Genomic DNA, 72,089 nt, shown 5'->3' with positions numbered 1-72,089 from the left:
GTCATTTGCACAGCTGTGCCTGTAAGCGCTATCAATATTGCCCCAGACCGCTTTACCCATTAGCCACCTGCACGCATTGAGTCCCAATTCTTGTTCTTAATTCCTATCTCTTATTAACGTTGTAGGCTTTTACATATTTTGTATTTTTCTCGGTTTGCTTTTTGTTGTTGATTTGTTTCTTATTGAATTTAGTTTGATTCTTGTTTTGTTGACGATAAAAGCTCAAAATGAGAGCTGACCAATTAGCCGTCTTGTTAACAGCAGGTGGTTAAATGCATTTTAAAGCACCCAACCTGTTTTCAAAGGGTATTTTAGAGGGGAAAAAATAAATCTCTCCCTCGAAGAGAGAAAACAGAAGGATGATTTTTAGGTCAAGGGATGTTTGAAGATAACACAAAGGGTTTTTTGATTATGTCCAAAACCATAGAATATTCCTCCTCTTCTTCTGTCCATCAAACAACAAGGCTTCATTGCACACAAGTCTCTCATCTTAAGCCAAAGTAATTAACATTGTACAAATCCCACTTACTCCAACAGTTGTAATGGGCCACACTCACAGCGCATCTTTTGAGTTATCTAAGCGTAAACTCTTCCAGGCTCTCTGAGCTTTCTCTCAGCCGGCCACATGGTCAGCCAGCGCAGAGTTTAATGCGGCGCTGGCTATTGGACAATCTCCTCTTTCATCTTTCAGAGGCTAGGAAGAAACCAGCGGAGTCTCGCATCGCCCTAGAAACTCACGCAGCTTAAAAACTGTAAGGGCAATGTTTTTCATTTGAGTCGCCCAAAAGATTTTTTCTTGCTAACCTTTTGATCTAAATCTTCTTAAGTTTATATAAAATGCTTTGGCTTGCTTGAGGTTGCCAATCGTTTCCATGCACTGCTCATCTGATAGAGCAATGTGAAGTCTTAAATTGAAGCAAAGATTCAGAAGGGTCATTTAAATTCCAAACACAACTTTGAATCACAGAATTTCTCAAAACAATAAAACAAATACAAAGACATCATAAGGAATTTATCAGCAACAGTGCATATACATTTATATTTTGACATTTAGCAGACGCTTTTATCCAAAGCAACTTACAAGATTAGGAAACATAAAAGCGAGGGAGGCAATAGTAACAAGATACAAGTTTTCACTATTCCGAAACAATACCTGTTGAGAGAAAAACAAAGAGTTAGTGAATCTGTAGCCATATAGTGAAAATGAGAGAGGGGGTCTACTAGTGTTTACACAAATGTTTAGTTAGTCGTTTTAACATCGTTAATGACCCATAAGAATGATTACTCCTTTTATGTAGTTAACTGGTTGTCATTGTCCTGATTAAATTAGCCCTGAAGTGTTATATTATGGTGAGGTAAGTGTTAACACTGTGACACAGAGACTTGAAATGCATGCTATTCCTTTCAGGTTTCTAACCAGCTGCGTGAGAGGGGGTCTCGAGGGGCTTAAACCCCTGATGTATTATCTTATGCCCCTGGCCTAAACCCCTTTGAAGATTCACTATGTTTTTCTTCACAAACAAAATGTGTTTTCGGACTTTGTCTCTGTTCACCCAGGAGTCTGTTTGTCAGGGATGAAAAGCAGTGTGTGCAGGCCGTGGTAGATTTCTGCTTACTGCATTTCAAAGCATTTGTTTTATGCATCCAGCATTTATAAACCCAGTTGTTGAAAAGTGCCTGTTCCAGCCGGAAAGTAAAACAAACATTGATGTCAATGATATAATGAGGTCATTTGCATAACCAGCTACTAGCCTACTATTGATTTCACAACTTGTGCCTAACTTCTGTGTTTGACAATTTGTTCAGAATTTATAATATAACAAAAGTTTATAGTTTGAAGGTCGTGGTGTATTGTATTGTATCATAACATATTGTATTGAGCTTATTAATTCGTTACAGTGGGGTGGGGGAGCTCTAACCTATAACAAAGATTTCTATAAATGCTGAAGATCTGTGATGTCACTCCTTACTTGAGACTATATTATGAAATACATTTTCATTGTTCATTACGTTAAAAGTTTTCACGTAACTTTTATTAAAATGACCCAAATTTCTGGTACTTATAGCTTTGTAAAACTTGTATGTGTGTTAGTTTTGCAGAAAGGCTAATGACTTGTGCATCGGATTTGCCAGAAAGTTTAGGTAGATTTGATTGTATAATTAGGGCTTAAACTACCGAATTCAAATCAATATTTATAAATCCAGTAGACAAAAAAGCCTTTAGCATTTAGGTTTTTGTTGTCCCACCCAAATTTTGTTTTATTAGGATATAAAAATACAAAGTCATAAAAAATACATGCAGAACATAAAAAGTATTTAATAGTTTTTTAAATGTGTCAAAGAATTGTAGCTGAATAGAAACTTGTTGTTAGAGGGCTGCACTGGGTTTGGACTCCATCGGGGCCCAAACCCATTAGCATTACTACATTACTTAATCTTATTTAAATGCAATTATGTTTAATGTTTGTTATTCTTGATGTTAATCTGAATGAATGTTTAGTCCGAGCAGTTGTGTACATTTTTCACAAGCTCTGAGAAAATCTATGAGAGCGAACACAAACATTGCAGGCAGGATAGGAATGGCAGGTTGCGGGAGTGGGCGGTCCTGGGCAGAAATTTGGCGGGTGCGGCTTTAAGAAAACAATCCCACACCGGGCTCTACTTGCTGTCTCTTCTTATTAAGTTCACATGTGGTGCATTTAACTAAGGGCACCCTCACATTAACCAAGCGTGTTTGACCCCCAAAGCTTGGTTTGTTTGACTAGTGTAATCGATCCGTGCCTGGTTTGGTTAATCGCGCCTTGCCCGGCTTGTAGAGGTAGGCTCAGGCACTGTTCACTTGGGCACAGGCGTGGAACAGGCAGTGTGATTGCAAATCGCTCCAGAGAGGGGTTAAAAATGAGAGATAAATTGCGTGACCACTCACCTTCATCTGCCTTTGTAAAAACCTTTTGATGCGACAGCATGATTACGTGAATGTCTGAGCGGCACAAGCGACAGATCGACTAAGCAATATGATGCTTATGTGAGGGCTGTGTGTCATCGTGCCCCAAACGACTCAGGATAAAAAAACACAGACTTAACATTGCGGTGGGCTCGAGTGTTAAGAGAGCACTTTATTCCCTGTTTTCTTCAATACAATCGCATCCTAATGACAAAAGCGTGCTCGGACTGGTCTAAGTGTGAGAGTCATCCAAAAATATTTTTAATGATATTCGGGTCACGGTCGGTCGGGTCGTTTGAAATAAAGATGCCAATCAAACCTTTGTAATTTATAAAGTACTAGTACTAGTAATGCTGGCCAGGAAGCGGGTCAGGTACAATATTTTTTTGCGGGCGGGTTAGTTGAAAAATGTTGGGTGGGTGCGGGTTATTTATACATTTACCCGTGCATCACTGGTGTGAGTGCGTGCTTCTCAAGGTGCAACCTTCCGATCTCTCTGATGAAGCCCATATGGAAGTGACTTAAACTGCAATTCATCGACTGGCCACTAGAGGCTGGCTCCAAAAGGGAGTCAATTCCCTATAGACCCCCATTTTAAAATGCCCAACTTTACAGTAGAAAATATGTTTACAGCCTGGTACAAAAAGTGTTTTTGGTCTATATAGCTAATCGTGCCCTTCATGACAACTATGAGGGTTTTTTTTTCTAACTCATCCGTTTAAATTATATTAAGCCTTAAAGTTCTGCATAATTAAGGGCGTGGCCGCTTGAGTGACGGTTGAACGGCCACTGCTGGCACTAGAGTCGAGCTAGGGGGCGTGGTTTAGGCAAAAAATCACCTCAGCTTCACCCATGTCCCGCCTCTTTACCCATTTTTGGTTTCCGCGAGTAATTCGTGGTGACGCGGGGCCAAGATGGCAATGGCAGGCAACGTCTACTCTAAGTCACAGACACTACGTCCATCTTTTTTTACAGTCTATGGCGGTGAAGTGTGGGCAAGGTGGCGACGGCAGGCACCGCCTAGGTGCTTCTTGGGGGAGTAGGCAGGAGGGACAATTGGCCTCTGGCGGGGTTCGGTTGGGTTAGATATAATATGAGTGCACACTAAAGAACAGGTAACTTTCAAGCACAGACTTCACTTAACAGGTGCATCTCTCTGTGTGTGCGTGTGTGGGTTGTGAAATCTCACAACAAGGCTTGTTGCAACTGCACTTGACTGAGTGGTGTAAAATGAGCTTTTGTGTCTGATTCCCTCAATGCATACGTGTGTGTGTATTTGTGATACTCTGCCATTGGCTCAGATGAATCTGTCTCTCTGAGATCACTCACCACTCCGCTGCCTTTTCATCTCTTAAGCCACTTGGCCTACGGACAGACGAGGAGACAGAAAGAGCGATGGACAACGAGAGGAAGAATGAATGAGCTGAGAGGGATCTCTGGCTGCACTTCCTCTGTGATCGGGCTCTTTCTTATTTGTCCTCCCACCCTTGGCATTATCCAGCATGAATTCTTTGGAACGCTTTGGTACTGCTTAATTTACATGTATGCCAACAGGCTTTTAATGTATTTAAATCTTGGAAGATGTTCAAAGGAAACCCATAATTCCTCTGAAATAGGCCTTTTGAAGGTTTTATCTCGCTCTTTCTCTCTAGCTAATCTCACAGCCCCTCAGCATGCCACAGCAATTTTACTAATGCCAATTAAGCTTTGCATTAGCATAAAAACAGCCTTTAAAGTTTCGCCCTTTTTATATAAAATAAAGAATAATATTGAATGGTTGACCATTTACAACTTAAAACAAACGTCTTTGGAGCTTTTCACTTTGGAGCTACTTCAGGGAAATAAAGCACTCTTTCTCCATGGTTTCCGTTGGTGTTTCGGTTGAACGGGGAATGGGGGAAAAGGTAAAGGAAGCAATCCCTTAATGACAACTCGACAGATTTCCCTCTAATGAGCAGAAGCCATCTTCGATTCCTCTTTTTGTTTAAATGAAGGTTATGCTATTAATGTTCTACATGCTTGGCACACCAAGCTCGCCTCTGCAGAAATGTTGTAATTGCTATACAGTTTTGTTAGGAATCAATTAATTAGCATTAGGGCTGCACTCCAAAGCACAAGAGCTGCACACGGCAGAGTTTCATTAGACAGTAATGTGCAAATGCCACCCAGAGGAGACCCACAAATTCTTTCAAATTTCTTGCATGTTTGTGTGGAAGTTTAAAGCATTTCTTTTCTCCGTGTCCCATTCTCCGGGAGGCTGGGAACATTCCTGTCTCTCCCTCTCTCTCCCTCTCGATCACTTTTTCGTTCTTTTTACATACTGCGAAGAAATGTGGGAACCAACCACTCCCAACACTCAACCCAAGTAAATCCTGTTCAGAACAACTTAATGGTCATTAGAATGCTACCTTAAGGGCAGACAGTCATTTTTCTTCAAAATATGGTTGTTGTGAATTCCCAAGGTTGATTTAGAATGGGTGTCACAATTCACTGTAGATGGGTGCCAAAGTTTAGTGTTGATTTGGATAAATGAATTCCACTTTTATAACTGGAAGTGCAACCTGTATAGTACTCTGTAGACTAATGTAAAAAAGAAGTAATTCTGAGGGTAAACCCAAAAACATCCAGTATGTAGGATAGTTTAAGCATTCACTTGGAAAATAAATAATTCTGACAAGAGCAATAAGCCTCTGTGTTTTTGATCTGTTCAAAACTAGGTTTCCAGAGAACCACCAACCAAGTAATTGCCTTATAAATAATCTTATCAACCGAGAGCGTTCCACTTTTTTCGCTTAGCTGTTGTCACGTAAGCACATGTCATTATTTACTTGTGTTTATTGCAGCTCAGGGATGTAAAAGTAGCCTTAAAAGTGAGAAAGTATAGCACTAGACACAAAAACAAATTGTTCAACCTATTAAGAGCTAGTGATTGAATGTCAAGAAAGTGCTTTCATCCCAGCTGCTGACAGCTCATTTCAGACAAACAGATTTTGGGCTCCGTGCTTAAGCATTAAATCAGATAATCAGTGAGATTTTAGGATTTGTAAAGGTAGCACTGAGGATCAAAGTAGGCCAAGTGGGTCAAAATTACCTTGACCATACAGAGCTCAAAAGAAGGTAGGCCTAGTTGTAAGCGGCTGTCTAGCGTTCACTGAGCAGACTACATCAAAGAGGATTGAAAATCTTGTCCCTCTTCCTCCCTCTTCTGTGTGCTCAATTGAACATTTAGCCTTTGGGTTTTGCCTTTTCTCCTCTCATCCTGTTCCAATTTTACCTGTAATGTTTTAAATTACCCTGCATTTTAAGTAAAAAGCTGTGCTGATGGAGCCCATTAGATGAGTAACCTATACTTTTGTTCTGTCCCTTATCTCACTTCCTCAATCATAACATATTTTATGTTTTTCTCCTGTTAATAAACATTCTTATATGGCAACGAGATGTTTGTTGTTGTATATAATATATACATGAACTAATTTGATACATTTTTGCAGTATCAGTTATAATATACAAATAGCATACTAAAAAACAGCTGGACAATGTATACTACTACTACCACTGGACAATGTTATTTTTAGCCAATAACTCCAATAGTATAACAGCACAATCTTTTAAAGTAGAATACCCTCTCTTGAACTTCTGGTAATATCATTGTGCTGTTTAAAGATGCATTGTTTCTCAGTTGGACCTGTGTTCATGTAGCTGTAGGGGTGTGACAAAACATAATAGATTAGTTTGACACCAAACTGTTGTAAAACCATCTCAGCGTGGGTCGACCACCATTTAAGCCCGAAGTCAATAAGATTATAACAGGAGGTTCTACAAGTGTCTTGTTAGTTCTCCAAAAAATGTCAATTAGATCAATTTACTCAATTTTGTCCTGAAAAATGAATGCTATTTTGTTTTTTGTTTTTTCATGAAGACAAAATGAGACATTTCAGTTTTGTCTTTTTCATATAATGGCTTAGATTATTCAAAAGCACCAAAAAAGTAGCAACCCATTTTATATTACTGTATATTATTGCAAAATGTCAATTCTGATTAGTTTTGCATTACATAGACTACCGACCAAAATTCTAGTTATTATTTTAATATCCCAGCTAGCACTTTTTGGTAAACAAGTGCATCAGGTTCATGAAACAGATTATTTTTTCTATTTTAAAGTGCCCATATTATGAAAAACTCACTTTTTCTGGGTTTTGGGGTGTTCATTTGTGTCTCTGATGCTCCCACACACATACAAACTTGGAAAAAAATCCATCCATGCTGTTTTGAGTGAGATACAGGTTTCTGAATGTCCTCTGCCTTGAGTCTCAGATTGCGCGAGTTAAAACTCAGCTCCGTTGTGACATAACAAAGTTTTGTCACATTCAGTTTGAATTTTCCCGCCCACCACCCCACTCGCAGGTCTCCACCCACCAGGTAGCTAGAGAGCATAGAGCAGTCACTTGAATGAGACCCTCTGTGCTGTTATCATGTCTCACGGAAATAACAGCGCTATTTGGATATTATGGATTATACTTCCACCTACTTTTAAAAACAAAGTTTTAAAGCGTGGTTATTGGAACCCGGAGTAATCTTATATACAATGTGTTACGACGCAAACAGTCCTCAGATTGTAGGCGATAAGACCTTCATGCGAAATCTGATGTACACAACAGACTATGTATCTATATTTCACGGATTATAAGCATTTGTGGACAAAAATGGTCATTGGATGTATTTTATTGGACTTTCATGGATCATTCACACATCTGAAACAGACTGGATTCGATTCGCGATCGCGTTGTATCATCACAAAAGGTAAGAAGTCACGTTATATTTTGCATGCAAATACTACATTTATGATGCTAGAGCTAAAAGCTTTTTGCCAAACTAACCGAGACCGGTGGCCGGTTGCATAAACCTTAAAGACTAGTCTTAAAAGTTAGTCAAGAATTTTTTTCTTCAAGACTGATCATACCTGTTTTAAGTATGTTACATAGAAAGGTAGATTGGTTTAATTTAAATACAAATAATAAGACTGATTAGCCCTAACCAATTGCTAGTTAGTCAGAATCATTCTTAAGACGCAGTCTTAACATCGCGGCTATGCAACCGGCCACTGGCCTTACTCCGCGGCTTTTCTGACGAGGCGAGCCTCTAATAACTTTACGGTACGCATAGATATGTACACGGTCCGGACCTCCCGCTAGCTTCTAGCAATTAGCACGCGGTCCACAAGCATTATACATCCCCCGCCGGGTCTTAATTTCTGTAATTTGCGAACATAATCCGTTTGAGAATGTTTATAACGGGAATATGTTAGTATTGTCCAGGGAAAACGAGTGTATTGTTGAGACTGTTACATCACAATTTACGCTGGAATCTTTGTGTGTCATGATGAGTTTGACACACCGAGACCGGGCCTTACCGCCCCGGCTTTTCTGACGAGGCTAACCCCCGAGCCTCTTTACGGTCCAGACCTCCCGCTAGCTTCTAGCAATTAGCACGCGGTCCACAAGCAGTATACATCCCCCGCCGGGTCTTAATTTCTGTAATTTGCGAAAATAATGCGTTTGAAAACGTTTTATAATGGGAATATGTTAGCATTGTCCAGGGAAAACGAGTTTATTGTTGTGACTGCTAACGTAACATCACAATTTAATCTGGAATCATTGTGTGTCATGAGTTTCTTCTCCTGTAGTGTACTTATTAGTGATACTTTTCTGCATGATTTGTCTGTTGGCAACATAAACCGTTAATAATAATAATATATAATATAAAAACACAGTATGGTCTGTACTGCTCACGATACCACTGAGCACGCGCACGGGCACATGGCGTTAGTAGTGGGGCGTGATCAAAGGAGCAGCAGCTCATAAATATGTAAAGACTAGCTCAAAACGGCACAATCTGAAATGCCCTGAAACAGAGGCTCCTAGAGATGGGTAACAATCTTTTCCTACAAGCTATTTCGAGCAAACAACTTTTGAAACATGCTTTATGGAACTCATACACCTATATAACTTGTGGAAAAGCCGTCATAATATGGGCACTTTAAGAATACTTTTCTCTGTCTCTTGGAACTCTACACACATGGTCACTATATACATTGTCATCATATTTGTATTGTCTTCTTTTTTTATTATTATTCCTATTATCTGTCAGCAGTTGTTCAATGTTCACTGTAAGTCACCAAGACAAACTCCTTATGGATGTAAAATATAAATGCATTTTGATTCCTAATTCTTACTTGTAAAAGAGCTGCGAGAATATTCTTAAAAATAACAATTATAAATAAATAAATAAAAAAACAGCGTCCACAAAACACTAGATGCCCATTCACTCTTTTCCATTTAAGAGCACCTATTTCATTGCTAAATAAAGATGTTATTTTGTGTATTTGGTAGGGGTGGAACGGTACACATAAGTCCCGGTTCGGTTTGTACCTCGGTTCAGGCTTCACAGTTCGATTCAATTTCGGTGCAGTGGAGGGAAAAGCAAAACAAAAATGCAGAAGGCACATTTTTTTAGTACTTAAGATAATCTTAAAAACATAGGTGTCCTTATCGGTGTTATTTAGAGATGTCATGAATATGAACTGAAGTGCATTTAACGTACTATCTCGTATTACAAAAATGTATACCACTTTAAGAAATCTTGTACTCATCTTTCATACAAGTATGGGTTCAAATGTATTATGAGTGTTACCTAAATACATTTTAAAATTACATTTTGGCCTTATTTCATATTAATGTACTAAAGAACAAAAAAATATACTTGTAAGATGAATTAATAGGTGTGTACGACTTCACGAGGCGCTGCAAGAAACGACAAGTGGATGACGTCAGAGTAACGCAAGAGCGATTTGAAATCAGCTTCCTTCACAAGATTTTAAGCGGTACTCTGTCACTGATAGCTCTGCGTAAAGTTGAGCACACTTAAAAAAGCAGCTGAACTCGACTGAAACTGCCCTACGTATGCCTGCACTTCATCCATTAATTGTATATAGCAGGACAATTTATCTCCTACTTCTCAGCGTGAGAAATACAAAGTGTGGCGTGTGAGCGTGTAAACTGACTGAAATGCGTGTGACTTGAGAGCCCTGATTAGATGTATTTCCACTCACATACCCAACCACTGCTGAACAACGCCGACGCACAGTCCTCGTCTTTTCCACCACTCGCCTGTACTACTGTAACTTTTCTCGCCTGTACTACTGTAACTGACTGGAAAACCGAAGTTTTGCCAAACTTGCGATCTTAAAGAGGCCGGCGGATCTCCTAACTCTTGTGGAACACCACCACTTGTCACCCCTCGTTCAGACAGCCAGCTCGTCTCTTTCAATGAGGCGTTTCTAAATCTGCTTGTCATAAACAAATGAGTACCATCCACGCCAGTAACTGACGAGAGAAGGATGACGTGAACTCCACTGCTTTGTTCTCATTGGTAGTCGCTCCCGAAAGTCGCTCGACATTTGCATAAAGTTAAACTTTTCTTAACTTTCTCGCGTTGCTGGACACGCCCATACGGTCGCCAACGGTCACTTTCGCTTGTGTCGCCGGAAGTCGCCAGGTTTCCATTGAAATGAATGAGATCGCGTTGCTCTGCTACTGCTTGTCGTTGGCTGTCTGAATGGGGCGTCATACTCGCTGTCGCTGCTCACTCACTGACTGGACCGGCGTCGACCTGACAAAAACCTTCAGAGTGCCAGAATGTAGACGGGTTCTGATAGAGCACATACATAGGCGGAGCTCGGCTGCATCGGCGCCAATCATAGCTTCAGAGCTAAAGCGGGGCTACAGATTAGCTGTCCATAAAGAACCCGCGTATCTAACAGTAGTTCCGCATTACATTAATTATTTTGCACGCAAGTTTTTTTTTCATACCGTGTATTCTCCGTTTAAATTCATGCACTGAACCGTGACCCCCGTACCGATTCGGTTTGAAACGACTACATGTACCGTTCCACCCCTACTATTTGGTATAATACAGTGTGTTCTCATGGTTTTTTATGGTTAAGAAACACATTATTTTCCATATACCGTACATTTTTGTAGTTTCAGATTTTCTTCTCTTCCTGAAACACATTGATTCATGTAACAAACTTATCGATTTAGAAAGCGTTGTGTCCCTGATTGGCCAGCTAATCTGTACGTTGTGATCAGGGCTTGACATTAACACCCGCCAAATGCAGGTAGATTTCGGCTGTGGCGGGTAAGACAGACAATCCCACTTGCCGCTTTGGCTGGTTGAATATATATTTTTTATTGTAGTTTTCTTAAAAGTTATGCGAAATTAAAAACAATGCGCAATGACACTGGGAAACTACAACTCCCATTAGCGCTCCCTGCACCCAGAGCAATTGAGACTGTTTGTTGAGACCCGCGATCAGCGGGGGCTCACGTTGTGGACCAAAGCGCCACCTTTTTACCAGAGAGAGCGCGAGAGCTGATAGATTTGCAAATGCACGGGACGCAGTCTTAAATAACTTTTAACAGAAACCACAATCAAGCATATAAAATGTATTTATTGTAAATATATGATATGATCTATATTGATATTCCCAGATAAATGATGTAGTCTTAATTTGGGTGGTCAGTCTGCATTTGAAAGTCCATCTGCATTTAATCTAGCTAAATCGAGTACAATTACTCAAAGTCATTTTAGGATGCCAAAGTCAAGTTTAATCTTATAAAATGTATTTTACCAGTAACAAAATTGTGGCCAGTGAAAATGCTGAGTGGCTAACTGTGGAAAACAACTAACTACTTTGGCTGGTGAGCAAAAAAGTTAATGTCAAGCCCTGGTTGTGATTGATTTGAATACCTCTGATGTCAGCCAGAAATGTGAGCTCCTTACCATGTTTGAAAGATTTGGTCACACTCACAATGTGGGAGGAATTATGATAATGTCGGTCTTTTCTACATCACCAATCCCAGGAAGTAAACTGTTGCCTACAATCCGTGTGTTTGTCGTAGTCCAAGAAAAGAGATTTACATTGAAAACTATAACTCGCATTATTGTTTACTTTGGGATTTGTATCTTTTGCATATCGCTAACATGTACTAATATACACTTACACACCAAAGGAAATGTAAAATCGTGAATCGAATAATTGGTGCTCTTTAAAAAGCCCCAAAAGTTGTTTCATGGCTACATACAAAACAAAATATGCTTGGAGTCATATAGCATCATTGGCAGTGCCACAAATTTGAGTCCCAACTCCTTTTCCATTTCTTATCTTTCATTACATCCTGCTGCTATCCACTTAACACTATCAAAGTACACATAAATAAATTAGACCAGCATATGGGTTTACAAAAACATATGGGTAAGTAAATGATGAAAGGATTTCTTCTTTTTGCTGAACATTTTTTCTTTTAAGTTCTTTTAGTCTTTCTGCTGATAGTTATGCTTGTAATTTGTTCCAGAAGCCTTTTTGGTCCATCACAATAGGAATGTTCCAAAGCACACACAGTTCTGGATGTCTCAGAAAGTTTAAGGACACTTTGATACACTCTAAAAAACAAACGGTGCTATATAGCACCAAAACAGTTGCTTTGGATCGTAACGATAGAAGAACCATTTTTAGTGCCATATAGCACCGGTGAAGCACCAGTGAAGCACCAGTGAAGCACCTGTGTAGAACCATATAGTGCTATGTAGAACCATATGTGGTGCTATATGGCCCCTATATGGTTCTACACTGGTGCTTCACTGGTGCTTCACTGGTGCTTCACTGGTTCTTCACCGGTGCTATATGGCACTAAAATGGTTCTTCTATCGTTACGATCCAAAGCAATTGTTTTGGTGCTATATAGCACCGTTTGTTTTTTTAGAGTGTATACTCAATGTGACCCAGGCAATAACAAACTGCAAATCAAAGGTTTATTGTCATTTTTCTCTGCAGGGCAGAGAGAAAAATGAACTTTTGTTTTTCAGGAAACCTTGTGCCACCATACAACATATATGACCCTGCAGCACAAAACAAGAAGTCACATGGATATATTTTTAGCAGTAGCAAACCATACATTGTATGGGTCAAAACGATTGATTTTCATGCCAAAAATCATTAGGATATTTTGTTTATAAAGATCATGTTCCATAAATATATTTTGTAAAGTTAGATAGATAGATAGATAGATAGATAGATAGATAGATAGATAGATAGATAGATAGATAGATAGATAGATAGATAGATAGATGCAGAGGTCATGCTGCTGGCTGTGTTAGAAAGCAAATCAGTGGTCTATAAAGAGTCTGGCCTTGAGTCTGTATGGAGCTGTGCTTTAAAGTGTCCTGTGTTTGAAGCCACTTCAGTGCTGTTCAAAGCTGCAGCTGTTTTGGATGCTAGATGATGACAGCTATAACTGATGTTTATTTTGGCATTCATCTCCCGCATCCTCTCATGCAAATGATCCAGAGCATGCTGAAATGGGTCAGGACAGAAACAGAAGATGATATGTAGTGGGAGATATAAGTTATCTCTATGTTATATCTGTGTGTGCGTGCGTGCATGTGTCATTGAAAGTCTTCTATAGTTTTTGCACAGCAGTCAACAAAGTGCCAAATGAGAGACATGTACATTTAAAGAGAGAGAGAGAGAGAGAGAGAGAGAGAGAGAGAGGGGCTTAGTGTTTATTGGTTCCCTATTAAGGTCTGCTCCACTGTGCTTTACTTACTTGAGAAGCATTGTCAAATTTTTAATGAATACCTAAAGCAGGATTGAATGTATTCATTTTCTTTACTAATCCAACTTGTGTATGAAACAGTATTTCATATTAGTGAAGCATGCAGAACACAAATATCCCCAAAAGGAGCACATTTGCAGCCTTGCGGCTATCAAACATAATTGCTTTAAATTTGACATCTTAAATTGTCATCCTGAAATATGTCAATTTTGTGAAATATTTTTAAATTAGTTTTGAGACATGGCAGATATAATTGAAGATACAGGAAACAATACAACAATAAAGAGAGAGGGACAGAAAGCTCGGCCTCCCAGACATTTTGCTCTGCCGCACATTTCCCCATCGCCCACAAACCGCCAGAGCTGACATCACTGTGGAAACACGCAGAGGCCACAGGCCCCTCAGCGTCTGCTCTCAATTACACATACACACACACGTATACATACACTGAAAAATACTCTGAACACTTACAGTTTGGAAAGGACCGGAGATTATTAAACCTGTTAGAAAAACCACCACAAAATAAACCTGCTGTGGGCCGAAACAGCAGCAAGAACCCAAGCTCAGACTAAACAGGCTTTGTAGAGGTGTGTAAGTAGAAATTTCTATTTGGTATAACCAAGATACAGTGTATTAATTTCTTATATATTGCACTTAAAGCGATTAAAGGGATAGTTTACCCAAAAATGGCATTTATTCCCCCTCAATTTGTTCCAAACTTATATAAATTTCTTTGTTCTGCTGAACACAAAGGAAAATATTTTGGGCAATGTTTGTAACCAAGCAGTTTTGAAGCGGCATTGACTTCCATAGTCAATGGTGCTCCAAAACTGCTTGATTTTGAAAAGCTGATTGCATGCTTAATTTTTAGGTGAACTATCCCTTTATTATGCATTTTATGAAAGGATGGAATTTTGGAAAGTTTCATCTGGTTGTGCACATCACAAGTGAATTTAACTATTCGCGCAAGCAGATTACATACAAAGTCAATGCAAAGACACGAATAGACGCAAATTCATGCAGGGTAATGTGAATGATGCGAATTGGGTGGTGCGATTGCTGTAAACAAATACTATTCTCCTCAAACATGTCTTCGGCACAACTTGAAAATATTCAACTTGCATGACGCCAATTTAAACCCTGCAGGTATCTAGAGCAAGGAATAAGATGCTTTGCGTTTGGTGTGTACGCTGCATAAGAAATGAGACTTTGTGTGTCTACACCTCAGTACTTTATTCTGTGTTTTTAGAATGCTTTGAACTATTCCAAGAATAATTGTTTTCTTTTTGTATGAAAAGGTGCCAGAGTAGTTTTGTAGAATTGTCACCATTTTTTGTTTCTAAGTAGTTTAGTTATGAAATTATGTAATAATAGTCATGTGTGGTGTTACCAGGTTGAAGGGCCCTTGAAATTCTTGGTGTTATAAGTTTAAAAAAATAATAAGTTAACATAACTTTTTATATTTATCTTACATTCTTGGTCCCATTCTTCCTTTCTTTCTTGCACTCTCTCTTTACTGCATTCTTTATTTTTTCAAGGCTGACTGGCTTCTATTTTCTGTTTGGCAGGGAGAAATGTTTTGAAAAGCATTCCTCTGATTGAACATAAAGTGAGAGGTTTTAACTCATATCACTATTAGAATGTTCATCTGGGATTATGGCAGAGTTAATGGGGAGAGATCAAAGTTCAGCTGCCTTTGAAAAGAGAAAACATAAGACACTGCGGATAACTTGATGAATGGTTATAAACACTGAAAAGGTCAACTTCAAATGGAGAGTCAGTCATCACTGTTTTTATTAGATCATATTATATGTTGTTTTAATAAAGGGCCAAAAGGCAATAGACTAAGACAGCTTTTTGAATGACTGTAATCTGGGTTTATTTGACTTAAAAATACATTTTTTGTGCATTTTAAGAATCCAGGAAGCACTAGAAGGACTGGCTAAATTATAACTGTTAGTGTTAAATAATGTGGGCATATACATTTACATTAAAATTCAAGCATTTCAATGTTTTACTCTGACCACAGCTTAATTTGCCGAGTAAGCCACTCGTAGGTTGGTTTCCCCCCAAAGTATAAACACTGTGGCTTTGTGGGTCAGTCCAATCATTTTAGTATTTTTGAGTGAGCATCCTGACCAACCCGACATTGAAACATTAGTTCAACCAGTGGTATGAGTTTGGGGTGATACTGTTTGTCAGGCCGATGACAGACAGTGAAGAAATTTACGAAACCCTCTTTTATTCAAATCTATTTTACAATGCTAGTGGTTTAGAAATTGCATAGAAATGTGACATTGAGCTGCTTGTTTATTTGTTTCATGCTAAGTCACACTAACTGCCATCCTGGCATAATGATAGCATGATGTTTGATGGAGAGGCTTTAATGTCTGTTTGAAAGTATAACGTAATAGAATAGATACTGTAAAACTTACATCATCACTGTAAGCATAATGATTTCAGCAAGGACGAGTAAGCAAAGTAAGCATGTGAAAGGGAACAAGAGAGACAATAAGAAATGGAGAAAATCAGTCCTAAAAGCGGTGTCCCATACGTTCTCCAGATGTTCCTCAACATGCAGGAAGAAAACTTCAGAAAAGGCTGTGACTCACACACACACATGCACACACTTTTTTACGGTACAGTGGTGCTGGTTAGCATCACATCTACATCTAGAGAGCTCAGATCTCAACCCCCCCTCTTCATTCTTATGTGACAGCATGTGAACAATTACAGGACTCAGTCAATATTTTACTCATTTTATTTGACAGTTCATGCATCCATGATTTACATTTTTTGGTCTGGTACCAATTGTTATAGCATTTAATAATAAACCAACATCTGTATGAAAGTACAACCAGGCCTTAATCTTTCAGCAACATCCATCCATGTCTCCTTTCCCTCCTAATCTTTCCATCCTTCCCACATTCCTTACTTTCCCCTCTTTCTCCCTCCCTCATCTTCACAGCCGCAGGATACATTGAATGGCATTGTTTCTCCCTAGATCTTTGTTTTCTCTTGGTACAGGGACACATACTCTCACAAGCACATGACCTAGCGGCACACACACAGATGCTGTCCCACACTGAGGGACATTTTCCCAGGCCTTCAAGGGGCAACATAACACCAGCCTGATGCTTGGGTTCAAATGACATCATCGCTCTCTTCAGAAGAGTCCTCCCACACCTCCTCCCCTCAATTCACACGCACTCTTGCACGTATTCCTTATGCTCTCTCACTCTTTCTTTAAACACATCACTGATTTACTGTTAGGCTTTAAATGAGTGCTAACGGATCACTGCATGCATCACTCTTATATACAGTATACCTCAAATGCAGGATCACATCATGTGAATCTTAAGTGTCTCCTTTCTATTAGAGGTAGGGGGAAAGTTTTGTGAGAGTGCAGCAGGGTATGTCCTGGAGGTTCACATAGTTGGGTGGGCCCATGCAGGACATCAGGGCATCATATAGTGACCTTTCTTTCAGGGGTCAGTGAACACCGTGTGAGCTCATGGAGACTCTCGAGAGCATTTGAATGCACCATCCCGCCAGCTGAGAAAGAGAGAGAGTGGTTTTCCTATTCTATCTGAAACAGAACAAATAAAAATTATCCTTGCTAGCTACTTGACCAATGTAGCTAAATTTGTTTTCAAATGTCACACCCTAAGAAACAGGATGTATTTATTATGATGTTTCTTTGTTTTAACTTTTATTGATTAGTTGGCCTTAATGGAGCCTAAGTCAAACATTCCATTAAAACCCTTTAAACCAAAATTAGCAGCAATTGCTTTTTATACAATATATTTTAAAGACTGGTGATTGCCAGAGCAAACGTTGCAACCACACTGTTAAACCCCATTCAAACAGCACTGCGGTCCCAGACATTTCCGTAAAATTGGCATAGAGGCTTCTGTCTGAACACGAACACGTCCTGTAAATGTTCTGGAATCGCTCCCGTAAACAGGACTTAGTAACATTGACGTAACGTACACAGAAAGCCCTCTATGTGAACAAGACGCAGAATCAGTGCCGAAAGGGGTGTGCCGTAGTGAGGACGCGCATGTCAATGCAACCAGAAGTTATGGTTCAGCTCTTTGAAACAGGGATTTAAATGCAGATCAACATTCATGATGAGAAATGTCGGCAAACTGGACTGAAGCAGAGATCAGAGAGCTTGTCACTATCTGCGCTGAATCTGAGATCATTCACCAGCATGACAGACTTATCATAAAACAAAGTGCACATGCATGGTATTTTGAGAGAGAAATCACGGATAATTAGCAAACTTCAGACGCTGTGGAAAAAACCTACCAAGTGCAGGACTTTAAATACTGGATCTTTATGGTATTTGTGTGAATGTACGCACAGATTCCGGAAAATCATTGGCAGTGTGAATTAACCAAAAATCCCAGATGCATTTTCCTTGTATTTTCCGTAGTCTCTGTGTGAAAAGGGCTTTATAGTGTTGTGAGTGGTTGGCAGGCCATTGCTGGCCATTTATTTATTACATATTATTTTATATTAGCTTGGCCTTTTTTATTTATGTGGTAAAATTATGATAGAGAGTTATCCAGTTGCCATTTTCAGCATACCCTTGGCAACTTACTGAATCTTGGAACACCTGTGGCCTATGAGGTAAAGATATAAAAAGGTGATCAGCGAGATAAAACTTGAACTTCGGCACCACAGAGGCACTTGCAGTGATTTGGCTTTTAGCAAAAAAGTAATTGCTACCCACATCACAGATTTGTCAGGTTCATTTCTAACATTTTGGTGCTTTCTGGAAAACCTAACCATAAAGCTCTACACCTGACGGTCAGTGAGGCATTTGTGAATAATACTGCAAAATAGTTGGAACTCATAGGCCTGTGATTGCTTTGTGAATCCCGCTATGCTAGAGAACTACATACCCGTTTCTCTTCTTTCTTTCATTACAAAGACTCTTGAACGCATTGTGTTCAACCAGCTCTCCTCTTTCTTCACGCAAAATAACCTCCTGGATAGCTCAGTCAGTCACTGCTCTCAGTCATTGAAGCCCTAAGGCAGGCAAGATCAGCCTCCAAATCATCTGTGTTGATCTTACTGGATCTGTCTGCTGCTTTTGACACGGTCAATCACCGCATCCTCCTGTGTACCCTCATGGCTATGGGTGTCTCTGACACAGCGCTTCTATGGTTCAAGTCGTACCTCTCAGATAGGTAATTTCAGGTATCCTGGAGAGGTGACGTCTCCGAACCCCAACGTCTCGATACCGGGGTGCCTCAAGGCTCTGTGCCTGGACCGCTGCTCTTTTCGATATACATGACAACCCTGGGCTCTGTCAGGTTTCTCGGCCATCACGCCCTCCAGGACGGCCAAAAACCTGGGAGCGGTCATTGATGATCGGCTTAGCTTCACGGAGCATGTTGCCAGCACCGCTCGCTCTTGTAGATTCATCCTCTACAATATTAGGAAAATTAGACCTTTCCTAAATTAGCACGCTACGCAGGTCCTGGTCCAAGCTCTTGTCCTGTCCAGGCTGGACTACTGCAATGCGCTACTGGCAGGACTTCCAGCCTGCACGACCAAACCCCTACAGATGATTCAGAACGGAGCGGCACGAGTGGTCTTTAATGAGCCAAAGAGGGCGCACGCCACTCCTCTCTTTGTCAAGATACACTGGCTTCCTATAGCAGCTTGCATCAAATTTAAGGCTCTGCTCCTGACCTTTAAAACTACCACTGGGTCAGCACTCCCTTACCTTCACTTACTTATAGAGCCGTATGTACTCTCTCGATCCCTGCGCTCTGCCACCGAGCGACAGCTTGTGGTGCCATCTCATAAAGGCAAAAAAACACTAGCGCGTACATTCTCAGGAGCTGTTCCACAACTGTGGAATGATCTGCCGGTTGTGACACGATCTGCTGACACTGTAGCTGTCTTTAAGACTCTGCTAAAACCATCTCTTCCGCCATTACCTCACTTACTATCTTTCATTACATACCTTTTTCTTTATCTCTTTCTTTTCTCTTTATCTCTACATTTCTTAAAAAAAAATTTACAAACACACCCTTGGGTATGTATATTGTGTTGGACTTGATGAGACAATTTCCAGTGCACTTATGTATTGCTGTTCTTGTGTTGCTATTATTGCTTTTATTGTTTACCTCACTTGTAAGTCGCTTTGGACAAAAGCGTCTGCTAAATGACAAAATGTAAATGTAAAATGACAAAATGAATATCTGTGAAAACTGGAAAATGAAAGCACACAGAGGTTGAGTAGAGTATGTTTCATCTGCAATGAAGAAAAGATCTAAATTTGACCATGTATTCTTTACCGTATGGGGTACAACGTTTTCCCATGCCCTATGATGAAAGATGTCCACTAAACACATTTTTAGGGTGTTTTCACATATACACTGTTTAGGTCGACCCAAATGACGTGTCGCTCCGAGTACGGTGCGTTTGGGTCAGTGTGAACACAACAGCCGCACTCGGGTGCGCACTAAACGACCGCTCCGAGACCGCTCTAAACAGGTGGTCTCGGAGCGGCTGTTGCCGAACTCTGGGGCGACCCACCTGTGGTGTGAACACTGCTGGACCTCGGGCCGAACCAAATACAGGAAGTTCTCCACATGTTTGAGCCACTGGGCTTTCGTTGTGACGTGAGCCGGGTGTTATATTGTGGGTTAACAACAAACAAGCCAATCCTGGTCCGTTGCATAGAGATTCGCTGTCTCCTTTACGTTTGAGCTGATGATTTTATAAATGCATAGCTGTCCTCCACACACAAATAGTGACATTACGGGCTTTTAGCAAATGGCTCCGTGAGAAAGGCTTTGATAGAACAGCTACGCAATTTCGCGTTAAAGCAAAGAAACTTCGCAAAGACGTGCATCGTTTATCTCCACTCATTGATAGCTGCGCTCTCCCTGTCAAGCTGGTTGTCGTGGAAACGTGGGGGTGGTCATGAGACGGTAAGAGCTGTCAGAGACCAATGACAGCGCTGACCGTTGTCACATGGTGTACGGTGCGGCATTTCGAATAAAGTAAAAAATATATATATGTGAACACGGACCGCACTAACTGAAAAATGATACAATGTATTTTGGTGCGCTCCGAGGCCGCACCACGGTGCGCACCAACATATGTGAAAACAACCTTACACTGCTGGATGTAAGGGGGCCCACCATTATAATTTTGTCCTGGGCCCTGTGACCTCTAGAGGCAGCCCTGATGGTATCTATAGCTGTGTGTGTGCAGCTGCCCCACGCCGCATGGTGCGTGAGACTAAAGAACGTTTTCTTCTTCAAGGTCTTGTGAACACATCATGGAAAGCCATGACGATAAATGTTTTCAAGACACTACAACACATGCTCACACACACTGACACAAATAATCAAGAGTCCATGCAAAGGGAAGGTGAGTCCGCACGCAAGCAAAGGAAGACGCACATCTGTTAAAAGTTTTAGAGAGTGCAGTGATTTTGGGTAGAGGTGAGAGTTCCTGCCAAGCGTTTGATTAAATCCTAAAGGAAATTGTAGCTTCCTCTCAAAGTGGACAACATCCCAGACCAACACACAAGACTATGCGTACACAACTGCTTGACTACCCCTTAGAAAATTGGTATGAATGGCAAACAAAATTGTCTAAAAAGAGGCTGGAAATGAAGTCAAATCTTAAAACCAGAGTTTTTAATATTAGATTCTGCTTATTCTATTTGCAGTCAAATATTTTTTTATAATGACACAAATTGTAATTGACCGCTGTTCTGGTTTACGGAATTGGTTGTCGTGCAAATCTCTCAGCATTCTCTTCTTACATAACAAAATAAATAAAACTTAATTCATTTGTTTCATTTGTCATTTTATGCATTTGCCAAAAGCTTTTATCCAAAGCAATGCACAGTGCATTCCATCTATTTTTATAATCACTCTGTGTGTTTCTCCTGGGCATTGAACCCACAACGTTTTGCACAGCTAATGCAATGCTCTGCCAACCGAACTATCAGAATTCAATAAAGAAAATTATGTCAGCCAGTGATTTTCAAGTGTTATTTTATCATTATATTTTGCTAAAATGATTGACTGACTACTATCCCGTACCACAGTTTAGAGTGACCGCATATTCCATATAAATATTGTAGTTAGGTTTTTTGTGTCTATAATACTCTGAGCTAAGATTATTTGGTAGTATACTGCAAACCCAACTTTAATGTCTTGAATTTGTTCCTAACCACATCATTTAAATTGTCAATATAGTTGTTTTATACAATGGCATACTGTCATTTAAACTTTTTATAGGCTTAGAAGGGAGACTATAAAGAGTTACAGTAGTGCTTTAAGTGTTTTGACTTAGAAATGTCTCTCAGCCTCAACCATTTTCCTTCTGAATGTCAATGCGCTAAGATGAAAACAGCCTTTAAATGCTGGAAAATGTATTTTAAGCATATATTTAACAGTGGTCTTGCCTGCCAACATAGGCTTTGAGTTTTAGACCAACAAGACATTGTTAACATTTCAAAAACATAAATATTTCGTGTTAACAATCGAGTCTTTGTGTTTAGTTTGACCCCATCAGGTGCATGCATCGATATTAAGGGCGGCAGTGGCTCATGTAGGTTGTCTACAAACTGGAAGGTTTGTGGTTCAATCCCCAATCCCCTGACCAAGTGTTGAGGTGTCCATGAGCAAGACACCTAACCCCAGCTGCTCCCGATGAGCTGGATGGTGCCTTGCATGGCTGACACCACCATCGGTGTATGAATGAATGAATGAGTGAGTGAATGGGAGGCAACTTGTAAAGCACTTTGGATGGCCACGGGTCTGTAAGAGCGCTCTATAAATGCAGTCCATTTACCATTAAGATCATGCACTGAAATTCAAGAATTATTTAGGTGGAAACCCTTTACACTTATTACATCATTTCTTCTCTGCTTGCTTTTCCTAGCGCAGACTTTAAATGAATATGAAGAGTCAAGTTTCTCAAAATATTTCTCTAAGATCTGTTTCACCACTGAGTTTGCCATTTTGATTGAATGAATTTTGAGAGTTAGACCAGTCATGGCCTAATGGTTAGTGAGTCCTTGTACCTGCAGCCTTTGGGGTACAAGCCTACCCCAAAGGTTGCAGGTTTGATTCTCTCAGCCAGCAGTTAGCAAGTAAGGTACCCTTGAGCAAGGCATCCTTTGCAGAGTTGCTCCCGGGCTCTGCAGTGATAGTTGCTCGGCTCTGGGTGTGTGTGGGTTAAATGCAGAAGTACATTTTAAACATGGGCTACCATACTTGACAATCATGCCCTTTTACAATATTCAGCACATGGAATCTTCAGTGTTTTCCACACACGAAAGAACACATCATACTCCTCTGTTTCTTCATCAGCTTGTCTCTTTACCTCTGTTTAACCCTTGCTTTGAGAACAACAGCATCACACACATCTCAGTTTCAGCATAGTCAAATGTGGATATAGCATTTAATACTTCAGCATTGTGTCAAGCTGCCCAGGATAAAAGTGTCTGCCAAATGCATAAATGTAAAATGTAATCTTGTTAAAATAGTCTACTGGGCAGTGCTGGCAGTGGTTGTCACTTTATCCTTTGTTTCACAATAGTCCCATTTAATATTAAAGGGGACATTTCACAAAACTTTTTTAAGATGTAAAAAAAGTATTTGGTGTCACCAGAGTACGTATGTGAAGTTCTAGCTCACAATACCATATAAATCACTTATTATAACATGTTAAAATTGGCACTTTGTATGTGTGAGCAAAAATGTGGGGGGTTTTGGTGTGTCCTTTTAAATGCAAATGAGCTGATCTCTGCACTAAAGGGCAGTGCCATGATTGGATAGTGCAGATTAAGGGGCGGCATTATCCCTTTATGACATCACAAGGGGAGCCAAATTTCAATCACCTATTTTTACATGCTTGAATGGTTTATCAAAACTAAATTCCTGGGTTGTTCTTTTTCACCTTTTTTAGGTTAATAGAAGCACTGGGGATCCAATTATAGCACTTGAATATGGAAAAAGTCAAATTTGATTAATTAATCTTACTATCAGATGTTATTGAATGCAGCTAAAGATAAGACAATAGGCGTTCAAATCTAGTGTTTTATCAAATATCTACTTGCTTTAAATATTAAATAGTTATAGTATAGGCCTTCTTTAAGTAAAACATTTGTCACCACCCTGCTGAAAAAACCAGCATACCAGCAAGACCAGCATATGTTGTGTTTTGGTGCTGGTTTGCTAGTGAACACCAGCTGAACCAGCATCAAACCAGCAACAAACCAGCATTAGCACCAGCTAAACCAGCACCAAACCAGCATTAGCACCAGCTAAACCAGCATTAGCACCAGCATCCCATGCTGGTCATATTAGCATATGTTGTGTTTTGGTGCTGGTATGCTGTGACCACCAGCTAAACCAGCATAGACCAGCATAATTCCCATGCTGGTCCATGCTGGTTTGATGCTGTTTTTTTCAGCAGGGCACATAGGGAAATAATAACCTAGTTGTCTATAAAGATGTGCGCTAACACTTTATAATAATCCATGAATCGTAATGAACTAAGACCTTAATTTATTCTTTCTTAAATATGAACTTATGATGAGGAAAAGAATGTACACAAACTAATGAAGAGTCATCAAGTACAACATGACTCTCAATAATTCATACATGAATAATGATCACCTCCTTTGGTGTTTTTTGATGACCTATTTAGACATTAGTTTATTGTGATTCATGGACCGTTATTATAACGTGTAACCAGTTGGAGTTTAGGTTGCAGTGCACGCCCCAAGGGGTCACCCCACATTCAATTAAGCCTTGATTTTTCTTGGTGGCTCCCCCAAACCTTCTTTCCTCAACTTTCTCTCTCTGCTTCACCTGATTATTAAATTTGAAATATGGGTTACCACCTGGACCCTGTCTTTCAGAGCCAACACACTCCATTCAATTTCAAACTAGCATGTCTTCATCATGTTTCTTCTTACTGTATACTATTCACTACCAGAGCATTGTTCCTAGCCATGTGATGGGACCAGAGACAAGATGGAGCCGGAAAGGGGGCACACTGATACAAATATTGCCCGGAGCTTTCTGAGGTCTTTTTAGCAATGAGTCTGTCTATTACAATTTGCCTCCAGTCATCTTACTGTTCCCTACATGTTGTCTACCACTCACCTATATACACCCACACTGCCATTACAGTAGCTTTCTTTCATACCCTGTCCTTTCCTTTTTTCTTTCTCCCCTGCTCTGTATGGCCTGCGACAGAAAGGATAATTAACGAGCATCATAAAGCGCTCTCTCTCTATTAGCCGTGCTGTGGTGAGTTTGCCAGCTCTGTCATTCTGAACAAAACCATGCGGCTCTTCTATTTGATCCACACTTCAAAGAGGGATCCCCACTGTTCTCCGCTCAGCGCTTTAATTGTGTCCTCATTTTGGATGGGGCAAACACCCCCAACTGCTTCAAAACCAGCCAGTCCAGGGTTCAGATAGCACAAAAGAGGAACACACACTCAGATATCTGCTTTGGGAGAAGTTTTCCTTTGACACTGCCCTGTGAACAGTTTTGTGAGTTGCCCAGCAATAGTTATAGATAGGAATTATAGAGAAACCTGGCCTTAGATCAGTATGACAGAGCAGTACTTCCTGTACACAAAACCAGACGGATATAAAGTGTTGTTTAGAGGAGCTAATCTGTGTATGCCACCTACAAACCTATAGCGAGAGAACAACCTAAATGCTCTAAACTGAAATTCCTTTTCTAAAACAACCATAAAGGACCCATTTTGTATTAGGAGCTTAAAATGTGTTTGATTTTGTGTGTGTGTGTGTGTGTGTGTGTGTGTGTGTGTGTGTGTGTGTGTGTGTGTGTGTGTGTGTGTGTGTGTGTGTGTGTGTGTGTGTGTATGTGTATGTGTATGTGTATGTGTGTGTGTGTGTGCACCTCACCAGATTAAACAGCATTCTTAAGTGGGACACCACAGCTTCCCCTTGTACACCAGGAGCCCAAAAGATAAAACACAACATCAGCATCCTTTTAATTACAGAAGGATGAACCTTTAAAAAGAAGCTTATCCCGTAAGATGCTTTGCTCCTAGAGTGCAGCACACATTACACATTTAATTTTTAAATCTGCCATTTTTCTATCAAGTTAGTTAAACCCCTTTCACACAGTGTGTTGATCTCAGAAAATAGCCATAGAATTGCCAGAGTGCCTTCTGTGTGAACACAAACACGTCCGGGGATTGATCCTGGGATAGGGACCTAGTAACATTGCCAGAATCAGTCCCAGGTCTATGTAAACAAAAGGCAGGAACAATACCCATGTTTCTATATAGTTTACAGTTTAGTGCATCAAAATGTTTACCGCTATAGCTGATGGAAATGATCGAAATTTTTGCCAATGTCAGCACAATCTTCTACATTTAACTTTAGTCCATGAATTAGGCTTATATATTGACATGTCACGGAAAACTAGTTTGGAAACACTTTTTGACAAAAAAGACTTTAATACAAATCAATGTGGTTTCACATGATAGATTTTCATCACGAGGATCCCTTGATAGGCACAACAGCATTCTGTCCATTCTGAAGTGTTGCAACTGGAGTCTTACTGTTTTCATTTGGCCCACTGCTCTGTACATTTTCATTTATTTCTTCATCTAAGCAGGAAAATTATAATTTACTAAAACAATAAAAAATATCTGTTTACCAAATAAAATATAAATCATACACTGTAAAAAAATATGGACGTAGTGTCCGTGACGTCACTCATAGGTTTCTGAAGATCATTTTTGAAGCCAATAGTAGGTGGTGCCTGCCGTCGCCATGTTGGCCAGCGTCACTCACGGATATCCGAAAATGGGTAAAGAGGCGGGAAATGGGTGAAGCTGAGGTGGCTGGTTGCTGAAACCATGCCGGCCTAGCTCGACTGTAGTGACAGCAGTGGCAGTTCACCCATCACTCAAGTGGCCACGCCCTTAATTATGATGATCTTTAAGCCTTAATATAATTTAAACGGATGAGTTACAAAAACATTCACCCCCCTCACAGTTGTCATTAAGGGCACGAGTTGTCATGAGACCAAAAACTTTTTTTCTACCAGGCTGTAAACATTATTTTCTGCTCTAAAGATGGGCATTTTAACATGGGGGTCTATGGGAATTGACTCCCTTTTGGAGCCAGCCACTAGCCACCAGTCGATGAATTGCAGTTTAAATCACTTCCCTATTGGCTTCATCAGAGATATCGGAAGGTTGCCCCTCGGTCTAACAATTATTTGAAAAACTTAACTAAAACTATAATATTACTTTAGCAATAAACTTAAACACGTTTACTCTGAGGCAGTAAAATAGTTAACTGTAAATAAAAATTTAAACACTAGAATTAAAACGGACATTTTCTTCGGATGTTGTGTATACTTGCCATTTTTTTGTGAAATTTAAATGACATTAAAGTAACTGTCTGAATAATTTATGCTTTTTTATTGGAACACAAAAGGTAGATAATTTGCAATACACACAAAAATATTTATGGAAACGGCTGCGTCAGACTTCTTTTGCAATACACCAAAGTTTATGGGATAATTCATTTTCTTAATTTGTGACATCATCACGCACACATAATATTTTTTCATCAGTTTTTGATGGAAACAGAATTAAGACCGCAAATTTTGCTTACTTTGTTGTGCATATTTACTTGTCTTATAAACAAAACAGCACAACACTGTATGGCTAATGCGGTAAAGGGTGTGACTCTACAGGTTTTAAATGTATAAATCTGTATAAATCAATGTTCAATGTTGAGATCAGGGCCCTCCTCACTATCCGCATTGAAGCTGAGATCGTTCACCAGCTTAATGGAATGATACGCAATGTGCTAGTTTATGAGCAGATCAGAATAAAATGAACAATTGTGTGGAGAGAGAATTTGCACATCATAAGCAAACCGAAGATGCATTTTCAACACTTACATTACACATCACATCCTGATGTGTGTCTTCACAGGATCTTTATGTGATGTGTGAAAGAATTCACAGTTTTCCAGTAAATCACTGGCAATGTGAAATTAAACAAAATTAACCGATCCCAGAATGCATTCTCAGAATCTCTGTGTGAAAGGGGCTATACAGTTTCATCTAGATTTTCCCTAGATTTAGTAATTTGGAGGTTAAAAATAAGCAGCAGTTCATTCATTATGATTTGGTGTTACTTGACTATCATATTCCATCACCCCAAAGCCCAATGCCCTGACTGCGCCTGCACTCGAAGCACAACAGGGTCATGGTGCTAATCTGGTGGGCATACACACTACACACATGCCAGCCTGCTGTCGCTCACCACCCTCCCCCAACAAACACACACACAACTGTCTCGGACCCCCCTCTGCTGATACACGGCATGCTGGGTCTTTACAAAGCCCCATTCTGCAGCCGTCCCAAGCTTTGCACTGTACTGCAGGACTGTTGCCCTCTGCCCTCTCACACACCCTGCACTCTTTTGTCCCACAAGAAAAAGCAACAGTCACATGTTCACGAGCACATAGCAGCTGCTGGTGTTTTCCTTCACTTATTCAAAACTCCCTCATTCATTGCCAACATTTTTACAGGTAAGGTGATGAGGTGAGTCCCGACCATCCCGTTTCTATAGATATTTTGGAAAAAACTGAACTGAATTAAAACCCAATGTAGGGCCACCTAATCACCACCTGATTAGAGAAGAGGATCATTAGGCACCAACTATTTTGCGCACGATTGAACGACATTGCCAAATCGCACAAGAGAAAGATCTCTCTCTCTCTTTCTTTTTTTAGGAAACAAAATTGCTAAGAGAAACAATTAATAGATTGTATAGCTAACTAAAAGCAACTGATAAGCCATTACAATGAGTTAATGTCAGTACCTCCCTTCCCCCATATCATGTACACACATACAACCTCCTCCTCATGCAAGCTTCAAAGGCGATGATGGGAAAAGCCATCTCTCCACTGGCCGCTTCAAAGCACAGGAAGTGTGTCAAAGCGACTAGCCGGCTGGTTCCCAGCCCTGCATGCGTGTGTGTTAGTGTGTGAGCAAGTGAGAGAGAAGAAAATATGTGTGAGCATGGTATAATAACATGCTCATCTCTGCGCGTGTATATATGCGTGTGTCTGGGAGGTTCAAAGACAGACAGAATCCTCTGCGATGAGAGACAGCACGTAAAATCTGCTGTGGCGTTGATGCCCCACTCTGGCATATGGACATGTTTGTGAGCTCGTATGAGTATTTTCCTTGAACGTGGATGTATAGTAAATACTTATGCATTAGAACCTGCAGTTTCCTTCTCCTGACCCAACCCCATTCAACTTTAATAATCAAGTCTTTAAGATTTCAGTCGACTAGCCTATAAGAATGTCTGGCATCTAATTTTGGTGCTTTACTTAAAGTGCACTTTGTTTGCCTGTGGCAAATTAGTTGTCTGCACATTTACTGGCTGAATAATGTTTTTATAGTTTTTTTATAAATGAAAACTTGCAAGATTTCCAGTTTGAAGAGCATTGAAACAGACAGAAGTCTTTATGAATATTTAAGTGAATAATTTTAAATGATGAACCACATATGCCAATGTATTGGAATCCATAGTTTACTTTGCATTAACAGCTCTGTGATTCTTCTTATAGAAAAGTCACACTTGGAGGGTGTTTTTGTTTGTTCACTCAGTTTAAAGATAACGTTAGATGCTCTTTAATGTTAATTAATCTCTGGTCCAGACCAGTGATGGTGTTCGCTCGGCTGGACGTATTTTAGCTGACGTCCCGCTCATGGCGCCCACAGGGGGCTTCGCGCTGCTCTTTTTATATTTGGAGACTCCAAAAGAATCGCGCCTCTCTTTCATGTGCCGCCTCGGTCCAATCAAACAGAGGGAGAGGCGGCCTGCGCTAGGCGTCAATCACGCGCGCTGAGCGGAGCAGCGCAGATCACTCGATCCTGCACCGCTGTTGGTGGATGTGTACGCGACCGGCGCGCTTTCTCGCGGACTCTGAAATATCGCATTCTTTCTGGATTGTTATTCTTTTCTGATGTTTCTAAATCGCTCTCCGATGCAGAGAAATGGGTAAACTTCACTCCAAACATGGTAAGATGCGATCTTATTGGTGTTTTAAAGGCACTCTTTGATTTTTAGAGCTCCTGAGATGTAGTTCTTTTGAGTAATGCGACGCTTTTTTTCTTTTTCTGAAGCTGCTATTTGTAAACCGAGGGAGAGCCCTGAAGGTGAGTAGACTTGTGTAAAAAATTTGAACGATTGAAATATGTTTAGCTAATACAATAAAGCGAAGTTCACGTTGATGTCGCAAATTTAAACATTTGGCGTAAACAATTAAAGGGTTAGGAAACAAAAGTTGAAAAGTTAAGCCTTTAAAAGAGGTGTAAAATGTGTTTTTTTCTGTTTTAGGCGATAGCTTTGTAGTTAACGCATGTTTGGCGAGGAAAGGATTGGATGACTGGATGGTTAAGCAGAAGTATTACTGCTCGAGTTCTCGTGTAGATCAACAGCAGAAGAATACATGCGGACTTTCTGCACGGGTACGTAAGCAAATTAATAACTTTTATCACACTTGCATGTTAAAGGTGTGAGAATGGTGGACTTTGTGAAAGTTGAACTTTAGGATGGACTTGGGCTACTTGTGCTACGCCTTCAATTCATATAAGCCAATGTTTTGGTGACATACGTTAGCTATTGATTGATAAAATGTTATTTGTATTTTACACATCAAAAGCTTTTTTTCCTGCAGTCTTGATAAACCCCTACTGTCAAAATCTATTTTTGCATGAATTCACTTTATTTTCTTAAAATGTTTATTTTAAAGCAGCTTGTTCTAAATATATTTATGTTGTATTAACGTCATTTCCCGCTTGTACTTGACCACACGCGCTCCTAGACCACCCAATTGACTTAAAACGAGCACTTTTGTCGTGCCATTGTTTTCTGAACAAAAGTTTAGTCTTGAAAACAGTCTGTAGTTTAACCCCAACTATAAAAGCCAGAGGTTTTTCAAGCAGTGATTAAAGGAGAAACATTTTCTGAATGCATGTTTCCCCGACACCCTTTAATGATGTCTGTTAAAACGCTCTTTGGTTCCTTTGAAGCCAGAGGAGGAGATTTTGTGTTGTTATTTCTTTGAACGATGCGAAGGGGAAATGTCAAGTTTGCGAAGAGCTTCAGACTGTTTATTTCTGACTGCACATCTTGTTGAGGTCAAATATCAATAGACAAATAAATAAATTTGCTATGTTAAACAAAGCAGCCCACATATTTGCCCTTACAGAAAGCCACATGAATTTTACATGTGGTCGCATGTGTAACATGTGGTTTTGGAACATATTCTTCTGAATCCCATGTCAAATCCCAAAAGTGATCACATGTGAAAGCGTGAAATCCATGTGGTTAATCTGTAAGGGTGAACTTCTATCTTCTATCTTTTTCCTTTAAGGAAAAGAAGTGTTGTGTTTCTAACGGGAATTTGCCCAACAAGTAAAAACGTTACAGCAGTCATGTTTAGACAAAAGGCACGTCAACTTTTTCACTGGCTGCTCGCATGGGTAAATGGTTTATTTGAACGTGGTGGGAAGAACTGTGTGAGGGCTAGGAACAGATGCAAGTTCTCTTTGTAGGTAATAGATCACGGCGGCTTGAAAGCATTGCAGGCTGACAGGCTGGTGACAGCGCTGTATTGTGAAGTAGAGACAGGGGTGGAGGGAGGGCCGGTCTGTCTCAGATTTGGCATCCTGGTAAACGCATAAGAGCACTGTCGTTTAGAAGAGGAGAAATGCTCTGAAAATACCTCAGAGTAAGCTTCTTTTGGTCAAGAGCTGTTGCAGAGACTCAAAAGACTTTTTGAGGGTTGGAGAGATAGCTAGAGATGTAGAGAGTGAAAAAAGAGAGGAAATCCAAAAGGTTGCTATTAAACAGCCATCTTTAACAGCAGCAGGTTGTAACCACGACTTCTTAAAACCCAATCTTCGAATGTGGACAAACAAACCTGTATCTGACACTGGGAGTTTACAGTTATGTTGCTCCAGAGTCACTGAAAATAGCATTTCATTTATTTTCTTACTCTGTAGGTCAGCAGTGACTAAAAACCTTATATTGGCACGTAATATGCATACTGCATCACAAAGAAATAGTTTAGATTTTTACATTCTGCCATCTTAAAGTGGCCACGGCATGAAAATCGGACTTTTTCCATGTTTAAGTGCTATGATGGGTCCCCAGTGCTTCTATCAACTTAGAAAATGTGAAAAAGATCAACCCAGTAACTTAGTTTGGGTAAACCATTCTCTGCAAGTATGTGAAAACTAGGTAGTTGAAATTTGGCTCTCCTTATGATGTCATAAGGAGCTCTTATTATAATAATACCCCCCTTAATCTGCACTATCCAACCACAGCACTGGCATTTAGTGCAGAGAGAAAGATAGAGAGAGAAAATAATAGGGATGCACCAAATCCAGGATTCGGATTCGGCCGAATACTGTGCTTTTTGGCAGGGTTCGGCCGAATCTTAGATTTTTTTCCACCTGGGCTTGCGCTACGCTGGTCGACGTCACGCGGCTGTTGATAACACACATCAGGTGCTGACGTGGAGATAAGCGATTTTTTTTCTGTGAGCCTTAGGGGCGGTTCACATTTTGTGGACGCACCTGGAAAAAACTAGCGCACCGCATCGCTTTCATTATGCATAGGCTTATGATAATTGTCAAAATAGTTTTTCCCACTTGTCATTCTGGCATAATGTTGCCTATCCTTTTATTACAGTTAAAATTAAATAAATTGAAAAAAAAACTGTTGTGGACATTGTTTACAATAAGGATGCGAGTAGGATTCGTTATTCGGTTTCCAAAATAATCTGGATTTGGTGCATCCCTAGAAAATAATTCACAGCACAATTGAGTTTCAATTGCACCAAACCACCATCATTGTGATCAGTGTTTGCACTTCATTTGCATTTTAAAGCACACACCCAAAACGGCACGTTTTTGCACACACCTACAACTTGGCAATTTTAACATGCTATAATAAATTATGTATGTGGTATTTTGAGCTAAAACTTCACATATGTGCTCTGGGGACACCAAAGATTTATTTGACATCTTAAAAAGTCTTGTGACATGGCCCCTTTAAGGAAAAAATAAGCTTGGAAGGCCAAACCCATGGTACTTTCTTGGTTCAAAGTTCACACAGTTTAATGTTTATGGCTTTTTTCACTCTCTGCAATGAAATGGGGGTTTTATTGATGTTGGAGAGATCATATTGTACTAAGCAAACTACAAAGATTGATTTGACAAAAACTTCCTGCTTTTATATTCAGATACTGACACCTAATCACACTTTTTAAACACATGAAATGTTTTTTTTTCTCTTTTACATTAAATGTCTTCATTACTACATTAGCCTTCAGGTGAGTTTTTAACGTAACCTGTTTGTTTTTTCTTATAATGGTCTAAAAAGGCGTTTAAGAAATGACAGGAGTACTGAGGGAGTGTGTTTTTTCCAAGATGGTGTGAAGTGATTTGGCCTGGCTTCAGGATACTCGCTGAAAGAATGACTTGGCAGAAGTGTTTTAAATAAGTATTTGAAAAGTGTGTCCCTAATAGTTTTAGGAGTGTTGTGGCAATGAAGGAATGTAGAAGAGTATAGGTAGGTGTCCCCGCTCGTAAATATTTATTTGGATGTATTTACTTTGTTTTGAGATGACATAAAGCATTTCCAGGAAAAGTAAAAAATGTTATGGAGTGATTTAAGGCTGGTATAGCTGGAGGGATTTGCATCTTTGTGTTGTTCTCTTTCATTTCAGACAGCATGCTAATCCTTTGAGAATGATTTTAAACATTATGTTTATTATTCCAGAAAGAAATAATGATTGGATCAGAGCGTGGGGTCTTAAATGGAAACATGTGTTTTTTTTGTATTTTATTCATTTGTTTTTTTTTTATGGTTCTGGGTTTTCAGTCCAGAGGCCGCCTCTGTGGCTTTTCTTTGAATGTTGTGGTGCTTATAGAAAACAAAAATCTGTAGGTCTTATAAAAACAGATACTTTAGTCAAAAACAGTTATAAGTTGTAGTAATAAAAACTGTGCTTTTGTAAATCTCTTTACTTTTTTGAAAGAGAAATCTGAAATAGGAGTGATAAAGCGCTTGCTGTATCATAGGAATGGCCTCATTCTCTATAGATGACAATTTATAATTCTCACTAATAGATATTAATAGAGGCTACCTGGAGTTAGTTATAGCATGTGTTTAAATTCGGGCTGCTGTGTGTGTTTCTGCTGTAAATGGGTTTGAGTTGGTGTGGACAGTGGGGAGCCAGGAATCTGTCTGATGAGTGTGTTTGTGTTGCGTTAGGTTAACTGGCCTTCCCAAAGAAGACTTACTTATGTAGCACTGTTAATTACATTTTCCAGCCCAACTTGCATTGGTCTGGCAGCTGCTATGCTGTAAGTTCTAGTTTATGAAGTTGTAAGGGTCTGAGTCATGACCTAGAGGTTAGTGCATGCAGAGCGTGTGTCTGTGGTGCTCATGCGGGTGGTGTGGGGTTAAGTCCAATCCTATCATTTTCCCATAATTTATGTCCAGATGCTTTCATTGATAGTTAGAGTCCCATTACCCCATTAGCCGTTTTGAACCCCAACCACTTGAGTTATCATCATCAGTTATCAAGCATCATAAGACGAGACCTTTTAATCCAGTGCCCAGTCTTCTTGGACATTAGGCCGCTTTTTTAATTAGTGAGAACAGTGAGCTCTAAAACCAGTCAGAATTACACTATCAAAGAAAACACTTGACATCATAGCTTTAGATCAGTCGATATTAAAGTGCCAAAACCAGACAATGTTACTGCTTTGAAATATGGGTTTATCAAAGCTTTAAAACCAGTTGGCACTACAGTTCTAAACTAGGTCAATACCTATACCCTACACCAAACTATATCTGTTTTGGAAACTTTACTATACCCCAAAATCTGCCAGTCGGTCGGCTATAAAACCAGGCTTTATTCAAGACTTTGAGCAGTGATGGTAAATACAGACTGATACAGAGCGGTTTCAACGACCCAATCGTTTAAACGCATTGAAGCCAAGATCAAACAGAGCTCTGTAATTCTAAATAAAATTTTCTTAGAAGTTCTTGTGAACTTTTTCAGGGACTATTTTTGGATGTAATGCTTATACCAGTACTTGAATATAAATCTTTACCGACAACAGTGACTACATCTTATTGAATTCCTTTACATGTACACCAATTATGTGATTATTTCTAATAATCAGAGTAAGCAGTTAATCGCAGTAAGATGTTGACCTGTTTACATGCATGTTTAATTTTTTTTTATTATTCGCTAATAATTGTGGATATTTTCATATAGCCAAATGCACAGAACAAGTGATGAACTCACTAGGGCTGTAACAATTAATTGTGCTAATGTGCGTTTTCTCAATAAATGAATTTTAATGAATTACTTTGACATCCCTGCACATCCAAAAGCCAGAGGGCGCGCTCATGCAGAAACTCCAATTGTGTCACAGAATAAGTACCATGACAAACACTATTCCAGGAAATGTCTATAAGAATATTGCCGTTCTTCAAATTTTGCGATTCAGAATCGATTTCAGACAGATCTTTTTAATGGGACACGCGATTTATCGTCACAGCCCTAGAACTCACATATATGTGTGTTATTGTCCACGGTTTTAATTTATTAATGTTAAATCAGTGGTTCTCAAACTTTTTCAGAGTGCGGCCCCCCTTGTGTACCGTGCATTCCTTAAGTAAATGTGTGGCAAATGTGTTGTAAAACCCAACATTTTAATTAAACAAAACATATTAGATTATACAAAGTATTGCTGTTGGTTAGTATCCTTATTTTTTTAGGTTTAATTACACAGAATTCATGATAAATGAATGTATTTAATAAAATGTCATAAAACTGGGCCCCCTTGGCCCCCAGTTTGAGAACCACTATGTTAAATGACAAACATGTTCCTATGGATGTATTTTGTTATTCAGTGCTGTGATCAAGACAGAAATATTATGACACTGCCTGTAATGGCTTTATACGCTGCTGTCTCGTTCTTTGCGCTGTTTCTTGATGTAGGCAAAAGATTGCTGACAGCAACTCGTGTTAAGAGATGAGGGAAAACTTCCTAATGTCAAGTTTACTATAAAATTGTGCTTAAGGTGCGTGGCAAAGACTAAAGTGTGATTAAAGTGTGTTTACCTGGCCGTGTATTGCACTTAAAATCGCCATACGCCACATGTTTTAATCTGATTACACTTGTTGCGATTATGAGCTTAATTGCATTGTTTTGATCGAGGTGTAACCGCAATGTTTTCAAAATCTCATTATAATCACATACATTATGGGGGTGCATGTAAACTTTGTCACTGTAGTGCAGAGAATGGAAATGTATGAATATTTCCCTTCGCTTTTTTTCTTATATTCCCTTCCCTATATGCAAAGTATTTCTTTCAACTGCTTCAAGTGCGGTTTTTAAATGCTTACCCTTAGACTTCTTTCTTTCTCTGTTCAAGATGTCAGGTTCACCATCACTCTCCAGGGCTGGTTGAGAAAGGATGACAGAAAGAGATTGAAAAAAAAGAAGGTGGGGGAGGGAACAAAAGGCTATGTTTTTTCTTTCCATTAAAAAAGGGGAAGAGAAGAGGGTCCCTCTGGGGAGTGGGATAGCACCTGGCACTAGTGTAGGGCTGCTGAGGGGTTCCCATGAGACGGAAGAAAGACAAGGATGGAGGGGGAGAAGGAGGAGAAATAGATGGACAGAGAGTGTGAGACCTGCAGGTGGCTGCTATGTCACTTTTTGTATGAGACGTTTGTTTGTGCTAAAAGCTAGGTACACCAAGATGACGATCGACCATCACACAGGATTTGAGCTTTGTTTTACTTCGTTTTACGGTGTGTTTCACACGGTCAGCTACAGTACATCACATTTGCCGTTTTTTGGCCAATTCAGTATATCTAATAGCCAGTGACGCTCATCTGGGAGTCAGATCATTCTAAACAGCATAGCCAAACAATGCACAGAAGGAAAAACTTTGGGTTCTTACCCTAATGGTAACATAACTGAATTCACTTAATGTGCTTTTGGTTTAGAATGTTGGTTTAAGAATTAGAAAAAGTTGTGTTTGTTGTAGTCCAAGAAAAGAGATTTACATTGGAAACGATAACTCGCATCATCGTTTACTTTGTGATTTGTACCATTTGCATATCATTAACATGTACTAATACGCACTTACACACCAAAGGAAATGTAAAATCATGAATCAAATAATTGGTGCACTTTAATTGTGTATATGAGTTCAGCTCAATGAATTAAGGTTTGTTAATAGTCTGGATCTGAGATGGGCAACACATTTACCACATCTGTGTTGGGATTACCATTAATAAGATGTCTGGATGCTACCTTGGCTTAGTAGACATCCAATGCTGGTTCATAAGTTCAATAGAAAACTAGGCAGGGTATACTAAACTGCTAAATGTTCAAAAGTCATCTTAGTTCAGGGTGTTTTAAATGGTTCGCCTGTGCTTTGTATGTGTTTTTCCTTTTGACTATGAGTAATGCAGGAGTGGTGTGCTTTTGAGTGTAAGTGTGTGTAAAAATAGTGTGCAGGTATGTGTGGTATGGGGGTGTGCTGGGGACCAAAACTGTGCCTGGCTAGGTGCGTCCAAAGGGAGAAAGCGTGTGTGTGTGTGTGTGTGTGTGTGTGTGTGTGTGTGTGTGTGTGTGTGTGTGTGTGTGTGTGTGTGTGTGTGTGGTGCATTAAAGCATGTCTGTCCGGATGTGCTCTAGAGATCAAAGTATGTGGTGGGAATGTGTGGACTGAGCTGCTGGGATTAACAGCTGAGAATTGGGCTCTGTTTTCCAAATTTCCTCACACACACACCCACACCTAAAGGGAGAAGCAGCAAAGCTCTGGAAAGTGTTGTGGCATCCTTAACACCCGTATTTATTCAGCTGCTTTGACACATTTAAGAGTTTTCTCTACTTCTAAGGGGTGAGGTAGTTACTCATTTGTATTGTGATTTACACCAGGTAAGCCCAATAGCATTGATAGTTTTGTCTTGGAGGCATTATGTAAATAAAGTTCTACTAGTATGCTAAGCACCGATTGGTTTACTTGTATGTAAAGTTAACTGCAGTTTTTTTTCATTCTTCCTTTCATCAGCTGTTAGCTCATCATCAATCTCCATCTAAAACCACGGTAACAAAATCTAATAAGTTCTTCCTTTTTGTAACTATGTTTAAGTCATGTTGCTGTCTGTCTTAGAAGTCCAATGAAATAATCATTTTGAAGGATTTGGTACATCTCTGACTTGTCTAGCTGTTACCACAAATCCCCAGCTCTCGGTTACTCTGGTGTTTAAAGTTCTTTAGAGAGGAACCGACCGGCGTTTTAAAATGAAACACTATGTTTGAAATGTCTTTTCTCTGTATTCGGGGCAGTTTAGTTATTCCTTTTCTCTGCTTTTAAAGAGGGTAAAGAAGGGATCACCTAAGGGGAAGGGAGAGAACAAACGAGAAACACTGCTTTATTTTCAGTGCTTCAAAGCCATCTCTCTCTGTCTCTCTCTGTTTTTTTCTCTTTCTCTCTCTGTCTCTCTCTCTCTCTTTCTATCCTGGTTTGATAGTATCTCTAGTAGATAGTATCTCTTTCAACCAGTGTTGGGTAAGTTACTCATAAAAAGTAAGTAATTAATAGTTACTAATTACATCTTCAATAATGTAATTAGATTACTGTACAAATTACTCTCTCCAAAAAGTATTTAATTAGTTTTTACTAATTACCTATTTAGTACATACTACAAAGATAGGCTTGAAACGGCTTGAATAAATCATATACTGTCAAAGTGTTATTCTTGTCACACTTTTAAGGTCCAATTCTCACTATTAACTAACTACTACATACTTTTGCCTCAATATAGTCCTAATTTCTGCTTATTAATACTAAGTAAAGTAGTTGTTAAGTTAAGGTATTGGTAGGAATTGGGTAGGATTAAGGATGTGGAATAAGGTTTTGCAGAATCAGGCATTAATATGTGCTTTTTAAGTATTAATAAACAGCCAATATCTCAGTAACATTAATACTAACCAACCAGTTAATAATGAGAATTGGAAACTACACTAGAGTATAACCTTATTCTTATTAACTCACCAAAGTATTTAAAGTGAGAAGAATACATAAAAACATGCATTTAAAATTTGATGTTTAAAATGTATGATGTTTAAATGTTAAATCCACTATTCTATTATATAGTATTTAGTTCAGTTACACACACTGAGTTTAGTTCAATCACATTGACGTTACACCACTATTTTTTTTTCTCAGGTTTGTGTGTGTTTCATTAGATTTCTACACGTTGAGCTCACAGTTTTTCCACTGAACTTCCTGCTGAGTTAATAGTGCTACTAACTCTGTTCTTTGGGCCCACAAAAAACCACCAGGCTGATGGTGGGACTGACTTATAAAACATTGACAGTGAGCAATGAGCTCCTTCTTACCTTCACTTAAAATCTAAATTACACCATGATTTACCTACGGATGGCTTGAGGATAAGTAAATGATCGGGTCATTTTCATTTTTCTCTGAGGTATTGCTTTAAAGGCGGTGTGCATGATCTCTGAAAGCCAATGTTGATATTTAAAATCACCTAAACAAACACGCCCATACCCCAATAGAATCTGTACCTTTTTTTTAATAGACTTGCTACACACATACGCAACCCAGGCAACTATGTCTGTTAGTAGACACGCCCCTTACTGCTGATTGAATACAAGTTTGTTTTGGTACTCGGCTCGACTTCGTTTTCCAAAGTGTTTTTCAAAAATCATGCACCCCGCCTTTAAATGCTGAAGTAATATAAGTTATATTGTCCATATTGTTCCCACCCAAAAAATGTGATCGGTTTCAACATGTGGTCTGCGAAAACAAAGGCATACATGCTTATTCAAAGGTAATTTGCATAGGTAAATTGAGTGTTTTCTGTGGTAAGCTTGAACTTAAATAAATGATACAAGTAGTAAACTAAAGCAAACAGGCCTGTGTGTATTAAATGTACTGTAAGTATTTTTTTTGTAAACCTCACAGACAGCCCGATGCACATAAACATGCTTTCCATGGCAAGCCCTAAAGGGACAAATACACATCACACACATTCACAGCATGATCTCACTTTATGAATTGCATCCTTTTTCATTCTTTTGTGTTCTGTTTGTGTAGCAATTCTTTCTTTGCTGTTTGATTAGCTGCCAAAATAAGGCGTAATACACTACAGGGGATCACAAACAGAAATGTGTCATTTATATCGTGTCATTCTTAACTAGTAAGGGTGACAGCCTCACAATACTTAAGCATAAATACTGTATGTCCCCTACTGCTACTCCGTATTTAGTTTGTTAACCACTAACATTACCTGAAGAAATACAGTACAACCAGCAACAGCACATATGTATATATATATATATACACACACACAGCATATAACAGCATGCAAGGGGCAACCTTCCGATCTCTCTGATGAATCTAATACAGAAGTGATTTAAACTGCAATTCATCAATTGGCCTCTAGAGGCTGGCTCTAAAAGGGAGTCAATTCCCATAGACTTCCATGTTAAAATGCCCAACTTTACAGCAGTAAATAATAAGTTTAAAAAAAAGTGTTTTTGGTCTATATGTAATTATGCCCGTCATGACACCTGTGAGGGGGGTAAATGTTTTTAACTTATCCATTTAAATTATATGAAGCCTTAAAGTTCTGCATAATTAAGGGCGTTGCCACTTGAGTGAGGGGTGAACTGCCACTGCTGTCACTAGAATCGGCAACCAGCCACTTGCAAAATGCAAATAACCTATTCATTACAATGCCTTAAGAAACTTGCATGCACGGTCAAGCATGAGCAAAGGAAGAGAGAGAGACGGTCACGGCGGATAAGATTTACATGAGATGACAGAGAAATAAAGCTCAACAAAGGGTATTGATTTTAAATGATAAAGGAAACTTGTAGTGCTGTGTGTTTTTGCATCTTTCTCGGACACTTTAAAGGGGTAAAATAACGAAACCTTAGAAAAATAAGGCTGCTAACCAACAGCACTACATTGTATCATAACCCTTTTACTGTTTGTACACAATGATGACGTGGCAGCGTAAGGGAGCACATTTAGGCAACGGAAGTATGGCAAGAATCGGCAGTGAAGCAACACATACAAAGTTATTTTAAAATGTTGACTTTATCAACTTTTTCAGCACAGCTACCAGATCCGTGTACCATAGTGGAGTGTTCCATTGGAAACAATTGAAAACATGAGCCGGCCGCAGGCGCAAAAGCTTTGGTGTGCACGCTCCCTATGGTTAGGGCGCAGTTGACTGACTTTTCAGTAGTTAAGGTTGGCGTGCAGTGCGGTGCAGTGCAGTGCTGATGTTTCAGTGTTTCAGGTTAGCATGCAGTGCTGTTGATTGACTGTTATAGGTTAGCACGCAGTGCTGATGTTTCAATGTTTCAGGTTAGCATGCAGTGCTGTTTATCAACTGTTTAGTGGTTAGCATGTAGAGCTGGATTTTCAGTAGTTTAGGTTAACATGCAGTGCTGACATTCCAGTGTTTCAGGTTATTTGGGATGTGTGTTCTGCTCATAAAGTATGGGGTGCTTATGTAGGTCACTGAACTCCAGACTCTTTTATCCTCACATGTAGGAAAGTATGTAGGGTACTGGGGGGAGTACTAGGAGTCATTTTTGGATTGCTATAGTAAGGGCTGTTTTGTCGTGCCCTCAGCACAGGGGGCTGCGGTAGCATATAGATACCTCTCATGAGATCTGAGAGTGCGTAACTGTATATGCTTAAGCATGATAACAGACGCAGTAGATTTAAAAAGAATTCAGTCGGATAGCATACTGACAGGTAAAATATGGTACCTGTGCATGTGTCTTTGGGCCTTAAATGGAGAGGTTCAGGTTGGCTGCAGTTCACAACGTTTGTGTTAATATGATTAAGGCCGTGGTGTGAGTGAGAAGTGAAGGTGACAGACGCAGAGAGAGAGACAGTCTTAATTAGGTTTTCATGGGTTTGATGAAGTTCCAAGGCTCTGGCCTAGCACAGGGTTGGCGAATGATCATGCATAACCGTGCGTGCATTTTATGCCTGTGTGTGTGTGTGTGTGTGTGAGCACTTGGCCTGTGATCATGTAGAACTGTCATCAGCTGTGTAAATTGTCCGTCAGCTCTTGTGGTGTGGCGAGCAGACAGAAAACACAGACATGGAGTAGTGTGGGACTTTCCACATTATGCACACACACCAGAGTTTGCATTCGTCTACTCCCACACTCACATACTTTCAGATTTACAGATACAGATGCAGACACCTACCGTAATGATGAGCCATTCAATGACACATTTACACCCATGATTTAATTCAGACACATGCACGCACTTAACCTTGTCTGGGGATGAGATTTCCCCTTGGATATCTCCCTGGAGTTTTCCCTGTGTAGCTTTCTTGTAGTACGCTAACAAACTCATGTACCAGTGCCAGACTGCAGAATGACCCTTACACACTCACACTTTTATAAACAGATGGCACGGTTTCCAAGTTTTGAAGCTTGGGCCAGCAACTAGTCTGTACTGTTGTGTGCTAAACAGTAAATTTATCATCATTCACCTTGTTAATTTGTTTCATAGCGGTCGTCTACACACAATGTCTTAAGGTTACGCTAAAATTTTTATTATGTGCACAAATCATACGTATCGAAAGTGATTTCATTTGACTGAAATACAGTTTATTCTGCTTGGTCTTAAAAATGACTTTTGTTAATGAAACAAAGTGTATATAAACTAACTAAGTGTAACAACAACCTGTCTAAGGTTGTTGCACGCTGAATAAACTCTAAAGCCATATTCTCATAGGATTTGTATTATCTGTGGACCTCGTGTGATTTAGAAATTACCCCAATACATCTGAATTTTGTGTGGCACATTCACACAGGATAAGTGAAGCCTATAATTTGATCTTATCTCCTGGATTTGACATGTAACACGCTTTCCTAACTACAAGCGATGCCACAACACACGGTAAAAGCTACCTTTTCCATGCATAAAAATTGAAACAATTAATTCTGCAAACGATTAGTCGCGACTAATCGTTTGCAGAATTAAAGTTTTTGTTTACATATTAAATGTGAGTGTAATGTGTATAATAATTATGTATAAATGCTCACACACACATGCATCTATATATTTAAGAAATGTTTGCATGTGTATAAACATTTGTATATTTACATATAATTGATATCATATATAAATATAATTATTTATTATATGAATATATATTTTTTCCTTAAAACTATACATACATGTGTTTGCATTTATATATACATAATATTTGTTGATGTACTGTGTATAATAATTATGTAAACAAAAACTTTTATTCTGCAAATGAATAGTCGTGACTAATCATTAGGTAGCACTAAGCTGCAGTGCAAGAGATGCACAAACAGAGAAAAATTAAAAGAAAGATAAAATCGCGCACAGGTAACAAAGCCTTGAAAAATGATATACGACTTATATTATTACAGCACTTCTGTGGTCAGCGAAAATTTTTTACATTACAAATTACATACATTTGCACGGGATAAAGATCACGGACAACCTCCACAATTATTAAAAATGACTAGAGGTTACCAGGTAATACTAATCTTGTGTGAATAGGGCTTAATACAAAGCTTAAACATTGGACATGCATGGCCACAGATCGATGTCAGGTTTAAAACAATGGAACAGTCAGATGAATGCCCCCTCATCTGATTGGTCTATTGTTTTAAATCTGACAATGATATGTGATGCTGCATGTGAGATGTTTAGCTAATTTTGGCTTGTTTAAGCATGTTAAAAATGTACTCATGAAACAAGAGCCTGAAAAAATAGCTAGACATTGGAATAGCTATAGAGATTCATTTCTTGCGCAAATGTAACAAAAATATTGCAGATGGAATGCAAGCGTGCTTCCTTTGGCTCCTTTGCTCCTCTATCCCTTTAATTAACATTTTCATACTGAAAGATTTATATACTTCCACTGATCACTGATCACAAGACCAACAAAAACACAGTGGGTGTCTGGTGTGTGTGTATACTGGCAGTCAAGTAATGTTGTACTGTGTTCTATGGGCGTGTATTTGTATTAAAGTACTAAAACTTCTCTCCTGTTTTGGCTGGTGTTGAAACAGACAGATCTGGTTGGTTTTCCACAGAGTGTGAAACATGGTGTCTGGAAAAGAGTTTCTGGTTGCTGGCACAGATTAAGTGAAGCCCTTGTTTATGTTTCACAGGCCTTTTCATGATGCCTGTGAGGCAAAAGACCCACAGCAGAAACGCCATTGTTCCATCTGTTCCAATATTTATAAACCGTTCGAAGCACAGGCTAGAAACAAATATAGAGGGTATGCACATGACGTCACCTTCAATGAAAGTGACTACGGTTATGCCCACTGAGTGGCAAAAGGTCTGAGCGACAGCATTAGCATAGCATTTTGGAATAAAAAATCCTATAAAAGATACACCAATGAATACTCTTATTCTGTGTTATTGCAAAGTTTTGTCAGTGAGCCTTCATAAAAAAAAACATCTATTATGGGATGGTTTAATAGTGTTAGTAGGCATGGGCCGATTACCGGCTTCAAGGTATACCGAGGTTTTAAACAGTCAAGGTTTCAAAACCACTGAAATATTCTGTGATACCGTCTCCAAGGTATGAGCTGTGTTTATACAAAATTCATTAAATCATTAAGTCATGTGATTGATTTGATGTTTACATTTAATATACATTACAAAAATATTATATATTTTTTGAAAGCATATTATAATTTAAAGGCTTTATTTTTACCTGGCATTTAAAAAATAACACATTTTAGTGTTGCAATGGCAAAACCGTGAAACCGTGGTATTTTTGCTAAAGGTTATCATACCGCCAGAATCTTATACCGGCCCATGCCTAAGTGTTAGGCAAGACAAACATATGATATTTGTTAGGAAAAGCAATGTCTGGCCATATGGCACTGTCCACAGACTACTGGTTGTTTGGTAAGTTGTTAGGGTCACTGTTAAGGTCAACTAAATTCAATTTAAGCTGATAATAGTCAGCTGCTATGAAAACCCGCCATTTTGTTGAATGTTTTGCCACTCATCAGGGAGTGCTCTGGTGTGGTCACGTGGAAAAGTGACGGCGTTGCATACCCTCTATTGACAAAGAGTGTGCTGCATTAGATACAAGAAGGTCTCAAACAAAAAAATGAATAATCTGTAAGATTACTCAAAAGATTTCATCTATAAAATTACAAAATAATGCTTTTAATCAAAAGCCTTTTTCTCGCAAGCCCTTTTTTGCTTTTATCAAGTCTCCATATGTTAGAGTCACCTGAAGCGCTTCTTTATACACAAACCCTGGCCTGAACCCTGCTGAGTGTGTATAGATCCCTCTTCAGCCCCTCATTACACTACTGATGCACCGAAAGGAAACTTCATGGTCATAGCGAATAAAATGAAAAACTATGAAGGCAGAATACAGAACAGCTGACTGTTTTTCTTCATTTTCCAAATTTTTGCAGATGTTCTCACCATAACACAAATTGCACTTTCAGAATGTCATTTTTACTATATCTATTTCACATTATTTAATGATTTTTTAACATTCCAGCTCTCGTTCTTCATGCTTTTTTGCATTCAACAAACAAATATCCAGGATCGCCATGTCTTTCTCATAGGCAGCATGGTGTTCATGATGTCTTGATTTTAAATGATTACGGAAACTTGTATGTTTTTGCGTCTTTCTTAGACACTTTAAAATGCTTTTACCAACATGTTTGCTGCATTAAAGCGCCTCTCTATTTGACCTCATTCTTCTTTAAAGTCTTACTTGTTCAGCCGAACACCAAAAATTTGTTTTTTTCCATTTCTGTTGCCGAACATTCGGTGCATCCCTACATTATTCCAAAAGGGTTTTGCCGGAAGTAGTGCCCTTATTGCCGCCAACTTTTGCCACAGATTATGAACTGATGTGTTTTTAACACGTAACGAATGATATATAGAGCACATTTTAAGCTGCCTGCAGCAGTGTGCTCTGTCAACTTCTTCTGTCATATGTAGTTTAAAAGCTCACGCCAGAGGCGTTTCAGTTACAAACGGCTGAAAAAGGTTAAAACAATTATAACACTGTGGCTGCATACATGTGCAAAAGGCAAGCTATTATTAAAGCAATAAGGGCTTTTACACTTATACACGCATGCCTACATGTGTGTAAATGATCATGTTTCATGAGTTTACAGTCATGTATAGTGTGGACGGAAATCTTTTCTGAAATGCCAGTATAAATGTGGTGCTCTTCTAGTGCAAACAGGGCCTGTGACAACTCTGGGAGAGTTGTTGGACTTCAGTCTTAAGACGTGGTATAGACTGAATAGTTGGCGTTGGGATAAGTAGACATTAGGCAGGGTGAGGGTGATGATTTGTGGGTGCATGTGACCAAGACAGGGCTCTATAGTGCCTTTTAAGGGTGTCTGAGAGGGGCGGACAGACGCCATAGTGTTTTTGCTAAACGCCTCTTAAAGGTGAAGTTTTGGGATTAGTGAGTTTCTCACAGCTCTCAATGTCCTGCGGAATAAAGGACTGCTTCATATCAATACACACTCATGCAAACACAGCACACTGATTTAAAAGGGCCAAGTAGTGCCTAATTCTAGCATTTTGTCCGAACTTGACCTTAAGTGATCGAAAGAGAAAAAATGCAAGCGTCCGGTTCAGTGTTTCATCCAATTCGGAGAAACTCATATTTAAAATACAGCACATCCATCATCCAGACAACACATAATTAGCACATTCCCCTAGTGTGCTGTCGGCTCGAGTGTTATGGTAAACGTGTGTGCTTGTGTGCACGGCAGTGTATGGCTTGAGGCACTACAGTAGGACATTTAGTGTAGCTGTCTAGTGTAGATAAAGACAAAGCAGCCCCTTATAGGGAGAATCAAGATGTACACTACAGTACACGCAGCTGCAGACTGCAATTGAGGTTTAAAGGTCAATTTTTGGTCAAGAGTAATTTATTCTCAGTGATAAACTCTTACAGACAGACAGCAGGATAGTCATGAAGAGGCTGCATGTGAGTGAAAGACAATAATGTTCTTCTGGCCAGATCTGTTTATGTATATGTATGGAAAAGTGGGATGGGGGATCATTTTAGATGAGAGACTTCTTGCTGATTTCCGTGATGAATGAATTGAGGATTAACAAAAAATCACCTGTCAGAGTGCAAGGGTCTTTGGATTAGATATATTTATGGAAACGTGATGAATGATGTCATTCTTTCTGGATGTTGTTGTGCAAGATCAGTATTTAAAGTTCCCGCACCTGCTGTACTGTCTTTAATAGGATTTGCTAGACGGTCTCTATTTTCTCATACAGGCTCTGTCACTTCTGCTCTTCATTTTTCTCATTCATGCACTGTGATGTCATATGTTAAGTATGGTTACCTTGTCTTTGGGCTTGTGGTCTAGTAGTTTGTGCACATGCTATACACATTTGAGCTGTTTCTCATGTGAGAATTGAAGGTTCAAATCCAGTCTGCACTTTGCATTTGTTGTTTTGAAAAGTTTCATGGCTTTAGCCTGGCACTTTTTTGTCTGTCTGTAAAATTTTGCTTTTTGCAAGTTTATTAATTCTCTCTCTGTCTGTCTTTGCAGGAGCCATTGGATGAAGGTTACGCTGAGGGCATTAGTGATGATCACTATCGTTTAGAAGGTAAACCATCTCATCACCTTGCTCTATCTCATACACCACTTGCCATAATTGCCAGACTGCTTTCTGTGTGAATGCAAACTTGTACTGGAATTGATCTCAGGATCGATTTGAGTATCAGTACCTAGTAACATTGCCGCGATCAGTACCAGAACGTGCCCTTAAGGGGTGTGTCATAGTGATGATGCATCTTTCTTCGCAGTGATATGTGACTCTATGATCGCCATCTTAATTTATGTTATGGTGCACGATGCGCTAGTTTATGATAAACCAGAAAAAAAATTCTCAAGAGAGATATCACAGATATTAGCAAACTTATGACACTGTGGAAAATATTTCACCAAGTACACGATTACAATCAAATTTCATGTCATGTCAGGTGTCTTTGAGATCTCTATGGGATGTGTGAATGCACAGATTACAGAAAATTACAGGTAGTTCAACTTTTTGGGGGTCTGGGATGCACGCTTAAGAAACACATTTCATTTGAGTTATTATTAAAGGGGACATTTCACAAGACTTTTTTAAGATGTGAAATAAATCTTTGGTGTCACCGGAGTACACATGTGAAGTTTTAGCTCAAAATACCATATAAATAATTTATTATAACATGTTGAAATTGCCACTTTGTAGGTGTAAGCAAAAATGTGCCATTTTTGGGTGTGTCCTTATAAATGCAAATGAGCTGATCTCTGCACTAAATGGCAGTGCTGTGGTTGGATAGTGCAGATTTATGGGCGGTATTATCCCCTTCTGACATCACAAGGGGAGCCAAATTTCAATGTCCGTTTTTTTTTTCAAATGCTTGCAGAGAATGGTTTACCAAAACTAAGTTACTGGGTTGTTGTTTTTCACATTTTCTATGATGCTAGAAGTACTGGGGACCCAATTATAGCACTTGGAAAAAGTCAGATTTTCTAGCTATGTCCCCTTTAAACACTTATCTCAGTGAACTGCTAGATTTAAAGCAACCTTTGGTACAACGGCAGGCAGTTTTGAAGCTCTGTCACTGATGCTCTGTAGCTGGTTTGGTCTCATCACCCCTGACGGGGAAGCCCTTTGACTATTACTATAAGCGATAGCACTTCCTTTTTGTGTATGTGTGTCTTTGGTTTCTTTGTGACCATTTGTTAGTCCTCTAGATAAACACCTCCAGTATATTGTGAGCCGGCTGGCAGGCAGGCATAGGCCCCCGGAGCTCAGCGTTGCCTTTGAGTTTCTGGCCCTGATCAAAAGCCCCGATCTGACGCTGTTTCCCTCCAAAAAACCCGTAAAAGCTCCCTGGGACGACTGCTCTCATCCTCTGGTGCTTTTCTTCTCTTTTTTCATCCTCCCTTGCCTCTCTCTGCAGAGGGACAGGATAGGTCTTCTTTGATCTTGGTGGATCAGCAGAGAGAAGTGAATGAGAAAAGAGCGAGAGTGAAGACAGAGAGAGAGATACTGTTGTGTCTGCCTATCCTTTTGGCTCGTACAACAAACACTGTTTCAGATTTGACTTTGCTTAATTAATTAGAGATTCTGTTTTACAGACGGACTGATCCTGGGCCAAAAGGTTTGAGAACAGAACTTCAAAGCACAGGGATTTGGGGCAGGGGGGGAGGATTTAGCCCGCAGGACCCAGTCTGATGCTGAGCCGTGTCCTCGCTGAGCTATGTTAGATCTGCTGTCGTTTAAAACATCTCCATCTTATTACCCACAATGCACAGAGAGACAAACTGCCTTTGAAATTTGGGATTTGAGTCCAGGAGTAATGCCGACAGAATCAGAATCGACTCTGAAATTAGTTGTCGTTTGTAGACACAAATAAGACATCAAGGAAATGTGTCTGAGGTCTGGCCCTAGATTGTGATTGTTGAAGTAAGGCAGATTTGCACACTTGGCAAAGATGTGTTTAGCTTTTGATGGAATACTTCGTGCTTAAATTAAAATTCTAAGGATGAGCCTTAATAGACATTAATCGGGATGGTCGACTAGTTGCCTACCAACAGTTTTTTTTTTTTTTTTTGCTTTATTTGGATAAATTGGAAAAAGAGATGAAACTTCTCAAGAAAGGGTTTTGGCATGATGACTGTGTGTTGTGCTTTACTGTGCCATTTATACCATGCATACTGTCAGTACCGTGTGTACCAAATACATTTAGAAGGACAAGTACTCCCCAATTTTAGTCTGCCAGTATGGGTTTTTCAGTGGTTTTTGGTAATTGGTTACACACTTGATTCAGTTACACATTGCCCTGTCGGAACAGTTTATTCATAGATGCACATCCATGGCTATAGTGTATGAACTGATATGATCGTGTTCCTCGCTTTAGATTACTCGCAGGATTTAACTTTGCGTCTCGCATCCCACACATTATAGATGATGTTTGATTGAGAAGTGTTTTTAAACATGTCTTACAAGTTTTCACAATGTTATTTGAATCTGTGCCCTCTGTAGTGGCCCTGCCTCCTGAGAAGACTGACAGCTGCAGTGTGGAAGAGAGAATGCAGGACACTGAGGCCTCTGCCACTGTCGGCCAACACAAACAATTACAGTTTGAGGTGATTATAAACAACACACTCATGCACACTTCTACAAACACAACACACACCCTTCAGGGTATATATCGGCATGTGTGTATTATTAATCTAAAGCACTGATTATCTATTGTTGTTTATTAATCAGGAGGTGGAGTGTGCTGTATCAGTAGAAGAAGATAACAGACAGGAGTGGACCTTCACCCTTTACGATTTCGATAACAATGGCAAGGTCACGAGAGAGGTAAGACAACTGTGACCTCTGCTTAGTGCAAACAGTGACTAATGGGTCTTTTGTCATGCAAAAGTCTGCTGACAGAATACAATTAATGGATGCACTTTTGACTTGTCTCTGTTTACACCTGACATTAAGGGCACACTCACATTATCCAAACCAAACCATGCCCTACTCCCCCAGATGCACGCACTCACACTGTACTTTTATCAATCCGAGCCCGGGCGCGCTTTTGTCATTAAGATGCGATTGTTTTAAAAAAAGCAGGAAGTAAAGCACTGTCTTAACCCTAGAACCCATCGTAATGTTAAGTCTGTGTTTTTATTTGGAGTCGTTTTGTGCGTGATCACGTTAGGGTTAACCCTAACCCTTTGGGGGTCAAACATGCCCGAGCGTGGTTTGACTTTCGACCACATTCAGAGGTAAAAACACATTCAAGCAGATTGCTTTTGTGGTGTAGACTTTCATGTGGTCAAGCTGCCACAAAAGACCACCTATTCTCCACCTTCTGATCTAATGTGGAATGTACCAGGACAATATTTTAAAATCTATCAAAACACATCATAATACCAGGTGTAAATGTACTCTCTGTTAGAACAAACTGTTCAATCAGCCTTAACTGGTTTGCTTTTGCTGGTCTTCTGACCTGGTCAAGTCAGTTTCTTTGCTTAGCACCAGTTGGCCAAGCTGGCAAACCAGCAAAGAACAGCTTGGCCAATTAAAGTCAGCTAAAACGTTTTTTTCAAGTTTTTTTTCACTCAGCTGAAAAACAGCTGTCATTCGGCATCCTCTAGGCGTTTTCAGTCGCGTTTAAAAGTTTTGGTGTGCACAAACCCCTACAGCTATGGAGACTCTGATTAACACATTATGGACATATCTGTTCTGAATATTGATGAATAATACATGAGCTCTCGTACCATACATACAGACTCACGGTGCATGCATGTCTGGTATCAATGAAGATTGCCAAGTAACACTTTAATAATTTAAAGTAATACATTTTGTTGTCCTGTCTCCCCCCTCAGGACATCACCAGTCTGCTGCACACTATATATGAGGTGGTGGACGCGTCAGTGAACCACTCCCCCAGCAGCAGTAAGACTCTCAGAGTGAAACTCTCAGTGGCCCCAGATTCCAGCCAGAGGTGGAAGAACTGCACCCAGACCAATCCAGGTACAGAGAGACAGAACCGCTGCTGCTAATACTTCAATTTTTTGCTAAATGCAATTTGCACAACACAATTGCTAATCTTATGGGTCGGATCTGAGCTCTTGGATACATTGTAACTGTACAACATCAGAGCACCACTGCAGTCCAGTTTATACAATAAATATAGCTGTCAATACGTCCTGTTAGTTTCCATCTATATTTTGCATTTCCATGTTCTCATCTACAGCGGTCAGTCTAGATTTACTAAAGTTGGTGGCGGTCAGCAGGAGCTGGAAAAACTGAAGTCAGTTTACTTACAACCAAGCTATACCGTGTTCTGCACAATACGCCTTTTCAGGGCTAGTGCCTGTTGCATGTTATGTCTGTTGATTATTGCTGCCGATATTCAAATGAGTTTTTGTTTAGGAATTAAATAATCATGAAATGCAATCTATGTATTCTTTCAGTCTGTATAAGAGCGCAAACTTTAGCCTAAGTCAGCTGACCTCTCATGATGGATCAATAGAGCTGGATATAAAAACCAGGTGTAAAAATTTTCTGCTCTCCATATTCAGTCTTATAATTGTATCTTCTGTAAATGGAGCTCATAGACAAAAACAGGAATGATGAAATGAAGACCAAACATAGGGAGAGAGATGAAAGGTGCAGTCTTCTCTTTGAAAAATAAATAAATCCACATTTAACCAAACCTTCTGTGTTACTTGGTTAAAAACTTTGATGGAGAGAAGTTTGAAGAAGTACTTCTGTTTGTTTTGTGCTGTCATCTGGGCTATTTATACCAATTATATTTTTAAAAGAGCAGAGCCTTTGAAAGCAGCAGCAGACTTCATGCAAATTTACCAGTGTGTGTGTGTTTGTGTGTTTTTTAGATTTATATGAGGCCTGAGGTTTAAAATAGAGTAAATGAAGTATTGTTGTTTTTTCTTCTTTTATAAACCTTCAAAGTAAATAAAAAACAGGGAACAAAGGTTTCTTTCTTATTTTGGTTGGTCTTTAAATCTGCTGCAGTATGTGTGCGTGTGTGATGCTGTGCAACTCAGTTCTCTTTGATAAACTCTCTGTCTCTCTCTCTCTCAGATACTCCCCATCCCAGACATAAAGGGGAAAAGTGCATTGAAGACACCAAAACTTCAGAGAAAAAGTCAAGAGCTTTTCTCAGGTACTTGTGAAGCCATATCAACTTTATAATATTATCTGTATTATCTTCATAATTGTTTACAGTTCTGAGTTATTTCATCAGTGCTCAGTGACTTCCACAAAGCTTTTAAAAATTGACATTAAAATAGAAAATGGATTTAGTATATTATGTCAGAGCAATGTATTTGAGGTCATAACAACATGATCTTGTTGTAGTAGGCGTTACCACAACCAGCAGGGTGGCCAGCAGCCCTCTGTAGATGAGAACTTGGAGAGAAGAAACCATTACCTTGACCTGGCTGGAATAGAAAACTACACATCCCGCTTTGGAACAGGTAAAGTCATGATCCCAGCAAATAAAGAGATCCTGCAAGTCCATCAGTTAAAACTTTACAACAAAGTTGTTAACAATTAATGAATACATTATCCAGCATGAACTACAATACTTCAACAGCATTAATTAATCTTATGCCGCTTTTCCAGTGCATAGTACCCCACGGTTTGGGTCAGGTCAGCTTACTTTTGGGGTTCCAGGTAGAGGTCTTCACAGGTCCACTTAGATAGTATAATAATAGCGGCATTGGGTCTCGGGTAATTTAAAATGAATGTTTCTGCAGAACAGACCCGAAGACCCGAACTCTCTTGCGTCAATGTCCTTTTCAAACCTTTTACTCTGTTTGCCAAGAGCGCATGAGACATTGTGTGGGTTGCGGTGGGTAAATTTTTGTTGAGACACGTGTCAGTCAATTTTAAATGTACTTTTTTTGCGATTACCTTGGTGTCATCGTCAGATAACAAAGTAAAACAACAAAGCCAAATTTTTTGCGACACCAGCTGTCTGACTGCTGCGTGCAGGGCTGCAGACTGCACACACGTCGGTGCCATTTACATTCGGATCCTGTCGGGTTAAAAAATTGCCACCGGTTCGAGTCGGTTTGTCTCGGGTCGGGTCTTTCTTTAAAAAAAAACTTATTTATGCACGTCAGGTTTGGGTATAAAGTGATTCAGGTAATTTCAGGTCGGGTACATTTCTTTGGATCCGAGAAGACTTCTAGTTTCAAGCAAGCCGAGCTGATACCAAAACGTGATGCGAAAACACTGTAGATCACTGATTGGACAGAGAGAATCGTCACTGCCAGTGTTATCGCTATAATGTAAAGATTAGCTTTACCTTCGTGCTAGCTTGCGCTGTCTCGCGTAAACCTCTTGTCATCTGTGCTGTGCTGTAAGTTCCCAAACTCCCTTTTAGCGATGAAAAACATCCACAGGTTGAGAATCAGGAACACCATATCAGTTTTGTAGCGTTTGTGGCTGCATATTTGTGACACGCACATCGGCATATGCTTAAATGCAACTTAAATGAGGCTTAGTGTCGACTGAGACAGAGGTAGTGATAAATGTGATGTGCAAACATCTACTTGTGGTGGTCAATTTTTATTTTGTGGCAGACTGAGAAATAAATGAATGTTTGGGAATGTATAGCTTACCAACAACGCTCTCACTTGTATGATGTCACACCAGTAGACAGCAAAAAACATAATACTCCGTAGTGTAACTAAACTCGATGGAAACTTACAAAGCCAGAGTGAGGTGAGCTGACTAGACTTAAAACGTGGGGTACTATGCCATGGAAAAGCACCATAGGTTCATGTTAATTTCGATGTTTACTAATATATTTATAAAATCTAGCGTCGTAACTGTTAACATTAATTAATGCACCATGAACTAACATGAATAACTATATTGCCATTAATTAACCTTAACAAGAATTAATACATGCTGAAAAAACTATATTGTTCATTGTTTGTTCATGTTAGTTAATCCATTTACTATTGTTTACTAATACATCTTTATTGTAAAATGTTACCGGTAATTATTTAGAGTGACACAAAACGTTTCTCATAAAGACACACATTGGTTTTATACATTTATATACTCTTAAAATATCCAACTCAAATTTGATCTTTCTGTTTCCTCTAGCCGCTCCTGCCACAGAGCCTGCAAAACCCAATCACACCACCCGTTCATCCAATCAGACGCGTTCTCGCTCTCAGGAACCCGAGAACGGACACGTGTACCCCTCTTACCATCGCCGCTCACAGACCATCTCCATGGAGCCTCCTGCCATCTTAACCCGGCACACACATGCGCTCCACTCCCCCAAAACTAAACGCAACCAAACTGCCCAGGCCTCCGCCGGTCGGGTTATGAGAAGAGGAGCGCCCCCTCCCCCTGTGCTGTCTAACCAGACCCCTCCACACCAAAGCTCAGGACCCTATCGACGGCACAAACAGAGGCCTAAAGAAGGGCCGCACTGTCGGGCGCTGGGGTCAACTGTGACGTCCGGTCCTGTAGTGGAGAAAGAGCATGTGAAAGATCTGCCAAGCTTGGTGCTGTATGAAGGAGGACTGGCTCAGGTAGTCCAGCGGCACGAACATCACCATCATCATGAACATCATCATCACTACCATCACTTCTATCAGTCTTGAAGAGCTGATCTGCCCAATCACAAAGATACACGTAGGAAATGGACTTAATGGAAGTATCTTAAATCTTCTGGCATAGCCATGTTGGGGCTTAGAAGGACAGATGGCATCACGTTCATGCTACAATGGAAGACAATGTTTGTCTGAATATGTGTGTATTTGTATATAGAAGTGTGTATGAAGATTCTTTTTTTTCAGTCATATGTTTGGCAGCAGAGTCTTTCGACATATCTACATATTAAGTAAGGGCGCTCTCTCTCTCTTTCTATCTCTCTCTGTCTCTCTCTCTTTCTCAGCCCAATTGTTTTTAATTTTATTTTCATAGATTCACCTATTTTCCTCTTTTGGTGGAGTAAATGAAGAACTTCGATATATCAAACCACTTATGAAGGAATACAATTCTGTGTGTGTGTGTGTGTGTGTGTGTGTGTGTGTGTGTGTGTGTGTGTGTGTGTGTGTGTTGTGTTTGTGTTTGTGTTTGTGTTTGTGTTGTGTGTGTGTGTGTGTGTGTGTGTGTGTGTGTGTGTGTGTGTGTGTGTGTGTGTGTGTGTGTGTGTGTGTGTGTGTGTGTGTGTGTGTGTGTGTGTGTGTGTGTGTGTGTGTGTCTGCACATCTATGTGTGCCTAATGTGTCTTTTTACACTTATCCTGTGTTTATTCTCCACTGAAAGACCACTTGAAAAGCACTTCTTGTGCCATTGCATTTAAGACACTTTATCTTTGAAGAGCTTCTCACTGAGATCAACACCTTTAAAATGCAATACAGGACACATGTACATAAAGAGCCAGTAAGGATGCTCAAACAGTCCGGGAGCACGAGAACTAAACCGTTATATATGAAGAAATCAGAGCATCATAATCAGCTGCTACCTCTAGTATTATTATGATTATTTGTATTATTAACATAATTTTTATCATTCAGATTGTATTTTTATTTGTCTTTATTTTATTATGCCACCAGTCTGCATTGTTGTCAATATGTACTGGATTGAAATCCATTGTAAGCTTTATTACGGATATATTTTTATTCATTTTTTTCTATACATCTTTTTTCCTGTCTTTTAACTGTAAGCTAATTGCATTGTAAGACCACTAGGTATCAGAGTTTATAGCATAATTATGTGTATCATACAATATGGGATCTTAAGATAATCTTCTGCCGATTGTAGGAAAGTGTTTTGAAGTTTGTTAAAAAATAATTTATTTGAAAAAAGAAAAGTATTTCTATCTGGTTTATGGCGAGTCAAAATAGGTTTAATCATATGTTTTGAAAAGGTTGTATTGTATGACACGAAATTATACCTTTATAATGTATCTTGCATCTGTTTAACGGTGGTTTCAACATTTCCCTGTTATCAGTTTATCATAAGACAAGTTCTCATATTTTGCTTTGTAAACTGTAAACAATTAGTGTTGTCAAGGAAAGCTTTTAAGGAAAATATTTATTTCTCAGGTTCATTTTTGGATTACAGTATGATTTTACAAAAACAGTAAAGCAACTGGACTATAAAGAAATTTGCATTTTTCCAGAATCACCTTCTTTTTTAATCCAAGAATTTGTCTTCATATTAATTTAGGACACTGTAAAAAATATGAAAGTGCCTTTAGCTCTGTTTTGGTAAAAATGAGATAGCAAGGCAACACGTCTGGTTTATTTAAAGTTGACATGTTCATCGCAGCAGTTTTTAAACAGCATTTAAATAGTACATTATGAATCTATTTTAGCTTTGATAGAATCCAAGTCACCTAAAGGGAAAGAGTGGATGTGTGTGTATTTGTGTGTGTGTGTGGCAGCTGTCTCATTCCTTAGGGGCATGGTGACAGTATCGCCGCCAAGGAGTCTCCAGTCATCCCATAACTCACCAATACCCCACTGTCAGAGACTGAATGTGTGTGGATTTGAAACCAGCACTTTCAAACGTTATGAAACACATCAGCCCTCTTTCATACTCAGATGGTGAGCAGGTGTGCGTGTGTTAAAACTTAAGGTGTTTAAACACTCCAGATGTAAGTCACCCTATTACCATATACAGTATTTGGGGTATGACAGATGTTCTAAATCTCAGCAGCGTTTTTTTTTTTTTGCCATTTTTGCGTAACATACAAATTTATTGGTCCAAGTGTAAAGGTGTTAATAAATTATGATTGACCAGAACTAAGCTTACTAATTTGGGGGAGTATGAGTGGCTGATGTGTTTGCTCAGAATGGTGGAAATGTGAGACTATCGCACTACACTTCATGGTGGTCTCATCAACTAACTCGTAACTTAGTGACGCTCTCTTCGTCTCTGTTCCCAACGAATGAATGTGTGGTATGGAGGTTAACACCCCCACCCCGCCCATCCCTCTTATATTTTCACTCTCATTACAGCACAAGATATTATTTGCTGCTGACTTTTTATATGCACACAGTCGTGTGGACGTTACCCATACTCACTATTTTCTGACAAGATACTAAAACACTGTATTGCTGCTAAAAATAAATCAGTTCATGGCATCATAAAAAGTGAAGTTTAAACACTCCATATACCCGTGACTTGTATAACGATCCATAAATATTAATCTACGTTATTAATTTATATATTTTCTGCAGTTGTTGACCAAATTTCTTTTCAAATCACCACACTGTTAATGTTTCGATTGTTTAATCTGATAGGATCAGCTGTAGCCTGATGTAAATAAAATGTGAATGGACTGCTGTGGTGATATGTCAGTTTGTTAGATGAACTCTTTACTGTTTATCTGGATAATCAGCTATTTCGTATAGTGCCATTTGTACATGTAATATTTCTTTATTGCTTTAAGTGCTTTTGTTTAGTGACAGCAGAAAGTGTTTCATGGAGGTGCTTGTATATAAATAACATGTAGGTAGGATGTCATGTCACACCCAAACACTACAACAGATCATTTGTGACTTTTCTTAATGCTTTTTCTTGTTTTTGTTTAGTATAGACTGATGAAAATAATTGCTTTATTTATTTGATAGCAGACCTGTGCTAAGAGAAGATCTTTCATTAAAAGCTAAACTGTTGCTTGTTGAGTTTGCTTCTTATTTGGCTGTTTGTATCCATTTCTGATGGATAGAATGATTTTTGTGCATGTACCCTACATGCATGCTTTTGCTTTCGAGTGTACATGGATATAGGTATTTGCTCACATAGTTTTGCATACGTGTGTGCATCTCTCTTAATCTGAATTGCATGTTTTGCTCCGGTGCCTCAAATATTTCCCACAGCTGCACTCCAGTCCTACTGCACTTCAATGTGTCACAAATGCTTTAGTGAGAGCGTGGCACTGCATTCCGCTGTACTCACGCTCATGAAAATAAGAGTGGTGAAGTTCTCTCGTGCTTTTATAAAGTTACATTGAGAACAGATCTCTATTATTCCTGAATAATATTGAGAATCGAATGATGCAGTCAATTGTCCGACATTTGCCAATCATAACTTATAAGTTAGACTAAACATGTTAAGCTCAGATAAAGTGACATTACTTTAACTTTACATATACAAATAGAAAGTTTGCAATGGCTCACAAAAATATTGGTATTGAAAATTATTGTTTTTGAAGTATGATGTCACACTCAAAAGACATTTACTTTAAGTAAAAAACTTACTTAGTGAGAAAATTTAAGTTTAAAAATGTAAATTTTCATGCGTTACCAGTTGAAGTATTTTTTATGTTGATCCAACTTTACTTTTTACAGTTCATAAACGTTGCGGGGGGTCAGTTTTCCTTGAATTTTGAGATTATTTGTCAATCAATATTATAAATTACCTAGTAAGTTTGCACTTCTCCATGCACAATATTATTTAAATCCTGAAAAAAAGGATAAAACAGAAAATGTTTTATTGTATTGTATTAGCTTCACCAAAAGTACACAAACACTGAACATCTTTGCTCTTTCCAAGCCATTTTCTTCTCTGAGCACTCTTTCTTCTCAAAGAACACAAAACTTTTTACAAATATTTACACACATACACATATAAAAGGTGACACAATGTTTATACTGGTTTCTGGATTTGTATAATGAGGAAGATGCTGTTGGTGGGGGGGGTAGTGTAGGTGGAGAAGAGCCGTATCTCAGTGTCACAAATACACAGACAGAGAGCGAACGTATGATGCTATTGACTCAATCCTGAGTGAGGAGGCTGCTTCCAGATGTGTGGAGTGTGCTTTGTCTCCTGTAGATAGACACAGGGCTTTGAAGTGCGGATTGGCCCAGTGGGGTGCTAGCTTCTATTGAGAGGAGATGCTAAACACAGAGGATGTGAGGGACACGCGACTGCGCTCGGCACTATTACCAATACAGGAGCAAAGAGGTGAAAACGCAAATCCAATGATAATGTACATCTGTTCCAGAGTATTTAGAGGCTTTGAACGTTTTCTTTTTTTTGGAGGATAAGTAGAGCCCTTTTTTCTTATAGTATCTCACAACTTCAAAGCAGATTCTCAGGATAATGCAAATGATTGGAATGTAGCATTTTCTGCAGGCTTGATAGCATGAAAAGAAGAAAAAAGAGAGCAGAAAAGGGAATTAAAGCTAAATATAGCTGCATTCAGCGATTCTGGGGCCAAGCCCCTTATGGCCATTTTTGACATTTGAATTTCAACTTTTTAAACATTGCACAATTCCCATAGTTAAACACTTGCTACACAGTGAATTACTAGAAAACCTTCAAAGCTTTAGCCATTTGAATACAGCATGCCACTTGTACACAGAGTGGGGGAAAATTTGAAAATGTCAAAGTATGCGTGGGCAAAAGTAGCAAAATATGCGAGTGGCAAAATTTGCGAATGGCAAAATATGCGCATATGCGAGTGGCAAAATTGGCGAGTGGCAAGTGGGAGAAAATTTGAGAATGTCAAAGTATGCGAGTATTCTCAAATTTTCCCCCACTCGCCACTCGCCAATTTTGCCACTCGCATATTTTGCTACTTTTGCCACTCGCATACTTTGATATTCTCAAATTTTCTCCCACTTGCCACTCACCAATTTTGCCACTCGCATATGCGCATATTTTGACATTCGCAAATTTTGCCACTCGCATATTTTGCTACTTTTGCCACTCGCATACTTTGACATTCTCACATTTTCCCCCACTTGCCACTCGCATATGCGCATATTTTGCCATTCGCAAATTTTGCCACTCACATAATTTGCTACTTTTGCCACTCGCATACTTTGATATTTTCAAATTTTCTCCCACTTGCCACTCGCCAATTTTGCCACTCGCATATGCGCATATTTTGACATTCGCAAAATTTGCTACTTTTGCCCACGCATACTTTGACATTCTCAAATTTTCCCCCACTCGCCACTCGCCAATTTTGCCACTCGCATATGCGCATATTTGCCATTCGCAAATTTTGCCACTCACATATTTTGCTACTTTTGCCACTCGCATACTTTGACATTCTCAAATTTTCCCCATCTCGCCACTTGCCAATTTTGCCACTCGCATATTTTGCTACTTTTGCCACTCGCATATTTTGACATTTTCAATTTTTCCCCCACTCGCCAACTTTGCCACTTGCATATGCGCATATTTTGCTACTTTTGCCACTGGCATACTTTGATATTCTCAAATTTTCTCCCACTTGCCACTCGCCAATTTTGCCACTCGCATAAGCGCATATTTTGACATTCGCAAATTTTGCCACTCGCTTATTTTGCTACTTTTGCCACTCGCATACTTTGACATTCTCACATTTTCCCCCACTTGCCACTCGCATATGCGCATATTTTGCCATTCGCAAATTTTGCCACTCGCATATTTTGCTACTTTTGCCCACGCATACTTTGACATTCTCAAATTTCCCCCACTCGCCACTCGCCAATTTTGCCCCTCGCATATGCGCATATTTTGCCATTCGCAAATATTGCCACTCGCATATTTTGCTACTTTTGCCCACGCATACTTTGACATTCTCAAATTTCCCCCACTCGCCACTCGCATATGGGCATATTTTGCCATTCGCAAATTTTGCCACTCGCTTATTTTGCTACTTTTGCCCACGCATACGTTGACATTCTCAAATTCTCCCCCACTCGCCACTGAGAAAATTTGAGAATGTCAAAGTATGCGAGTGGCAAAAGTAGCAAAATATGTGGGTGGCAAAATTTGCAAATTGCAAAATATGCACATATGCGAGTGGCAAAATTGGCGAGTGGGGTAAATTTGAGAATGTCAAAGTATGCGTGGGCAAAAGTAGCAAAATATGCGAGTGGCAAAATTTGCAAATGGCAAAATATGCGCATATGTGAGTGGCGAGTGGGGGAAAATTTGAGAATGTCAAAGTATGCGAGTGGCAAAAGTAGCAAAATATGCGAGTGGCAAAATTTGCTAATGGAATAATATGCGGATATGTGAGTGGCAAAATTGGCGAGTGGCAAGTGGGAGAAAATTTGAAAATATCAAAGTATGCGAGTGGCAAAAGTAGCAAAATATGCGAGTGGCAAAATTGGCGAGTGGGGGAAAATTTGAGAATGTCAAAGTATGCGAGTGGCAAAAGTAGCTAAATATGTGAGTGGCAATATTTGCGAATGGTAAAATATGCGCATATGCAAGGGGCAAAATTGGCGAGTGGCGAGTGGGGGAAAATTTGAGAATATCAAAGTATGCGTGGGCAAAAGTAGCAAAATATGCGAGTGGCAAAATTTGCGAATGGCAAAATATGCGCATATGCAAGTGGCGAGTGGGGGAAAATTTGAGAATGTCAAAGTATGCGAGTGGCAAAAGTAGCAAAATATGCGAGTTGCAAAATTTGCGAATGTCAAAATATGCGCATATGCGAGTGGCAAAATTGGCGAGTGGCAAGTGGGAGAAAATTTGAGAATATCAAAGTATGCAAGTGGCAAAAGTAGCAAAATATGCGCATATGCAAGTGGCAAAATTGGCGAGTGGCAAGTGGGGGAAAATTTGAGAATGTCAAAATATGCGAGTGGCAAAAGTAGCAAAATATGCGAGTGGCCAAGTTGGCGAGTTGGGGAAAATTTGAGAATGTCAAAGTATGTGATTGGCAAAAGTAGCAAAATATGTGAGTGGCAAAATTTGCGAATGTCAAAATATGCGCATATGCGAGTGGCAAAATTGGCGAGTGGCAAGTGGGAGAAAATTTGAAAATATCAAAGTATGCGAGTGGCAAAAGTAGCAAAATATGCGAGTGGCAAAATTGGCGAGTGGCGAGTGGGGGAAAATTTGAGAATGTCAAAGTATGCGAGGGGCAAAAGTAGCAAAATATGTGAGTGGCAAAATTTTGCAAATGGCAAAATATGCACATATGCGAGTGGCAAAATTGGCGAGTGAGAGAAAATTTGAGAATATCAAAGTATGCCAGTGGCAAAAGTAGCAAAATATGCGCATATGCAAGTGGCAAAGTTGGCGAGTGGCAAGTGGGGGATAAATTGAAAATGTCAAAATATGCGAGTGGCAAAAGTAGCAAAATATGCGAGTGGCAAAATTGGCGAGTGGCTAGATGGGTAAAATTTGAGAATGTCAAAGTATGCGAGTGGCAAAAGTAGCAAAATATGTGAGTGGCAAAATTTGCGAATGGCAAAATATGCGCATATGCGAGTGGCAAAATTGGCGAGTGGGGGAAAATTTGAGAATGTCAAAGTATGCGTGGGCAAAAGTAGCAAAATTTGCGAATGTCAAAATATGCGCATATGCGAGTGGCAAAATTGGCGAGTGGCAAGTGGGAGAAAATTTGAAAATATCAACGTATGCGAGTGGCAAAAGTAGCAAAATATGCGAGTGGCAAAATTTTCGAATGTCAAAATATGCGCATATGCGAGTGGCAAAATTGGTGAGTGTCAAGTGGGAGAAAATTTGAGAATATCAAAGCATGCGAGTGGCAAAAGTAGCAAAATATGCGAGTGGCAAAATTGGCGAGTGGCAAGTGGGAGAGAATTTGAAAATATCAAAGTATGTGAGTGGCAAAAGTAGCAAATATGCGAGTGGCAAAATTTGCGAATGTCAAAATATGCGCATATGTGAGTGGCAAAATTGGTGAGTGGCAAGTGGGAGAAAATTTGAGAATATCAAAGTATGCGAGTGGCAAAAGTAGCAAAATATACGAGTGGCAAAATTGGCGAGTGGCGAGTGGGGGGAAATTTGAGAATGTCAAAGTATGCGAGTGGCAAAAGTAGCAAAATATGTGAGTGGCAAAATTGGCGAATGGCAAAATATGCGAATATGCGAGTGGCAAAATTGGCGAGTGGGGGAGAATTTGAGAATGTCAACGTATGGGTGGGCAAAAGTAGCAAAATATGCGAGTGGCAAAATTTGCGAATGTCAAAATATGCGCATATACGAGTGGCAAAATTGGCGAGTGGCAAGTGGGAGAAAATTTGAGAATATCAAAGTATGCAAGTGGCAAAAGTAGCAAAATATGCGCATATGCAAGTGGCAAAATTGGCGAGTGGCAAGTGGGGGAAAATTTGAGAATGTCAAAATATGCGAGTGGCAAAAGTAGCAAAATATGCGAGTGGCAAAATTGGCGAGTGGCGAGTGGGGGAAAATTTGAGAATGTCAAAGTATGCGAGTGGCAAAAGTAGCATAATATGCGAGTGGCAAAATTTGAGAATGGCAAAATATGCGCATATGCAAGTGGCGAGTGAAGGAAAATTTGAGAATGTCAAAGTATGCGAGTGGCAAAAGTAGCAAAATATGTGAGTGGCAAAATATGCACATATGCAAGTGGCAAAATTGGCGAGTGGCGAGTGCGGGAAAATTTGAGAATGTCAAAGTATGCGAGTGGCAAAAGTAGCATAATATGCGAGTGGCAAAATTTGCGAATGTCAAAATATGCACATATCCGAGTGGCAAAACTGGTGAGTTGCAAGTGGAAGAAAATTTGAAATTATCAAAGTATGCGAGTGGCAAAAGTAGCAAAATATGCGAGTGGCAAAATTGGCAAGTGGCGAGTGGGGGAAAATTTGAGAATGTCAAAGTATGCGAGTGGCAAAAGTAGCAAAATATGCGAGTGGCAAAATGTGCAAATGGCAAAATATGCGCATATGCAAGTGGCAAAATTGGCGATTGGCGAGTGAAGGAAAATTTGAGAATGTCAAAGTATGCGAGTGGCAAAAGTAGCAAAATATGTGAGTGGCAAAATTGGCGAATGGCAAAATATGCACATATGCAAGTGGCAAAATTGGCGAGTGGCGAGTGGGGGAAAATTTGAGAATGTCAAAGTATGCGAGTGGCAAAAGTAGCAAAATATGCAAGTGGCAAAATTTGCGAATGTCAAAATATGCACATTTAAGAGTGTCAAAATTGGCGCGTGGCAAGTGGGAGAAAATTTGAGAATGTCAAAGTTTGCGAGTGGCAAAAGTATCAAAAATATGCGAGTGGAAAAATTTGCGAATGGCAAAATATGCGCACATGCAAGTGGCAAAATTGGCGAGTGGCAAGTGGGAGAAAATTTAAGAATATCAAAGTATGCGAGTGGCAAAAGTAGCAAAATATGCGCATATGCAAGTGTCAAATGTGGCGAGTGGGGGAAAATTTGAGAATGTCAAAATATGCGAGTCGCAAAATTGGCCAGTGGCGAGTGGGGGAAAATTTGAGAATATCAAAGTATGCGAGTGGCAAAAGTAGCAAAATATGCGAGTGGCAAAATTTGCGAGTGGCAAAATATGCGCATATGCGAGTGGCAAAATTTCCAAGTGAGGGATAATTTGAGAATGTCAAAATATGCGAGTGCAAAAGTAGCAAAATATGCGAGTGCAAAATATGCGCATATGCAAGTGTCAAATGTGGCGAGTGGGGGAAAATTTTTAGAATGTCAAAGTATGCGAATGGCAAAAGTAGGAAAATTTGCGAGTGGCAAAATTTGTGAGTGGCGAGTGGGGGAAAATTTGAGAATGTCAAAGTATGCGAGTGGCAAAAGTAGCAAAATATGCGAGTGGCAAAATTTGCGAGTGGCAGGTGGGGGAAAATTTGAGAGTGTCAAAGTATGCGAGTGGCAAAAGTAGCAAAATATGCGATTGGCAAAATTTGCGAATGGCATAATATGCGCATATGCGAGTGGCAAAATTGGCGAGTGGGGGAAAATTTGAGAATGTCAAAGTATGCGAGTGCAAAAGTAGCAAAATATGCGAGTGGGAAAATTTGCGAATGGCAAAATATCTGCATATGCAAGTGGCAAAATTGGCGAGTGGCGAGTGGGGGAAAATTTGAGAATGTCAAAGTATGCGAGGGGCAAAAGTAGCAACATATGCGAGTGGCAAAATTTGCAAATTGCAATATATGCGCATATGCGAGTGGCAAAATTGGCGAGTGGGGGAAAATTTGAGAATGTCAAAGTATGCGAGTGGCAAAAGTAGCAAAATTTGCGAATTGCAAAATTTACGAATGGCAAAATATGCGCATATGCAAAATTTGCCATTGGCACAATATGCACATATGCGAGTGGCAAAATTGGCGAGTGGGGGAAAATTTGAGAATGTCAAAGTTTGCGAGTGGCAAAAGTAGCAAAATATGCGAGTGGCAAAATTTGCGAGTGGCGAGTGTGGGAAAATTTGAGAATGTCAAAGTATGCAAGTGGCAAAAGTAGCAAAATATGCGAGTGGCAAAATATGCGCATATGCGAGTGGCAAAATTGGTGAATGGTGGAAAATTTGAGAATGTCAAGAAAGGCGAGTGCAAAAGTAGCAAAATATGCGAAATGCAAAATTTGCGAATGGCAAAATATGCACATATGCAAGTGGCAAAATTGGCGAGTTGCGAGTGGGGGAAAATTTGAGAATGTCAAAGTATGCGAGTGGTAAAAGTAGTAAAATATGCGAGTGGCAAAATTTGCGAATGGCAAAATATGCGCATATGCAAGTGGCAAAATTGGCGAGTTGCGAGTGGGGGAAAATTTGAGAATTTTAAATTATGTGAGGGACAAAAGTAGCAAAATATGCGAGTGGCAAAATTTGCGAATGGCAAAGTAACCACATATGCAAGTGGCAAAATTGGCGAGTGGCGAGTGGGGGAAAAATATAAATTAAGATGCAAACATCTACAACTTGGCAATGTTTGAAATCTATTGGTACCGAATTTAAAAGCTACACATCCAAACTATTTTAAACATTGCCACGTTGTAGTTGTTTTCATCTTAATTTATATGTGATTTAACAAACGTAGACTCTCTTGTTTTGTGGTGTTTCATCGCATCGTTGCTGTTACATACAACAGCCTCTCCACTTTATGTTAAACGTTTACTAAATAAAAACCTAATAAATCTTTATTATTTTGCAGACTTTGTTATGTACATCGTGCTATTGGTGGTGTTACAAGTTACAGATTCACACATATTGCTATCCTCGTTGTTTCGCTGTGAAAGATTTAGCAAGTAAATCTAAAACACGCTTTGCATTGTTGTTTTAAACAACTAGTACTACCTTTAAGAGTTTGACAAAATGTTACATAAACTATAGAAATGAAACCGCCTGTGTTCATAAAAACAATCACAGACGTATGTTGTCACTTACAAAGAAAACAAGACGAATGATGAAAACATAATATTGTCTGAGCAGATACAACTAAGAACATCTGATGAGTTTACAAAATCTCAGACATAAATTGACACTTGTGAAGAAAGCTATGAACAAAGTATTAAAAGACAAAGATATGAAGACTGCCTAAGTTTGAAAAGAAAACGTTTGCCTAAGAAAAATACAACTAGGAGCATCTGATGATATTACAAAATCTCAGACATAAGATGTCACTAACTAAGAATACTATGAGCAATGTATGAAAAAGACAAACGTATAAAGACTGCCTAAGTTTGTTTCAGAAAATACACAGGTATGAACATCTGATGAATTTACAAAAATCTCAGACATGAGTTGACACTAGCGAAGAAAAAACTTTGAACAAATGTATGAAAAGACAAAAGTATGAAAAATGCCCAAGTATGAAAAAGAAAACGTCTGCCTAAGAAAAATCTCAGACACAAGTTGACACTAGCAAAGAAAACTATGAACAAATGTATGAAAAGACAAAGGTATGAAGACTGCCTAGGTTTGAAAATCAAAAGTTTGTTTAAAAAAATACACAGGTAAGAACATCTGATGAATTTACAAAAATCTCAGACATGAGTTGACACTAGTGAAAAAAAAAACTTTGAACAAATGTATGAAAAGACAAAAGTATGAAGAATGCCTAAGTATGAAAAAGAAAATGTCTGCCTAAGAAAAATACACTCGAGAACATCTGGTGAATTTACAAAAATCTCAGACACATGTTCAATTTTTCAATTCAATTCAATTTTATTTATATAGCGCTTTTCACAATTTGGTAATTGTATCAAAGCAGCTTTACATAATAGATGTAGTGAAAAGCACAGAAAATCGACAGATAGCATAACATAATACACGATAGCACAAGCAGCTAAATTTGCTGCGGCTATAAATCAACATTATAAGCAAACGTATAACTAATGTAACGTATAGAAGTTAAGCCCAAAAAGGCTGCCTCCCCGGGTTGAAAAACCCCCTAGGAGAAAAAAACCCCCGGAATTTTAGCCGGGGAAGTAAAAAAAAGTCCTAGGAGGAAAAAACCCTTGGGAGATATATATATATACACATTGAAACGGAAGGAGATTAAGCGGGTTCTGCCGGTGGTCTTTGGTCAGGCATCAGCTGGACATCACGTTGAAGAACAGACAGTAGATCAGAGGTGTGCCGACTTTCACATTTACCGGAACTGGATCTGGATCTGTTTGTCTTATTGTCCTCGGGATTGAGGACGAGACAGGGAGAGAGAAACAAAATCTTATTAGCGTAGGGGCCGTTCACATAAAAAGCAAGTGTCACACAGTAATGTGGTTTTAGTCAGCTCGGTTCCGGGCAGGCTAACTATTGCTGGTTAAGTGTATTACATATATTTGATGATTTTAGAAACAGAAACAGAACTCGTTTGACTAAGGCCAGAGGCCCCACTGCCGTCGTTAATACTAACGTACAGTGGCAAGCGGTTCTGTATGACATACTATTTTTAAGGCCATGGGAAAAGGCCAAAATTGCAAACCGACCATATTTGGCAATTAAGACTCAATCGACAACCAATGCAAAGTTTCAGCATATTACTAAAGAGTATTAATGACATTTACCATGTTTTGGAATGTTGACGAAAAAAAAGGTTTTAGTTTATTCATTAATTTATTTATTTATTAGGTTGTACAAGCTAGCTATTGGGAGATAAGTGTATTACATATATTTGATGATTTTAGAAACAGAAACAGAACTCGTTTGACTAAGGCCAGAGGCCCCACTGCCGTCGTTAATACTAACGTACAGTGGCAAACGGTTCTGTATGACATACTATTTTTAAGGCCATGGGAAAAAGGCCAAAATTGTGAACCGACCATATTTGGCAATTAAGACTCAATCGTCAACCAATTCAAAGTTTCAGTATATTACTAAAGAGTATTAATGACATTTACCATGCTTTGGAGTGTTGACGAAAAAAAGGTTTTAATTTATTCATTAATTTATTTATTTATTAGGTTGTACAAGCTAGCTATTGGGAGATAAGTAATATTGCTAAAACAAACTATGCGAATGCCTTGTTAAAGAGAAAAGTTTTAAGTCTAGATTTAAAGTTATCTACTGTCTTTGATTTTCGGACATCGGTTGGTAAATCATTCCATAGCTTAGGGGCTAAGTAGGAAAAGGATCTGCCACCTTTAAGCCGAAAGTATACTCGGGACGTCCGCGTATGCGCGCCGTCCGCATGACGTCATTTTCGTCATCAGGAGGGTGCGCGGACGGCCGCGCGGACCGTCCGTGTGCAGCCCAAAATTTGAGACCGCGCGGACAGTGCGCGTACAGTCCGCGTACGACAGCGCATGCGCGTGAAAATATTTAGACAGGACACTCCACTATAAACAATTATACAAAGGAAATAAACAGCATTTGCACACACACTATTGTTTTTCTTCTTTAACTTTTACTTCTTCCAAGAACAGAAAGCTCTGGAGCATGTTTGTTTGATTCCTGTTCTTTGTTGTCTTCTTGTTTGTTCTAAACTGTGTTTGCAATGGTGGATCAGTTACTTTTCTTCACCTATCCTAATGTTTTAATGTACTCTAAATGTCACCAAATCAGTGCTGCCCTGACAGCCTGTTAGACTAATAATTTGAATAAGAAATCATTTGTATTGCGTATAGTGTCGAACACGGCCATCCGCGTGTAGCCGCGGGGACTATACCCGGAAAGCTGCGCGGACGCGTGTGCGCGCGAGCCGGACGCGGACGCGGAAAAAAGTATACCCGGCCCTTTAGACACTTTTGATATTTTAGGGATAATTAAGAGGCCCGAATTTTGTGACCGCAATGCACGTGATGGATTGTACTCTGATAATAATTCTTTAAGATATGAGGGTGCTAGGCCATTTAAGGCTTTGTAGGTGATTAGTAATATTTTAAATTGTATACGATATTTAACTGGTAGCCAGTGTAAAGATGCCAGAATTGGGCTTATGCGGTCATACTTCTTAGATCGAGCAAGAACTCTTGCAGAAGCGTTTTGAACTAGCTGAAGCTTGTTTACCTGATTTGCATGGCATCCTCCGAGTAACGAGTTACAATAGTCTATTCTAGAGGTCATAAAAGCGTGGATAAGCTTCTCTGCATCTGATGCAGACAACATATGGCGTATTTTTGAGATATTTCTAAGGTGGAAGAATGCTGTGCGGCAGACATTGGAGATATGGCTGTCGAAGGATAAATTTCTGTCGAACATCACACCTAAATTCTTAACCGTGGAGGTTGGCACCACAGTGCAGCCATCTATGGGCAACTTGTAGTCTGTTATATTATATTTGTAGCGATTCGGTTCGATAACAAGTATCTCTGTCTTATTGGAGTTTAGCATAAGAAAGTTATGTGCCATCCAGTCACTTATATCGCTGATGCAGTCTGATAGCTTAGAAAAATTGTGTTTCGCTAGGATGTGAGGAGATGTAAAGCTGTGTGTCACCTGCGTAGCAGTGAAACTGTATGTTATGATTCCTGATAATATCTCCCAGAGGTAACATATATAACGAGAACAGGATAGGACCTAAAACTGATCCCTGCGGTACGCCGTATTTAACCAGGGAGTGATGTGACTCCTCCTCATTTACATAAACAAAGTGATAGCGATTGGTTAGATATGATCTGAACCAGGCTAGCGCTTGACCACTGATGCCAACATAGTTTTCTAGCCTATTAAGTAAGATTGTGTGATCTATTGTGTCAAAGGCTGCACTAAGGTCTAATAATATAAGGAGTGATATTTCGCCACGATCGGATGTTAATAGGAGGTCATTTGTAACTCTAAGCAGTGCTGTCTCTGTGCTATGGTGGGGCCTGAATCCTGATTGGAACTTTTCATACGTACTATTATTTGCTAAGAATGTACGTAGCTGGCTTGCCATTACTTTTTCTAATATTTTGGAAAGAAAAGGGAGATTTGAGATTGGTCTAAAGTTATTTAGATCTCCCTGGTCAAGGTTTGTTTTTTTAATGAGCGGTCTAATAACTGCTAGTTTGAAAGCTGTTGGAACGTAGCCTAATTCTAGTGATGAGTTAAATACTTTTATTACTGGGTTAGACACTACAGGGAATACCTCTTTGAGTAATTTTGTGGGAACAGGGTCCAATATACAGGATGATGATTTGGATGACGCTACTAATTTAGATAGCTCTTCTATTGTAGTAGGTTTAAATGACTCAAGATGTTCGTATGGTAAGCTAGTGTTAAATATATTACTGGGTAGAGTGGTGGCTGCTTGGGTACCTACAATGTTTTCCCTAATAATCATAATTTTCTTAGTAAAGAAGTTCATGAAGTCGTTACTATTGTGTGGGAGTTTATTAGTGGGTTCTGTTTGTTCTTTATTTCTAGTCAGTTTCGCAATTGTGCTAAAGAGGAAGCGAGGGTTATTATGATTTTCTTTAATAAGATTGCTGAGATACGTAGATCTGGCAATTTTTATAGCCTGTCTGTAGTGTTTAACACTCTCTTTCCATGCTGCACGCCATACCTCTAACTTTGTGCTTCTATAGTTTCTTTCCATTTTTCTAGCAGCCTTTTTAAGGGCTGTATGATGGTCGTACCATGGAGCTGGCGTTTTTTCTTTGATTCTCTTTTTTCGAATTGGAGCTACGGCATCCAATGTGTTAGAACAAATACTGTTCAGGTTTTCTATTACAATATCTAGATCTTCAGGATTATCTATGAAGGTATATTTGGTGCAAAACAACTGCACACCTGTGACAGTGGAATTTGTATTTGTAGAGATAATCCACACATGTGTATCAGTAAATTTGAAGTCACAGATGAAGAGTTGCAAACTTGTAGATTTTTTTTCTTTCCCTCAAATACAACACAACAGTTACACATTCACAAATCCTTCAGTGCAGCTGCACAAATCCCATTTTACAAATCACAGATTAAGAAACTCACAAGCTCACGTTTTTTGCTACAATTGCTGCAGTAAATATGGTGCATAACCCATTTGAACGCCTGCATCAAAATATGTGAAGTCACACACAAATTTTGTACATTCGCAAATCAGTTTGTGCATCTGTGCGATGAGAGTTGCATGTGCGTACAATTTGTTTTTCACAAATATTTTTTAATTTTTTAAATATTTTCTAGCACAAACACAAGTACAGATGTAACCTACTGTAGATTAAAATACAATTTGTTTATTTGTGTTATGTTTATATGTTTATTTCTGCCTTACTGTAAGTGGTAATGAATCATATTTGTTATATATATTGTATCCAATGAGCTGTTATGTGTAATTTGATGGACTTGGAAAATGACCAATCAGAGTGAAAGTGGGAGGTTTTCAAGGGAAAAATAAAGTTTGTTGTTTTTGAATATAGAGCGGGGGAAAAAAAAGGAGCTCTTCAGATAGACGGAGACAGAGATCGGTTGGTCGATGACTAATAACAACTATTAGGAGTAAACATATATCCAGAACTGTTCTTACTTCTCCGTTCGGTTTATAGTATGACAGTTTTCTTGTAGTTTTGTGGTTTGGGACTGTTTACGAAGTCGGCGCAGAGGTCAGCGGGCGCCATGTTGTGGTAACAGTTCTGCACACGCTGATAACGACACGGACATCACCTGA

General features: G+C 39.3%; 1 protein-coding gene across 2 annotated transcripts; it reads left to right on the top strand.

Moving 5' to 3' along the window:
• The first annotated feature begins 29,527 nt into the window (after nt 1–29,527).
• nkd1 (NKD inhibitor of WNT signaling pathway 1) lies at nt 29,528–55,422 on the top strand. 2 transcript variants are annotated; one of them, XM_065289551.2, is made up of 10 exons: nt 29,528–29,721; nt 29,826–29,858; nt 30,040–30,170; nt 47,369–47,426; nt 49,860–49,963; nt 50,088–50,183; nt 51,200–51,347; nt 52,422–52,503; nt 52,701–52,816; nt 54,462–55,422. In XM_065289551.2, exons 1-10 carry the CDS (start codon nt 29,697–29,699, stop codon nt 54,968–54,970), a joined length of 1,302 nt encoding a protein of 433 aa, XP_065145623.1. In that variant the 5' UTR covers nt 29,528–29,696; the 3' UTR covers nt 54,971–55,422. The 2 variants fall into 2 exon arrangements, with proteins under 2 accessions (XP_065145623.1, XP_065145622.1); XM_065289550.2 differs by having other exon boundaries at nt 29,532–29,721; nt 52,698–52,816.
• The last annotated feature ends 16,667 nt before the right edge of the window (nt 55,423–72,089 follow it).

The sequence above is a fragment of the Paramisgurnus dabryanus genome, chromosome 2 (genome assembly GCF_030506205.2).
Source record: "Paramisgurnus dabryanus chromosome 2, PD_genome_1.1, whole genome shotgun sequence".
In the NCBI taxonomy this organism is placed as follows: Eukaryota; Metazoa; Chordata; class Actinopteri; order Cypriniformes; family Cobitidae; genus Paramisgurnus; species Paramisgurnus dabryanus.
Note: the sequence above shows the minus strand (reverse complement) of the source record. Positions and strands in the feature narration are given on the sequence as shown.

Bases quoted from the DNA above. Each gene is read 5' to 3' on its own strand.
- nkd1 (XM_065289550.2), top strand. From the start codon at position 29,697: ATGGGTAAACTTCACTCCAAACATG. The intron at 49,964-50,087 runs GTGATTATAAAC...TTTATTAATCAG, and splicing joins ACAAACAATTACAGTTTGAG to GAGGTGGAGTGTGCTGTATC. The intron at 51,348-52,421 runs GTACAGAGAGAC...TCTCTCTCTCAG, and splicing joins CTGCACCCAGACCAATCCAG to ATACTCCCCATCCCAGACAT.